We start from the raw sequence: 72,089 nt of genomic DNA on the forward strand, positions 1-72,089 counted from the left end.
TTACCTTTGTCCTCGTAGCCAGAGCAAAGTTGTTCATGATTTCTTTGAAGGCTTGAGCTTCCTTGACAGTGGGTGTACCCTGCAGCATGGTGTCGTCCACAAATTGTTGATGGGACAAGGCATCCCCATTTAAAGTGAGTTTTAGACCCTGGATTTTGCCTTCTTCTTTGGCATACTTAGTCGCATTAGCTAGCCCTTCCATCATGAGAATAAAGAGGAAGGGTGAGAGCAGATCTCCTTGCCTGAGTCTGCTCAAGGGCTTAAAGGTCTTAGATGGTGAGCCATTTAGCAAGATTGAAAAACTTAGGGTGGTTACAAGGGCCATTACCTATCTAATCCAGTTATGGTCAAATCCATATGCTCTCAAAACTTCCTTGATGTAAGCCCAGCTCAGCTTATCATAAGCCTTTTCTAGGTCAAGCTACATAATCATACCTGCCTAATTATTGTTCTTAAGTGAGTGAACTACCTTGTGAGCTTGAATGATGTTATTAAGAATTTTCCTGCCTTCCACATATCCAGTTTGCTCCTCAGACACTAGAGTTGGTAGCAAGGGCTTAAGTCTGTTCGAAATTACTTTTAAAATAATTTTATACACCACATTGCATAATGTTGTGGGTCTAAATTTGTCTGGTGTGAAAGCATTCTCCTACTTTGGAATCAAGGCTATGAAAGAAGTGTTGAGCACCATTAAAACAATTTTGTTTTTCCTTGACTCCTCCACCACATCGAGGATAGCTTGCTTGACTATTTCCCAGCATGTTTTGAAGAAGTTAACGTTGAAACTATCCGGACCTGGAACCTTCCCATTTTGCATTTCTTTGATGACTTCGCTGATTTCCTCTTCATTCACTGGCCTGTTGAGATTATAGTTGTCTTCTCTTGTCACTAGCTTAGGAATGTGCTTTGTGAATTCCTTGATGGATTGAGATCTGCCTATGAGAGGCTCCTCGGCTATGTCTTGGAAATGTTGAACCAAAACAGTTTCTATTTCTTGATGTGTAGTGAACTACTTTCCTTGAGTATATTTGATTTTTGAAATCCTGTTATGCGACCTATGATCCATGGTAGATTTTTGAAAAAACCTTGTATTCCTTTCTCCTTGTTTTAACCATTGAACCCTCGATTTCTGTTTAAAAAAAAATCTCCTCTTGCTTGCATAAGTTTTCCCATTCTTGTTGAACATGATCCGCTTGTTCCTTTCTCTCCTCGATGAAGCCCTCTATAATGAGGGTTTGGTTAATTTCTTGTAGTTTCCGTTCTGCTGCTTTTCTGGCTTCGAATATATTGTCAAATTCATTGTTGTTCCAAACTTTAAGCCTTTGTTTGACATGTTTCAATCTCTGATGCAGAAGGAACATTTTAGTACCCTAAACCTTCGTGTCTTCTGTCCACCATCTTTCAATGTTACTGATGAAGTCAAGATGGTTAAGCCAAATGTTTTCAAATCTAAAAGGTCTATTTCTTGGAGTTCTTATAAAGGATGCTTCAAGTTGAATAGGCCAGTGGTCTGAGCCTGCAAAAGGAAGTATCATTGCTACCAAGTTATGGCCTGTGAGGATGAGGTCCTCCAAGATAATGAATCTATCAAGTTTAGAGGCCACTTGAGACTCTCCTCCCCTCTTATTATTCCAGGTAAAGATGCCATTACTTGTCTCTGTATCTACAAGCTTCATGTTGTTTATGAAATTCTAAAATGCTATAGAATCTCTGCCTAGTGATCTGGTCCCCCCTTTTTTTTCCGATAGAGACCTGATCATATTGAAGTCTCCTCCCAAAATCCATGGGATAACCGGATGTCTTCCCCTTAACTCCTCCAATGAGGTTAGAAGTCTGAGTTTTTCTTCCGGATTTTGTGGACCATACACATTTGTGAGCAAATAAACTTCCTTGTCCCCCAGAGGTTGGATGACCACTGATAAATAGTTCCTAGATGCTTCAGCATCTAGGATACCAAGTTTCTAAGGGTTCCAGAGTGTGAGAATTCCTCCTGCTGCTTTGTCTACTTTAACTTCTAGATATTCATATTTGATAAGCCATTTGCTATGTATCTCTCTTATTTTGTCTACTGAACATTTTGTTTCCTGGATTAAAATCATATCTGGTTTTTCTTCTTTCATTCTCTTGCTAAGATTTCTTTGTTTCCTTTGACTTCCTAGACCCATAATATTCCATGTTGTGAGCTTCATTAAGAAAAAATTGTAAATGAGTAACTAGTTAGGTCTTTCATCTTACCGGAATTGATCATGAGTTTTCCACACTCTATCAACAACTCATTCTGTTTTTCCTACCCCTTTTCCTGCCTGGGTTCCTAGGAGCTAGTCATGATGTTGCCTTCATTGTTTTAACCCCTTCGTTGTCCTGACTATCATGGTTTATTTTGACCCTCGTACCTTTTGCTTGATTTCTCCATAGGAGTAGCTGTTGCACCCTATTAAACTCCTCTTGAGGTAGCGAATCCATTCCTTTGGTAGTTCCCTGCTCTAGGAAATTTTCCAGATCTAGATTCTCCCTATCTAGAATATCCTGCAGTTCATGATCCTCTATTCCCACCTCGCTCGGAGTCATTTCTTGGTCCTTTTCAAGTTCCATAGTATTCAGCAGATCCTCCATTTGTTGGTTGTTTTCAGGTAAATCCTCCATGTTATCTTCCTTTTCCTTCTCTGCAGTGTTGTCCTCCATTATCTGGTTCGCTTTATCGTTCTTCTACTCTTCTTCTAATATCTTGAACCTATTCTAACTAAACTTCTTTTCCTCACTGACTTTCTTTTGGTTCCTTCTCCCTCCTTTACCTTTGCTCCCCACTTTGTTAAAGCTTTCAGTTTCCTTCCCTGAGGTTTCTTTAGTTTTTCTTTCCATATTGCTTAAGGGGCAGTCTCTGAATAGATGCCCGTGTTCATGGAATTTGTGGCCTCTGAAAGGAACATTCTCATAATCCACCACTTGTACCCAGTCTTCATAAAAAACCTCTAGAATTATTTCATCCAGTAGAGCTCCAGAAAGGTCCATCTCTACGCATATACGGGTAAAGGAGGAGTACTTTCCTCACATTGTGGCCTTTGATATTTTAAAAAAATGCCATAATTTATTTCCTATGGCTTTTAATGATTGTGGTTGCCAATAATCTAGAGGTAGGGAATAGAGCCTTACCCAAACTAGGACCGAAGTGAATTTCTCACGCTCCAGTACAAAATTCATCACCCATGGCCACATATAGAGGCCTGCAATAGCATAGAAGTAAGGCCCTTATTCAAACACCCTATCTTTATCCTCTATTTTTGTAAAAACTACTATAAAGAAACCCTTGGATCCAAGGTGCATATCTATATCCCCCTTAGGTTCCAGTGATTCTTTATCCATGCATTTAAGGCCTTCTCCATTGGCCATAACCCCATGAATTTACAGATAACTACATAAGATGCCATGTGTTCCCTATGTGCCTGTAGCGCTGGATTTCTTAACACTACTTGGGGTGTGATGGTTGCCCTAGGCTTACATGGTCCAGTCCAATTTCTGGTATCGAAATTCTGATTATCTTCTCCTATTCGCTTCTCTCCTCTGACTTCTTCCTGCCCCTGTGAGCTTCTGATTTCTTGTTTCCCTTTTCCTAAATCCTCGGTTTAAGCCCCCAATGGTTTCTTGAATTAATTAGAGACTTCTTGACTGTAGGAGGGAGTAGAACTCCCCCCCCCCCCCCCCCCCCCCCCTCTCACATCTCCATGGTACCCAACTCTGATTTTCTACCGCAAACCCTAGCTCTGCGTGTTTTCTACCAATGCTCACTTATCGTAACTCCACCAAGAAATTAATATTAAAAATCTAAGAGAACAATAATAAATCAAAGGAATTAATATTAAAATCCAAAGGGATTATTAATATTACAAACCTAAGAAATCGATAAACCGAAAATATTAATATAAAAAACTCAAGATATTATTGACATTACAAACACAAGCAATCGATAAATAAAATACGTTAATATTACAAACCATTGGGATTAATATTATAAAATGAAGGGATTAAAAAGCCCAACAGATTATTAACATTATAAACCTAAGGGATTATTATTATAAACCCTTGGGATTAATATCATAAACCCAAGGGAGTAATATTAAAACCATAGGATTAATTAAACCCAAAGAATTAATGTTGTAAACCTTTGGGATTAATGTTATAAACCCACATGATTAATATTATGCTCTGACATTAATATTAATCCCTAGGATTAATATTATAAACCCTAAAGTTAATATATGAGACCTAAAATTGACATTAAAAACTCTAAGATTATAAACCCTAATATATTATTATACATATGAGGGAATAATATTATAAAACCAAGGGATTAAAAACCTTAGGATTAATATTATAAACCCAAAGGACATAAGGATTATAAACCCTAAAATAGACATGGTTGACTATGGTTTATTTTCACCTTGAGACAATCCTTGTCACAATGCAATTTTGGACCATGATTGACCATGATTGAATTTCATATCGAGACAATCTTGGTCACAATACGACGTTGAACCATGATTGATCATGGTTGATTTTCATATTTAAAAAATATTTGTCACGATGTGGCGTTGCACCATTATTGACCATGATTCATTTTATTGAATATGGTTGATCATAGTTGACCACGATTGATGTTATAAACCTAAACGAATAATAAAACCAAAGGAAGAATATTAAACACTAGGAATATGAACCCTTAGATTAATAAACTCAAGGGATTGATATTATAAGCCCAAGGGAATAATATTAAACCCTAAGAATATGAACCCTTAGATTAATAAACCCAAGAGATTGATTTTATAAACCCAAGGGATTAACACTAAAACTCCAAGGGATTATGAACCCAATTAAATAATATTAAACCCAAGGGCTTAATATTATAAACCCAAGGCATATAAAACCTAAAATAAATATTATAGGTGCTAAAATAAATATGGTATACCATGGTTAATTTTCATATTGAGACATTCCTTATCACAATGTGACGTTGGACCATGGTTGACCTTGATTGTTTTTCATATCGAGACAATCTTCGTCACATTGTGACATTGGACCATGGTTGATTTTCATATTGAAACAATCTTTGTCACAATGCGACGTTAGACCATGGTTGACCATGATTGATATTATAAATCCAAGGGAATAATAAACCTAAGGGATTAATACTTAAAACCCAAGGGAATAATATTCAAGCCAAGGGATGGAACAATATAAACCTGAGGGATATAAAACCCAAGATAAATATTATAAACCCTTATATAAACATGATTGACCATGGTTAACTGTGGTTGATTTTCATATTGAGACAATTTTTGTCACAAAATGATGTTGGACCATGCTCGACTATGGTTGAACCCTTATATTAATAAACCCAAGGGATTGATATTATAAACCAAAGGGAATAATAAACCCAATGGATTAATACTAAAACCCTAAGGGATTATGAACCTAAGGGAATAATATTAAACCTAAGTGATTAATATTATAAACCCATAGTATATAAACACTAATATAAATATTATAAATACTAAAAGAAACATGTTTGACCATAGTTGACCATGATTGACCATGGTTGAGCATGATCGAAATTATAAACCCAAGGGAATAATATAAACCCATGGTATATATGAACACTAAGATATATATTATAAGCCCTTAAATAAACATGGTTAACCATGGTTGATTTTCATATGGAGACAATCTTTTTCACAATGCGACATTGAACCATGATGGACCTTGGTTGGACCCTTAGATTAATAAACCCTTACATTGTCTCGATATAAAAATCGATCATGGTCATGCATGGTCAATCATGGTCCAAAATTGCATTGTGACAAGGACTGTCTCCATATGAAAATCAACCATGGTCAACCACAGTTAATTTATGGTTTATAATATTTATCTTAGGGTCTATATACCTTGGGTTTATAATATTAATCCATTGGGTTTATAATTCCTTGGGGTTTTAGTATTAATCCCTTGAGTTTATTATTCCCTTGGATTTATAATATCAATCCATTGGGTTTATTAATATAAGTGTTCATGTTCGTAGGGTTTAATATTATTCCCTTGGGTTTATAATATCAATTCTTTAGGTTTATTAATATAATGGTTCATGTTCCTAGGGTTTAATACTATTCATGTGTTTTTAATATTATTACCTTGGGTTTTTAGTATTAATCTGAAAAACTCTAAGATTATAAACCCTAATATATTATTATAAATACGAGGGATTAATATTATAAACCCTATGATTAATAGTATAAACCCTATTGATTCTAAACCCTAAAATAAACATGGTTGACCATGGTTGATTTTCACATTGAGATAGTCCTTGTCACAATGCAACATTATACCATGACTGAGCAACCTTGACCATGATTGATTTTCATATCGAGACAAAGATTATCTCGATATGGAAATCGATCATGGTCAAACATGGTCAACCATGGTCCAACGTTGCATTGTGACAAGGACTATGTAACACCCCTCCCTCGTGTACTACATTATTGTAAACCTAAGCTAAGTTAAAGCTAGGTATGATATCCTCCCTTGTGTGTTAAAGGTTGTAGACCTAAGTTGAGGAAAGCTAGGTTTGATACCCTCCTTTGTGGGTTAAACTATTCTACACCTAAAATGAGGAAAGATAGGTGATATGTAATGTGAAAAGCAATTTTATTATTAAATAAATTAATAAAATAAATCACTTGGAGGGTGTAGCACCAAGAGAGAGGAGATGATTGCCAAATCCCATTAGGAATGAGATAGAGATGAATATTTCATAATAAGCTTCTAGATGTGATTCTAGATAAGCATGGATGGATTGGATATCCATCGGATGGATGGGAGATAAAGATCCATCAGACATAAAATCTTTGCGGGAGATAAAGGCAAGCTTTTATGTGGAAAAGCGTTGTGGGAGATAAATATGAGCTTTTCTGGATAATACCTAGGCAAATGGAAAAATCCATAAAGTAGGACACCGCTAATGGTAACTAAATCATGAAAGAAGGTATTAAATACCCAGTGCATTGGTCAATTAAGGACTGTTGATCCTTGGTAAGATCTTTGGCTCAGGGGAAATTGGAGGTGATTCATGGCTAGGTGGTGGTGCTCCTCCCTCTAAGTGAGGTTTAGTTGGTGTCATTCACATGTAATGGTTGTATGATGACTCTTACTCTCTCTCTTAGTTACTGTTCCAATTTCCTTATGAGTAGTTTTTCTTAGTTCTGAGAATATTCGAGGAATTACCTGTGCTTGGATATTAATGGATTTAATGATGTTCCCTCTATTCAGATGAGATTTACTTGCATGGTAGGTGATCATGTTTAAATCCTTACTTGATAGGATGTTAAATCATTATGGCTTGCTTAATTCCCTCTCTTATGGAAATGATGGTTAGAGTAATGCATGTGACTCACATGTGAATGCATATGCATGTCAAAGATATTATGATCATATTTATATTTGAAGGTTTATGCATGTGAAAGAGTTATGCAGAAATGTCTCCCATAGAATTGTCGATGATTCTTGCATGCTGCTTAAAGAACTAATGATGTCATGTCTCCCACTGGTATTGGGATTTTTAATCATTGTTCTTAGCCTATTTAGCTACAGCAAAACTCAAACATTTATTCCAAATATGATGAGATAGGGATATCAAAGAGTTCTATTAATTGTATGCTATAAATTAACCCTTGTCCTAGTTGCGTCTTAATGACTAAGGGTTGATCTAAAGAGTACTATAATCATTGTATTTGTGATGATTTAAAACACTCGTGATGGCCACTAAAACAAAACCAGCTGTAAATGAAGAATTTGTTAATTGAATGGAGCCTAAGGGCGAAATTTTTGGGTAGGCAAAAGAGGTTCGTTACAAATGGTATCAAAGCATAGGTTCAAACACTGAGACCTATGGACTCATCCACCTCTGTAGAGTTTCGATTATAAAATTCCTATAAGAAAAATAACCCAAAATTTTTAAAGGGGTGAAGCCTGAAATGTAGAACATGATTTCTTGGAGAGGAATTCAAATATTAACATGGTAATGGTAGTGGAAGACCTTATTGGTCAAAAATTTATTATTTTATCAAATCGACCAATTTTATCCCAAGTGGATGTCAAGTCAAATATACATGGATTCTTTAAAGTTGAAGGGGAATTCTTGATCTTGATGAATCCTCTCCACTAAACGTGTAAACTGTAAAGTTTCCTTGACGAGGGACAGATTGAGTACTTCACTCAGACACTAGGTAGAACCTTTCCTCATACATACTTTATCTTTGACTTCCAGTAATAAGCCATTGTCAAAGACGGTGATGGCAGCATCACCTATCGAAAATCTAGAAGCCGAGTATATAGAAGGAACGCTCGTTTCCTTAGGGAGATCATCCAGAATGCGATCATCGAGTTTAATTAACTAGCTAAGAAGAAAAGGGAATGATGATGGGTGGCTAGTTGAGGAGGCAATTTGGCATAGACCGAGCCATGGTCAGTGACTCTGTCAAGGAGCTCCACATGACACATAAGCATATAATAGTGAACCTTTAAGCAATTTTGGTATTTTCCATTCGTGGAAACCTCGCCCCGATCGCTCAAATCGGAGGCTTGACTATCCAAACCAGACCAAGAATGAAGTAACATGGTTTCCATTAAGATAGGAAGAAGATAGTGTGGAGAATCTCCTTGACGGAAGAGGAGGGGAGGTAAATGAATTCGCAGGGAAAGCTGCGATCAAAATTGTAAACCAAGAAAGTGATAAGGCTCTATGCATGATGTCTTGAAATTGGAGCTAGAGAAAATTTCGAGGATTTATAGAAATTCTATCACATATACGTGGGATTCCTCCAATCGAGCTCATTTCTTCTAGCTTGACGCTAGACGCGTTGGCTATTCTCCTCGGTGCATTACACTATTTCCCATGCACTGTTAAAACGTAGTGTTTAGGATTGGATGTGTGCCGATGAGATTGGTTGTAGACAATATATTATGGATAATGTTTAAGAAACAATGCCAAAATACTGACTATTATTTTTTCTTCTTTTTTTTAAATGATGCTTTTGAGGTGCCTTACCATAATTTGAGGTGTGCAAGTTAGCAAAAATAAAATTAAAAAATGCCTACGATAATGTTTCCCGAGGGGATAGAACATGGTTCCATCGATTTAAAGAATATGGTTAATTATCGCTTGCGATGGGTGCATGATGCATTGGTTCGTATTGCTTTCATTCCTCGTGCGCTGCTAAAGAAATCAACATTTTCCTTTATGGTTATGATTAGAGTTTTTTCAAATAGAATGCATGTCGGATTAGGGGTGGTTGGAATCCAAAAGAAAAAAATCCCTTTCCGGATGGAATCACCACCTTTCCACTTTCCATTCATTCTATTATGTGTATGGGCTCAAGATATATTCAACCTTATCCCCGCCTGGGGAAATAGACCGCATCCAATGATCACGAGAGGTACAAAATTCTTTAAAGTTTGCCTTCACCTGTTATAGCTTTTAGAAACATCATCGGAAAGGCTTGATTTTTTGGATTTGTGAATCTACTGTCACCATGTATGCTTTATGACAAAAAGGAAATATGCCAGATAACCAAACAAACGATAAGGATTGCGGGAGAAGTGGTGACGTTGTTTACATAATTGATCAGAGGAATTTATCTATTGGGTGAACGAGATAGGTTGAGGTGATGATTATTCTCACCATCACTCTTATTTCGAAACCATAAAAAATTATCTTACCCCTATGATAATCATGAGCACGATCGGATAAAAATCATAAAGAAAGGATAATGATTATTCCCTCTATTAATGGTTGCATCAATTGGTAGTGCTCTAGTCGGGTAGCAGCAGGAAATGGTTTCATTGGATAACGTGCAGGGCTCTCATACAAATCGAAGTCGACTGGTGGATGAGGTACACCAAGCCTCGAGCAGGGAGTTCTGGTTTCAATCTTTGTTCTTATTTTTTTTGGCTGTGTTCACGGTTTAAGCCGCTGTTGCCGGGTTAGATAACATGATTTGGAAATCGTGGGGGCTCATCTCCACCTTGAGGAGCATACTCATAGGTCTCTGCATCTACGACATAATAGAGTAACCGCAGTACATCCCGATCACATGGTTGACCCTGGACTTGTATTTAAAAAGGCAGAATCAAGAAAGGGACCCTTATCGTCACCAATGTCCATGAGCTAGCTGGTGCGCCTACTGTAGGAGTCAATGGCCTGCAAAACAGACTGGGGGTTGCCCCTCTCTGCCGTCTGCAGGACATGGTTGAACAACGCTTTCTCTCGCCCATCCCATGCTTGGTCGTCTGAAGGAACACTTTCATGTTGACTATTTCTCTCATGAATGGAAAAAAAAAACGTAGCCAATTGAATGAGTAAGTTCGGAGGTTTGGTGCTTGAAATGGATTGGCAAATAGTTTTACTCTGGGTCTTTGCAATGCAGAAAAAAATAAAATAAAATTTGATGCAGAGTATTTTCGAGAAAATCATAGCCATGAACACAATATTTCGTCTAATAAATTGATTTTCCCCAGTTTCTAGAATCGTGAACTATTCTAGGGATTAGATCAGATGAGGAGTCGATCCTTATTTTTGTTGTTGTTATAAATGTAGCCTACGGACATGTAAAACAACGACCATTAGGTGAAGAGCAGGCTTGTCAGGCCCATAGAGGCCAGGAGATGTAATTGTGTATTTATTTGATAACTATCCCTGTGTATTTTTTATTTATGCTTTATTCAGCAAAATATGAGCTTGTCCATTCTTAGAGCTTCATGAGACTATCTAACTTACAATGTGCAAATCAGAATGAGATTGCTCTAGCGCTACCATGAGAGTCTGAGAGGACGTGCTGAAATGGGCGGTAACCAGATAAGACTGGCCACGGTGGTCACTACCAGAGAGATAATACTAGCAATTAACTAAAATGATTTGAACCTTGTCAAGTCCTGGGATGTTCTGTATGTTGCAGTTTACACAATCACTATTTTATTAGTAGGGATATTATAGTCTTTTCTGTTTCCTGATTTCTTTTAGCAGCAAATGTTTCATGCAGCAATTTTGTAGCAATCCTTGCTTTATGGTGGTAAATATAGTTTACCTTTTGTTTACGATTGTTGCTGAAAGTTCTGATGTTAAAGCAATTTCCAGAACAAATCGAGATTTTGACTTTAATCTTTAATATTATTAAAGATTTTTTTTCTATAATTCCAAGCAAATCGATTACACTACCACTTAAAAATATGACGGTCTGTCAAGTTGAAAATTTACAATCAAGAGGGTTCGAGCTTCTTGTGTGGAATAATAAGTGGAAGCAGTGGTTAGAGTGTAATATTGTGGAACGACGATAATGTGTTCAGGAGACGTTACCTTGAAAATCTAGCGATTTATTGTACCTTGAACAATTTTTTCATCGGAAATTATGCTGGTGTTCAAAATCCTTCATTTTTTATTATGTTTAACTTGAGGTATGACCTTGAACGGATTTAAGTTCTTTTCAACAGTCTATTTTATATCCCCCGGTCAACATATATAGTCGAAGAAATCACATGCAGTATCATAATACTTAGCATATAACTTATATATTGCAATATGCATATTTATTATGTGTATAGTTTATTTAATGTATGGCAATATACACAATTCATTCATGTAAATACGCATCACACACATGTATTGTCAGACATATTGCTGCAATAGTCAACTATGGTGGGAATTCATCATATCATGTATCACATTACATGCATGAGTTTATTCATGGGTACTATTGCATAGGTCATTAGTACAGGCATACATATTATACAAACTACATCGGTATATTATACACTGCATTAGGTGTCACTGTATCATTATGTTCAACTGCAGCGTATGTGCAAGGATTGGATTTAGTTTAAACCATCGATATAAAATTAATTGCACATATCGGCACCGATGGTTATTATGATACAAAAAAAACATATCAGCTGGTTTTTATTGTATTAAAGGATTGAATCATTGATTTGTTGGTTTAGAATGTGTGATGGTTGCCTTGAGTCAGAAAGATGATGATTGAGACAATTACGGAGTCTCACATGTAATATTGTTGATATTTCACCTATTACCGCTATCATATAGTCTCTTTAGTAAATAGTTTTGATTATAAGTAATGATCAAATGATGCTCAAGCGGAGTCTATCTGGTATATGGTTACGAGAAGTTGTTTTGGTATGTTTACATGCATAAAACATTGCTAAGTGAAGAAGTAACATGTTATTAAGGTTAATAAGTTACTTTTATTGAGTCCCCTTCTAAGATAAGGAGCTTAAAATTTTATCATATATTGTGAAAGTTTCAAAACTTAAGCTATAGTTGAACATTCCTATGAGGACACAATGACTATATGTCATGATTGGAAAGTGATGATTGCAGATATGCATAGAGAATAATTAAACAATTGGTAACCATGATAAATCATGGCCATCATATTAATGCATACTAAATCTTGATAACAAATAATACATGTACAAAAATAAATGAGTACTTAAGTACACAAATACATGGATGCCTTGCATATAGAACTCATTGTGGGGGTGCAATGAGCTGCGTGGATATGCTTCCATATGTGATGTAATTGAGATCAAATAGTAAACTGTGTTTATATTCAAAAAAATCATTAAACAAACCTATAAAACGGATGCCTATGTATAAAGGAAAAGTGGAGATTTAATCATTACACCTATGTTAATGGTATAATTAATTAGTTAATATAGTCAACATTTTACTCATATTTGTTCTAAGATGGCATGGATGCTATGCAAGGGCAAAGGGTAATATAATACAAATTCATAATATCATCACCTCATTCTAATCGTATTCAAAATCAAATGATGAGTTGTATGGTTTCTAGTTAAGAACATAACTTAAGGAAATTAAGTTATGCTCAAAAGATCCCAAGAAGGGATAGAGGATGCGAAAGATAAGTCTTTTATAATACTAAATACCTTAAAGTTGTCTTTCAAATTTAATGTGGCTGTGTTGATCAGCTCACATGCAAAGTAATGATGTAAATTACTTTGGATATGGTTTGTCAATAGATGAATTATTACACATTGTTTGACGAAACAAAATCTTATCAATTCATTATTCATAAGTAAATAAGCATGCATAGGTTGGAACCTCAGGGATTCTAGTTAAGTAAATTAATATCTTAACCTAGATATGAAAGAGGCATAAAGAACATATCAATTCATGGGATGAGATTGTGAAGTAGGTGCAGAGATGTAATACAATATATTGTATACGACATCATGCATTAATAATGATCAACATCTTTGTAACCAAGTAAGGTATACTTGGAAATTGAACATGATGGGGTTGATGCATGAGAACAATTGAGGGTGGCCTAATGATTGTTGTATAAACCATGAATTCAAAACTGATCTCTCGGTTTAAGGGTGATTTAAGGCACTAATGTGTAAATACCCTTGGGTCACACCTCGCATAAAAATTTAAAGGGTGTGAAGTGATGAATAATATAGATTTCACTTATAACCTCTATATGGGAGATGTATGCAGATGCATATTGTTATTGAATGAGGTCATACCTACACCGAAGTATGCATGACCAACAAGATCTAGAGGTGTGAATAATTGTTAAGAACTAGCCAAATTTGTTCTGGTGATCACGAGACTTTAAATATCTATGATAGACTGAGTATCATAGTCAATAGTCTGCCTTATGGTACATTTCATTGTTGTTAAAACCTGGTACAGGTGACAGATTTAATCCCAAAACTAAAAGTTATGGGTATGATTGAGTTATAGTGTGCATGATGACTGTTATATTATTATATGACATCTGGAATTGATTTACATATGACATGAAACTTTCTTAATTACATAGATGAACCATGATAAATGAATGTTGGTAGGATACTAACATGGTGGAAAAATATGCAGATAAAGTTTATGTCATGCAGGTGATACCATGAGGATGGTATTATAGGTTGTACCACAACTGAACAATGTACAATAGTACATATAGGACCATATGACTACATATGTTACAAGTTTGAAAAATGAAATGTGTATTGGTGTGTATAACATACCTTGTGTGCAGGTATGCAGTAGTCATTAGATGGATGTCTGGCCAGGTAAACAAACCTGGAGATTTCCTGAAGGAAAGTAAGTTTGGTATAAGTAACTATGGTTCATCATAGTTTGGCATACATACAATCATGATGAATATATGTATATGAAAATATATTGTGATATGAAATAATCTGTTATGACCTTGCAGGCATATTAATGTGGAAAATATGCTAACTGATGTATTGTATGCAGAGAGACTACAAGAATCAATTGTTTGGCAAGAATACAAGGGCTTGAAAGAATGCAAGCAAAGGACATGCATTCTTCAAATAAAATAAACGATAAGTAATAGTTGTTTTAATAGTAACAAATTATGATATTTATCATAGTTAAACTTTGCATTGATAAATTCTCACAAATGATTTGAAAAAATGTGTGACAAGTAGCTATGGAAGGAGAGATGTTGGTAGCACTCCTTGAGACCGATGTAGCTATGGAAGGAGAGATGTTGGGAGCACTCCTTGTGGCAGATGTACATTGGAAAATTTGCATCAGATGGCAGAGCCATGAAAGCTATTGATTTGGAAACCAACTACTTGTGAATGAGGATATGATGCAGTGATACACCGAGGACAGTGTAAAATTTAAGGGGGCGAGTATGTAACACCCCTCCCTCGTGTACTACATTATTGTAAACCTAAACTAAGTTAAAGCTAGGTATGATATCCTCGCTTATGTCTTAAAGGTTGTAGATCTAAGCTAAGGAAAGCTAGGTTTGATACCCTCCTTTGTGGGTTAAAATATTCTACACCTAAGCTAAGGAAAGCTAGGTGGTATGTAATGTGAAAAGAAAATTTATTATTAAATAAATTAATAAAATAAATCACTTGGAGGGTGGAGCACCAAGAGAGAGGAGATGCTTGCCAAATCCCATGAGGAATGGGATAGAGATGAATCTTTCATTATAAGATTCTAGATGTGATTCTAGATAAGCTTGGATGGATTGGATATCCATTAGATGGATGGGAGATAAAGATCCATTGGACATAAAAGCTTTGCGGGAGATAAAGGCAAGATTTTATGTGGAAAAGTGTCGTGGGATATAAAGACGAGCTTTTCTGGATAAGACCTAGGCAAATGGAAAAATCCATAAAGTGGGACGCCACTAATGGTAACAAAATCATGAAAGAGGGTATTAAATACCAGTGCATTGGTCAATTGAGGACAGTTGATCCTTGGCAAGATCTTCGGCTCGGGGGGAATCAGAGGTGATTCATAGCTGGGTGGTGGTGTTCCTCCCTCTAAGTGAGATTTAGTTTGTGTCATTTACATGTAATGGTTGTATGATGATTCTTACTCTCTCTCTCTCTCTATTACTGTTCCAATTTCCTTATGAGTAGTTTTTCTTAGTTCTGAGAATATTCGAGGAATTACTTGTGCTTGGATATTAATGGATTTAATGATGTTCCCTCTATTTAAATGAGGTTTACTTGTGCGGTAGGTGATCATGTTTAAATCCTTAAGTGATAGGATGTTAAATCATTATGGCTTGCTTAATTCCCTCTTTTATGGAAATGTTGGTTAGAGTAATGTATGTGACTCACATGTGAATGCATATGTATGTCAAGAGTATTATGATCGTATTTATATTTGAAGGTTTATGCATGTGAAAGAGTTATGCAGAAATGTCTCCCATAGAATTGTTGATGATTCTTGCATGCTGCTTAAAGAATTGACGATGTCATGTCTCTCACCGGTACTGGGATTTTTAATCATTGTTCTTAGCCTATTTAGCTACAACAAAACTCAAACATTTATTCCAAATATGATAAGATAGGGATATCAAAGAGTACTATTAATTGTATGCTATAAATTAACCCCTGTCCTAGTTGCGTCTTAGTGACTGAGGGTTGATCTAAAGAGTATTGTAATCACTATATCTGCGATGATTGATTTAAAACACTTGTGATGGCCACTAAAAAAAAACCAAATGTAAATGAAGAATTCGTTAATTGAATGGAGCCTAAGGGAGAAATTTCCGTGTAGGCAAAAGAGGTTCGTTACAAACTATTTCAATATGAAAATCAAACATTGTCAACCATGTTTTTTTTAGGGTTCTTAATATTTATCTTAAGGTTTATGTACCTTGGGTTTATAATATTAATTCCTTGAGTTTAATATTATTCCCTTGGGTCCATAATCTCTTAGGGTTTTAGTATTAATCACTTAGGTTTATTAATCCCTATAGAGTATATCACTCACATTTATCAATATGGTTGAGTCAAAGAATAAATTAACGAAAACTTACTATAAAATAAAATGACAAAATTGCCATTAAAAAACTAAACAAATAAGCTTCACAAAATTAATTAAAGCTAAAAACTTCAAAATATTTCATAAAAATGATAGCTACTACTAAAAACAAAAATAAATCCATGCCCCTTTTTAACAAAATTGATAAATTTAATCCAAATTTTCAGTATCTTTGTTTAACGTATGTTCATTTCATATTTATTATAATATTATGAGACAATTACATTATTTGACCTACATTCATTTCATATTTATTATAATATTATGTGACAATTACATTATTTAAAATTTTCATTTATTATAATATTATGAGATAATTATATTATTTAAAGTTATCATTTATAATAATAATAAAAAACATTAAATTCCCATTTAACAATATTATTGAAAGTAAAATTATATAATATTATTTCTTATATATTTTCTAAATATTTTTTATTAAAAATATTTTTATAATTCTTTTAATTAATTAAATTTTTATATTATAATAGTGAAAACTACAGTTTCTACCTTTTTAAAGCCTATATTTTAATATTGACCGTTGAACCTTTAGAATTATTTTATTTTTAATATTAGACCATCCGTGATTCTTAATATGGGGCTTCTATGAACCTACATAGATTTTCACTTTAGAATTATTTTATTTTTAATATTAGACCATCCGTGATTTTTAATAGTGGGCTTCTATTAACATACATAGATTTTTACTATGAGAAAAACATAAATGGATCTTCTAATTTTCATCTCAAAATTTTATTTCATTGGAATTAAAGTCCTTAGACTTCGATCATCCCTACCATAGAAACTGTATGAAAACTACACAATCCAACAAAATATAAATAGAGTTTTCACTCTTAATGAAATATTTTTATTTTGCTATTAAAATATCGATTTTAGATCAACCATATTATAAGAATTAGAAATTTTAATTTCCAATCCTAATGTCTAAAGTAGCTTTTACTTTGTATGAAATTGCAATGTTTCTACCCTCAGGTTTTAATGCAAAATATCAAGGAGTTTTAACTAATCTTAATGACTAAAGTAGCTTTTTAATTTGTATGAAATTACAAGGTTTCTACCCTCTGGTTTTTATGCAAAATAGATATACCAGAGAAAATCCTTGCCTCATTCAAAATGGATTCTATAGAGTTTATTGAACTAAATTCGAGACATAGCTTTTCCAAACAAAAACAATTTTTTTAATTCGATGAAGGCGTCTTAATATTTAATATTAATAATTATTATTATTAATAATAATTAAAAAAATTATTAATGATAATTTTTAATAATTATAATAATTATCAACCGCTTCATTTAAATTGATAAATTAATAATTTTTTTTTTTTTTTTCACTTACTGGTTCACGGATACCCGGGTCAGTGGGTAGCCGCTACGTCCAGGGTTTTAAACACTAAGTGGACGCCACCCGAAGGGCATCAACACCCCTCGGCCTATTTACTGACCTAACCTCAAGAGCTTTCGGGATTCGACCCTGTGACCTCCCATTGGCGAGGCACTTGATTTGACCGATTTAGCTAACTCTTGGAGCTTGATAAATTAATAAATATTATTAAACAAAAACATTATTAAATATTAATAAACAATAATATTATTAAATATTAATATTATTAAAAATAAATAATAATATTATAAATAAATAACAATATTTGATTAACTATAATATTAATAATTTTAATGAATATTAATATCAATAATCTTTTTTATAATTTAATTAAAAAAAATTGTAATTGAGAATATTGAATAACATTGAACATTAGTTTAATCAGGTTTAGATTACTATATTAATATTAATTAAAATATTAACATTGTTATTAGTAAATAAATGATTTTAAATTAATTATTAATTAAAATTTTTAATTAATTAATAAATTAATAAAAATGAATATTGCTAACCATGGTTGAATCTTGTCAAACATGTTCAACCATGTTCAACTATGGTCAATCAATGTCAGCCATCATCTACCATGATCAACCATGTTCAACGATTATCTCCATGGTCAAGCATGCTCCACCATCATCAACCATGGTCATAATGGTTAATCAATGTCTCTACGGTGAACCATGATCAACAATCGTTAATCATGCTTCAATATGTTCAACCATGGTCAATGTCTTCATGGTCAAGCACAGGCAACCATGGCATCAATGGTCAAGGATGGTCAACCATGATTAACCATGGTTGAATTTCATCAACCATGATCAACCTTGATTACAATCTCTTTCATCATAATTAACTATAATGGTCAACCATGGACAATCATGTTCAACCATGGTTAGCCACGATCAATCATGGTCAACAATGTTTTATAAAATCAAACATGGTCAATCATGGTCAAACATGGTCTTACGTCACATTGTGACAAATATTGACTCGGTATGAAAATCAACCATGGTCAACCATGGTTAACCTAGATCAACAATGGTCATTAATGGTCAACCATGATTAACCATGGTTGAATTTCATCAACCATTATCAACCTTGATTAAAATCTCTTTCATCATGATCAATTATGATGGTCAACCATAGACAATTATGGTCAACTATGGTTAGCCATGGTCAATCATGGTCAACGATGTTTTATAAAATCAAATATGGTCAACCAATGTTGACCGCCGCATTGTGACAAAGATAATAATCATGGTCCTCCATGGTCAAACATGGTCAATATGATAATCATGGACAACCATAGTCAACCATTGCTAATCATGGTCAACCTTGGTCAACCATTGTCAACCATGTTTTATAATATAAAACAATATCATCCATCATCAATGATGATCAACCATGGTCAAATATCGGATTGTCACAAAGTTTTTGTTGATATGAAAATCAACCATGGTTAAGCATGCTCAACCATGGTCCAACATCACATTGTGACAAGGATTGTCTCAATATGGAAATCAACCATGGTCAACCATGTTTATTTTAGGGTTTATAATATCTATTTCAGGGTTCATATACCTTGAGTTTATAATTTTTATCCCTTGGATTTATTATGCCCTTGGATTTATAATATCATCCCTTGTGTTTATTAATCTAAGGATTCCTATTCCTAGTGTTTAATATTATTCACTTAGGTTTATAATCCCTTGGGTTTTTAGTATTAGTCACTAGGGTTTATTATTCCCTTAGGTTTATAATCTAAATCATGGTCAAGCATGTTTTATAAATTCAACCATGGTCAACGCAATTTTATAAATTCAATAATGGTCAACCATGGTTAATCATGGTCATCCATTGTCCAATGTTGCATTGTGACAAAGATTGTCTCAATACGAAAATCAATCATTGGTCCAATGTCACATTTTGATGAACATTGTTGCAATATGATAATCATGGTCAACCATGGTCAACCATGGCCAATCATAGTCAACCATGTTCAACCATGTTTTATAAAATCCACCATGGTCATCCATTGTCAATCATGGTCAACCATGGTTGAACGTTGCATTGTGAAAAGATTGTCTTGATATTAAAATCAACCATGGTTAAACATGGTCAACCAAGGTCGAACATCACATTGTGACAAGAATTGTCTCAATATGAAAATCAACCATGGTCAACCATATTTATTTTAGTGTTTGTAATATTTATCTTATGGTTTATATACCTTGAGTTTATAAGATTTGTCCCTTGGGTTTATAATATCAATCCCTTGGGTTTATAAAATTAGTCATGCTCAACAATGGTAAATCATAGCCAATCATGGTCAACCATGATCAAGCATGGTGGAATGTTGCAATGTGACAATAATTGTCTCAATGTGAAAATCAACTATGGTCCAATGTCGATTGTGACAAATATTGTCTCGATATGAAACTCAAGCATGGTCAACCATGGTCGCCCATATTTATTTTAGGGTTTATAATATCTATCTGAGGGTTAGTATACCTTGGGTTTAAATTTTTTATCACTCGGGTTTATTATTCCCTTGCGCTTATAATACCACTTCCTTGGGTTCATTAATCTAAGGGTTCATATTCCTAGGGTTTAATATTATTCCCTAAGGTTTATAACCCCTTGGGTTTTTAGTATTAATCCTAGGGTTTATTATTCCCTTGGGTTTATAATATTAGTCATGGTCAACCATGTTTTATAAATTCAATCATGTTCAACCATTGCAACGTCGCATTTTGACAAATATTGTCTCAATATGAGAATTAACCATGGTCCAATGTTGCATTGTGACAAAGATTCTCTTGATTTCAAAATCAATCATGGTTAATCATGCTCAACCATGGTCCGATGTCACATTGTGATAAGGATTGTCTCAATATGAAAATCAACCATGGTCAACCATGCTTATTTTAATGTTTATAATATTTATGTTAGGTTTTATATACCTTGGGTTTATAATATTAGTTCCTTGGTTTAATAATATTCAACCATGGTCAACCATGGTCCAATGTCACATTATGACACAAATTGTCTCAACCATGGTCCAACGTCGAATTATGACAAAGTTTGTCTAAATATGATAATCATGGTCAATAAAGGTCAACTTTGGTCAACCATGGTTAATGAAGTTCAACCTTGGTAAAGCATGCTCAACCATGGTAAATAAAGGTCAACCTTGTGCAACCATGTTCAACCATGTTTTATAAAATTAAACATGGTCATCCATGGTTAATTTGCATCAACCATGGTCAAACACCGCATTATCAAAAAGATTATGTTGATATGAAAACCAACCATGGTTAAGCATGCTCAACCACAGTCCAATGTCACATTGTGACAAGGATTGTTTCAATATGAAAATAAAAAATGGTTAATCATGTTTATTTAAATGTTTATAATATGTGTTAGGTTTATATCCCTTGTGTTTATAATATTAGTCCCTTGGGTTTAATATTATTCCCTTCAATTCATAATCCCTTTGGGGTTTTAGTATTAATCCTTTGGGTTTTTTACTCCCTTAGGTTTATAATATCATTATGTTGGGTTTATAATACCAATCCCTTGGGTTTGTATTATAAATCATGGTGAATCATAGCGAACCTTGGTCAATGGTGGATAACCATTACCAAATGTCGCATTGTGACAATGCTTGTCTCAATATGAAAATCAAGCATGCTCAACCATGTTCCAACGTCGCATTGTGACAAAGACTATCTCAATATGAAAGTCAATCGTTGTCTCAACCATGGACCAATGCCACATTATGAAAAAGATTGTCTCAATATGATAATCATGGTCAACCATGGGAAATCATGGTCAATCATTATCAACCATGGTCAACCATGTTTTACAAAATTAAACATGATCATCCATGGTAAATCATGGTCAACCATGGTCGAATGTATCATTGTTACAAAGATTATGTTGATATGAAAATCAACCATGTTTAAGCATGCTCAACCATGGTCAAACGTCACATTATGACAAGGATTGTCTCAATATGAAAATCAACCATGGTCAGCCATGATTATTTTAGGGTTTATAATATTTATCTTAGGGTTTATATACCTTGTTTTTATAACTTTTATCCCTTGGGTTTATTATTCCCTTGGTTTATCCCTAGGGTTTATTATTCGCTTGGATTTATAATATCAACCATGGTCAACCATGTTTTATAAATTCAATCATGGTAAACCATGGTCCAACATCGTATTTTGATGAATATTGTCTCAATATGAGAATCAACCATGGTACAGTGTCACATTGTGACAAAGAATCTCACGATTTGAAAACCAATCATGGTCAAGCATGCTCAACCATTGTCCAATGTCAGATTGTGATAAGGATTGTCTCAATATGAAAATCAAGCATGATCAACCATGCTAATTTTAATGTTTATAATATTTATCTTAGGGTTTATAATATTAGTCCCTTGGGTTTAATATTATTCACCCATGGTCAACCATGTTTTATAAAATCAATCATGGTCAATCATGGCTAATCATGGTCAATCATGGCCCAACATCGCATTACCAAACAAATTGTCTCAATATGAAAATCAATCATTGTCTCAACCATGGTCCAACGTCGCATTATGACAAATATTGTATGAATATGATAATCATGGTCAACCATGGTCAATAAAAGTCAACCTTGGGTCAACGATGGTCAATCAAGGTCAAATTTGATCAACCATGGTCAACCATGTTTTATAAAATCAAACATGGTCATCCATGGTCAATCGACGTCAACCATGGTCGAAGGTCACATTGTCGCAAAGATTCTGTTGATATGAAAATCAAACATGGTTAAGCAAGTTGAATCATGATCTAATGTCACATTGTAATAAGGATTGTTTCAATATGAAAACCAATCATGGTCAACCATCTTTATTTTAGTGTTTATAATATTTATGTTAGGTTTATATACCTTGGGCTTATAATATTAGTACATTGGGTTTAATATTATTTCCTTGGGTTGATAAACCTTGGGGTTTTAGTATTAATCCTTTGGTTTTTTTACTAGCTTCGGTTTATAATATCAATATGTTGGGTTTATAATATAAATCCCTTGGTTTTGCATTATTAATCATGGTCAATCATAGACAACCTTGGACAACGGTGGATAACTATTGTCAATTGTCACATTGTGACAATGCTTGTCTGAATATGAAAATCAACCATGGTCAACCATGGTCCAATGTTGCATTGTGACAAAGATTGTCTCGATATGAAAATCAATCATTGTCTCAACCATGGTGCAATGTCACAATGTGACAAATATTGTCTCAATATGATAATCATGGTCAACCTTTGTCAACCATGGTTAATAAGTTTTATAAAATTGAACGTGGTCATCCATGGTAAATCACGGTCAACCATGGTCGAACGTCACATTGTTACAAAGATTATGTTGATATGAAAATCAACCATGGGTAAGGATTCTCAACCATGGTCCAACGTCATATTGTGACAAGGATTGTGTTAATATGAAAATCAACCATGGTCAACCATGTTTATTTTAGGGTTTATAATATTTACCTTTGGTTTAATATACCTTGGGTTTATAAGTTTTATCCCTTCGGTTTATTATTCCCTTATTTTGTCCCTTGGTTTATCCCTAGAGTTTATTATTCCCTTGGGTTTATAATATCAATCACGTCAACCATGTTTTATAAATTAAATAATGGGAAACCATGGTCCAATGTCGCATTGTGACGAATATTGTCTCAATATGAAAAGCAAAAATGGTTAACCATGGTCCATTGTCACATTGTGACAAAGGTTCTCTCGATTTGAAATCAATCATGGTTAAGAATCCTCAACCATGTTCCAATGTCACATTGTGTCAAGGATTGTCTCAATATGAAAATTAACTGTGGTCAACCATATTAATTTTAGTGTTTATAATATTTATCTTAGGGTTTATATACCTTGTGTTTATAATATTAGTCCCTTGGGTTTAATATTATTTAGCCATGGTCAACCATGGGCCAACATCTCATTGTGACAAAGATTGTCTCAATATGCAAATCGATCATTGTCTCAAACATGGTCGAACATTGCATTATGACAAAGATGGTCTAAATATGATAATCATGGTCAATCATGGTAAGCCTTTGTCAACCATGTTTTATAACATCAAACATTATCATCCATGGTCAATCATGGTAAAGCATGGTCGAATGCCGCATTGTCACAAAGATTCTATTGATATGAAAATAAACCATCAATAAGCATTCTCAACCATGGTCCAACATTGAATTGTGACAGGGATTGTATTAATATGAAAATCAACCATGGTCAACCATGTTTATTTTAGTGTTTATACTATTCACATTAGGGTTTATATACCTTGGGTTTATAATATTAGTCCCTTGGGTTTAATAGTATTCCCTTGGTCTCATATTCCCTTGGGGTTTTAGTATCAATCCCTTGGGTTTATAATATAAATCCCCTGGATTTATTAATATAAGGGTTCAACCATGGTTGAGCATGGTCCAATGTAATATTGTTATGCCCCTATACTACTAGTGTAACCCCTTATTGTTATTAGTACAACCCACTTATTATGGTCTGATTCATTTCCCATTATGAATATCAATCATGGTTCATCTTTGTCAACCATGTTTATTTAGGGGTTTGTAATATTTGTCTTAGGATTTAATTATTAAAAGAATTAGTTTGTTAGGTCCATCTAATACTAGTGATTCCCCCATTAATATTGTCATTGTAGCCCTTATTGTTATCGTTGTGCCCCTATTGTCCCCATAGTGTTATTATTGTGCCCCATAGAAGCCCACTATTGTTATTGTTGTGTCCTTATATTATTATTGTTATGTTAGCTTTGATTATATTGTGACCCCTTAGACGCCTATATATAGAAAGGAGGTTTTCTCATTTGTTTCATCCAAGAATTGTTCATTTGTGTAATGTAAAGGAGGTTTCCCCAACAAAGAGGCTAATTTATAAGGCATTGATCTTTCTTTTCTATCTTTTTGTGAGGTGTTTTCATAACATTTGGTATTATAGCTTTGGATTCTAGGGTTTCGCTGCTCCAAACAGGTCATCATGGAATTTTTGCTATAACTCTTCTTCTGCAAAGTTTCAGAAGCAAAACAAAAAACCCATTTGTGTTGAAATCATTTTGAACCTCAGGCCCAAATTTTAGATCTTGTCCCACTATATTTTTGGAGATATGACATGAGGAATTTAAGGTTTTTGTAGACTCCCGAATTACATTTTAAACATGTGACCTTGGGAAAATCATCATAGCTTTCTCTCTGAGCATCAGATTGAAATTTCCTAAGAAGTTACAGAAAGAAGATGGACTTTAGTTTTCTGTGTATCATTTTCATATCTGAAGGTCGACACAATGACATGTGGAATGTCTTACAATTTCGACCTACTAAAAAATTATATAATCAGGTCATCTTGGGAGATTAGGCATAACGTTTTCTTGGAGAATCCATTTTTTATCATACTCGTGCCATTGGAAAGAGGCCTCAGACGGACATCGCGGGAAGAAATTTTAGACCTTGAAGATATGCAATTCCAGAGATACAACAGATTCAATATCGAGCTTCTACAAAGCGAAAAAAGGTGTGTAGTCTTTTTAAAATTTTTCATAAGTCTAGGTTGAAAAATTAGTTTGAAGTTAAAAGGGCATAGTGAAGCACAATTATCATTAATTGATGCCTTGAAGAAAGAAAATGGAAACACGTAGTAAGAAACCTAAAAGCTTTAGCATGACTCATGAACAGGAGGAAGAAATGCAACATGATATAGCAAAATTATGAGACCAAGTGCAACAAATTTCACTCTCCCAAAAGGTAACAGAAGCTAAGATGGATAGTTTAAAGAAAGGGGTGGAAGCTAATATGAATGGCATGGAAGCTAAGTTAAATGGCGTGGAAGCTAATATGGATGGTTTATAAGTAAACATTGAACATTTGAAGAAATACATGGAAGGTTTGAAAGGAGGTGTGGCAAAGTTGTTACAAGAAATACTTCCTAATGGTGAAAATATAGTGTAGATTTTACCTCCATATAGAAATTACCTACATACGAATTTTAAAACACAAAAAATAAACAATGCGATAGCATGACACATAAAACAAATATATATAGATATTTTCCCTTGGATCCCAAAATCGGGATTACCAGCTTGATTTTTCATTATGTTCCTTTCAATGTTACAATACATATTTATACATGCCGAAGCATCCAATACCATGGACCGAAAACCATCGCGTCCAAAACCATGGACCAAAAACCATCGCATCCAAAACCATGTGTGAAAAATCATGTACGAAACCATAGGTAGATCCGCCCAACCTAATAATGGGTCCAAAAACAAAATTTTCCGGGGCGCTACCCCGGACCCCATAGAGTGGGGTTACCTGCACCCCTCAAACTCCCTGTGACTCCCCCCGCTACGCAATCAACACAACAAAGGGGGGGCATTGCCCCCCTTCTAACCCCCCAGTTAACTACGTGGGCTAGTCATGGAAAGAATATAACACAACCCAACATATAGTAGAGGAAACTCATGATGAGAACAAAAGAAATGTTAGTCATGATTTCATAGACTCTAATGTTCGATTGAAGACCCACCATGTTCTAAAGATCGATATGAGGAAGTTTGATGGCAAGGATCCCGTAACATGGATACTACATATGGAGCAATATTTTGATCTCCATAATGTGCAAAACACACAAAAGGTACGCATTGCAACTTTATATTTGGAACCAAATCAGTTTGTATGGTCTCGATGGATTTTCTCTCATAAACAACTTGTCACTTGGGCATTTTTTATGGAAGAAATGATAGAACATTATGAGGATACAAAAAGAAACACTTTTTTTAGCCAATTAATAAACCTCAAACAAAAGGGTTCAATGATGGAGGACATTGAGGACTTCCAGAAATTAAATATAAGGGTAAACGATATTCCAGAGGATCATAGGATTGATGTGTTCATAGGGACTTTAAAGGATAACATCCAACATGAGGTTCGCCTTTGGGAGCCTGACTCATTGGAGAAGGCATTCAGGTTGGAAAGAAAAATGGAAAGAAAAATTATGGCAACAAGGAAGCCTACCACTCACAACTATAAGGATGGAAGTGTTTTTTCCCTTAGCCTTCCACAACCTAAAAGGTTGACACCCCAACAATTGGAAGAAAAAAGAGCAAAAGGGCTTTGTTATAGTTGTGATATAAAATACACTAAAGGTCTTAAGTGTGTTGAGAAGAAATTATTTTACATAGATTGTGAAAAGAAGGAAGAAAAGGAACAAGAAACGTAAAAATAAGAGGATATACACCAAGAACAAACCCTAGAGAAAGAATAAATGAATTCAACCATATCTTGTAATGCATTGGCCAGAATTAGCACTCCTCAAACTATCAAGATAGAAGGACATATCAAGAAGAAAAAGGTAATAGTGTTGATTGATTCAGGCAGTACCCATAATTTTATTCATTGTAAGATAGCCAAGGAATTGAATTGCTTCCTATATCCATCACCAGTGTTTCAAGTGATGGTTGCAAGTGGAGGAACCATAAATTTCTCTCGAAAGTGCCATAATATCAAGTTATCCATGGTGGGAGAATATGCATTTAATATCCCAATGCTTTCCATTCCAATGGGTGGTGCTGATTTTGTACTAGGAGTCGAATGGATACAAACCTTGGGTACAATAGCTTTTAGTTTTCAAGAACTTTTCATAAAAATTTCTTTAGAAGGAAAGGAAGTTGAATTAAGAGGTATCGAAGGGAAAATAGGAAAGATAATCAACTCTAATGCAATGACAAAGCTTCTAAAGAAAGAACAATGAGGTGTAATTGTACAATTATGTTCGCTAGAGGTTCCCACATCAAAATCATCTATTTCCCCACATCTCCAAAAAGTATTGAACAATCATTCCAAGGTATTCGAGACTCACAAAGGTCTCCCACCTATTCATGATCATGATCATGCTATTCATTTGATTCCACGAAGTTTTCCTCCAAACATCAGGCCTTAAAGATATCCCCATGCCCAAAAGAGTGAAATTGAATGTATGGTTGTAGAAAAGGCTAGAGGCTAGTATAATTCAACCTAGTCAAATTTCTTTCTCTGCTCCAGTAGTATTGGTGCATAAGAAGGATGGATCATGGCGCATGTGTCTAGATTATAGGGAGCTCAACAATCTCACTATTAAAGATAAATTTCCCATTCCTATCATTAATGAACTACTGGATGAATTGCATGGATCAATTTACTTCACCAAGTTGGATCTTCGTTTAGGATATCATCAAATCAGAAGGAAGACTAAAGACATTCCAAAAACAACATTTAGAACTCATGAGGGTCATTATGAATTTTTTGTCATGCCTTTTGGCCTTACGAATGCACCTTCTACATTTCAAGGTTTGATGAATTCCATTTTCAAACCCTTCCTTAGAAAATTTGTGTTAGTATTTTTTGATGATATACTAATCTATAGCATGTCTTGGAAGGATCATGTTCAACATGTTGACAGGGTGCTTAAACTATTGGAGGAGAAACAATTATATGCAAAAAGCTCCAAATGTTTCTTTGGAGTACAAGAGGTGGAATATCTAGGTCATATTGTATCTCATGAAGGTGTTAAAGTAGACCCTAGAAAAATTAAAGCAATTAAGGAATGGAAAATCCCCACATCCATAAAGCATGTGCGAGGATTTCTTGGGTTGACAGGGTATTATTGCAAGCTTGTTAAGGATTATGGGAAAATAGCACACCTCTAACAACATTATTGAAGAAAGATGCATTTTTATGGACTCCAGGAGCAATGAAGGCCTTTGAACATCTTAAAGAGGCAATGTGCCAAGCACCGGCCTTAGCTACGCCGGACTTCATAAAAACATTTATTGTTGAATGTGATGGCTCAAGAAATGGAATTGATGCTGTTTTAATGCAAGAGGAGATACCCATTGCTTTCGAAATTCGTCCAATCAAAGGAGAGCATTTACACAAAGCTATTTATGAGAAGGAAATGTGGGAAATACTACATGCACTTAAAAAATGGTGACCCTACCTAATGGGAAGACACTTCAAGGTAAAAACAGATCATTATAGTCTTAAATACATTTTAGAACAAATATTATCTTTTGAAGAGCAGCAAAAATGGGTCACAAAGATGTTGGGTTATGACTTTGAAATCATATACAGAAAAAGGGAAGAAAAATGTTGTGGCGGATGCATTCTCATGAAAAGATGACAATGTGGAAGCCTTGCTTTGTACCATTTCTATTATCCAACCATATTTGATAAACAAAGCAAGGGATGAATGGACGAATGACGAAGAAGTTTGGGCATTCATTCAGAAGATACAACAAGATCCTAGTACATCTGATACATTTAGCTAGAAAAATGATTCGTTATGGTACAAAGATCGCTTATACCTATGTTAGAATTCCCAACTAAAACAAAATATTCTTATGGAATTGCACACCTCTCCCTTAGGACGGCACTTAGGTTTCTAAAAACTTATCACAGGGTTAAGAAGGATTTTTTTGGGATGGCCTAAAATCTGATGTTCAAATTTTTGTGGCAGAATGTTTGGTTTTCCAAAAGAATAAAGTTAAAACATTTAAGACTTCGGGTCTATTACAACGTTTATCCATTTCAAGTCAGCGTTGGGAGGAGGTCTCAATGGATTTTATCATAGTTTTACCCAAGTCCAAAAGGAAGAGTGTCATCATGGTGATAGTTGATAAGCTTACCAAGTATGCACACTTTGTGCATTATCTTGTCCATTTAAAGTGAGTACAATTTCTACTGCATTTATGGAAACAATTCAAAAGCTACATGGAAACCCAAATATTATTGTAAGCAACAGAGATCCCATTTTCACTGGAAATTTTTGGACATAACTATTTTCTTTTCTTGGTACTTAGTTAGCTCATAGCTCATCTTATCATCCTCAATCTGATGGGCAAACTAAGATGGTAAACAAATGTTTGGAAGGATATCTTCGTTGCTTTGTATCTGATAAACAAACACAATGGGTTAAATGGTTTCCTTTGGTTGAATGGTGGTATAACGCTTCCATCCATACTGCAACAAAAAATGACCCCATTTATGGCACTTTATGGATATCACCCACCATCCTTCACATCATATTTAAGAGAAAATTCTAAGGTTCAAGCAATGGAATATCACATCGAGCATCAACAACAAGTTCTCCAACTCTTAAAGGATAACCAGAACTTTGGTACAAAATAGAATGAAACAACATACAGATCAACATCACAACGAGAGGAGTTTTGATATAGGTGACTGGGTATTTCTACGGCTACAACCATATTAAAAAATTCCCCTCAAGCAAGCTAAGAAGGATAATAAATTATCACCAAAGTATTATGGTATGTACAAGGTGTTGCAAATGATTGGTACTATGGCATACAAATTGGAGCTTCCTGCAGCTTCACGAGTGCACCCAATTTTCCATGTTTCATGCTTAAAGAAGGTTATTGGTGACGATCCCAATTCAAAAAATATTTCCAGAACTTGACGAGGACGGAAAAATCATATTGGAACTTGAAGAAGTCACAAAAACAAGAACTTGATAGCTACAAAATCGTTCAATTTCAGAGTATCTTGTCAAGTGCAAGCACTTACCCACTGAAGATTCCACATGGGAGGATGAGAATTTTATACATAAACATCTAGAACTACTCAACCATTAAGGACAACACTTTTTTGAAGGAGATGTTCATGTTAGGTCCCTATAATACTAATTATTCTCCCATTACTACTGTCATTGTAGCCCTTATTATTATTGTTGTGCCCTTATTGTCCCCATATTATTATTATTTTGCCCCATAGAAGCCCACTATCGCTATTGTTGTGCCCTTATATTATTATTGTTATGTAGTCTTTGATTATATTGTGACCCCTTAGACTCCTATATATAGAAAGGAGGTTTTTTCATTTGTATCATCCAAGAATTGTTCATTTGTGTAATGTAAAGGAGGTTGCCCCCTTGAAGAGGTTGATTTCTAAGGCGTTGATCTTTATTTTCCATCTTTTTGTGAGATGGTTTCATAACATATTTAAGGAATTAATTAATTATTTAATTAATTGATTAATAATGAATAAAATAAAAAATGAATTATCTAATTAATTTATAATATTTAATTAACAATATTTATATTAACACATATTTATATTAAATATTTAACAATATTAATAACAATATTTATTTATTTATTTAATATTTAGTTAATTAATTAATTAATTATTTGATGAGTTATTTAATGAATTAATTAATAATGAATGAAATACAAATGAGTGAATGAATTATTATTGTTAAATAAAGGAGTATGCTAGACCTGCGAAAGAATGGGGTGATGTGACCCCCCATCCAGCCCCCCTCCAGTGATTTTTCCATTTCCCAAAGTTAGCCATCTTCGCCACCCCTCACCCTCTACGTCCCATCAGGCCCCACCACCAAACGCTCATCCATGATGCAACCTCCTCCCCATCCCACACCCTCCACAATCCTGCATTAACTATGACTGCCATCTTGCATTAACTATGAATAATTCAAACTTATTCCATTCAAGCTACTCCCTCCCACATTATTCACTCGCCTTACTCTTCTTTGTTATCCCATGTGACCCGATGCCACATTTCTCCATAATTCTCCACATGATTCACATCAAAGCGTCGTGAATTCACATCAAAGTGCCTTGCTCTTCACTTAAAAGTTAAATTAGCAGCAAAACCTAGAGTTTACAACTAATAGGTACAAAATGAATATGGCATAAATCTCTAAAAACTCTTGGCAATGTGAATGGTCAAGTTATATTGTCTTACATAATAGTAATCTTTATGTTATTACCTATTAGATAGATTGGCTTGAGGAGGCTTTGTTGTTTGGAAATTTTTCAAAGGATTAGTTTGTGATGGAGGTTACACTTGTTCAAACAATTATCTATTTATAATTGGAGGGTGAAATTGATTCTTATTGTGTGAGTTCAAGACAAAAATTTAAGGCAGAATAAAATTTCTATTTAGAAAAGAAACATCCACTATTCATAATCTTCTGCTATGAAAAATAGAGAACTCAAACTAGATATCCTATGCAATGTATCACATAAACAAAGATAAGAGATGTGTTCGGTGATGTAGACCGACATAGATGAATTATTAACTAATTTTTAAACCGAACATCTGAAAAAGGAACAAAATAAACAAAGGGACACTTCAACATGTATTCAGAAATACAAGTCTAGTTTCATATTACATAACCCTTAACAAAACATTCTACGGTTTGAGAGTCTGAGTTCCCATGTTCAATTTCCAATGACCTCTGTTACCTCTGCAAGGATCCTTAGCTTGTCTTATTTTGTGATAACCCTCGTGACCCTTTTTCTTTTCTTCTGTGGGGTATTCTCAGCTTCTGGAGCTTGTGGTGTGTATTCTGCTAACAACCCTTCCTTATCTATAGCAAGGCCATATTGCTTTTCATCTCAATGAAAATAGGATCCTTAAGCTTTGGATTCAGTTTAGCTTTGAAACCCAACCTTAGTTTTTTTGTGGGTTGAGTTCTTGATCTCCTTGCACATTCTGTTTTAGGGTCACGTTATATAGGATTTTCACCGTTATTTTCACCTTCCTCCATGGTTTCATATTCCTTAGTTTCCTAGACTTCAGACTGGTATCCTCTAGTCCTTCTTCTATAAACCCTAGGTATTTTTCTCCTATTATGTATTTTTGTAGTTTGTCCAACATCTTTTTGACTCCTCTCGTTTTGTATAGAAACAATTTTCTCCTTCTCATTCCTTCTAGAAAAGGGGTCTCCAAATATCCTCCTCCTCAACTATTATGCTTGCTTGCTCATTGCATGGGTGTATAGGATTTGGATCAAACCGTGATGGTAAACATCATGTGGGTACCAAACCCTCATTTTTCTTGCAGAGCCCACCATATTAATAAAATTTTGATATAGGTAAAAAGGCAGGTTCATCTTGTTAAAACAACCCAAATGTACAAGAAATCACATATGGTATAAGAAAACATTGGAGTAATGATCATCACATGTCAGGTAAATCTGAATCATTCTCATATGCTCAACCCATTCCAACATTGAAATGTTGTTGTGCACCCCAATTCTTTAGCAAGGATCATGGTTGTCATCCTTCAAGAAATAATTGAGACTTACTCCTTGCACCATCTTTCTCTTAAACCATCATTCCTCGTCAACTGATGTTTTTGTTGCCTCCATGATGCTTTCTTCTGTTACTTGGAATAGAACCCCTGAACCCGAGCACTAGTGCGATCAAACGAGTCAAGTAAATCAGAGGTGAGATTAAGATCATATTTGATGAAGTGGTTAAAATTTGGCTCTCAGCCCGCTTCTCTAAAAATTGGCAACATGTCATCCCCATAGAACTAGAAGAGAATTGCTCCATCTAGCTTATACCATTTGACGTTCCCAATTTTTCCCATCTGTCCAGCTAGGAACATGTCCCAATAATTGAACAACTAAATTTCTTCCCCATTGTCGCAAAAATTTCCATTACATGCTCCATCCCTTAGAAATGGTTACTACTACCTCAGAAATGGTTACCCCTGCTTATCAAATTGATCAAACATTCACTTTATGCCCTTGATTTTCATAAAACTTTAGTATATAATTTACCAAAGTTCTAATGTTTAGTCTATTAAACATTAATTTATCACCCTCTAAAAATTCATGATAAAGGTTCTTTTTTAACGTTTCACACTAAACTCTCACAAATACTTTCAGTTTCATTAGTTTCCTGTAGTGTTGTAGGTGCTGGAAAATGATTTTTCAGTGCTCCTATAGGCAATGGAAAATCATTTTCTAGTGCCTACAACAGTGCCGAAAACTCATTTTCTAGTGGTTTTTTTAAATATAGTTTTAGGACTTTGGACTATAAAACTATTATTGGTCTAATATTACCAACGAGATGGATCGTTTCCAACATTTCCACTTTAGATTATGCAATTATTTATGAGAAAATACCTAATACTCATAGAGATACATATACAAGGATTTTTTGATCTAGATTGGGATGAATATTTTAACCACAAAGATATACTTGTTATTTTATTAAACCTATTTTTTGGAGAAATCCATTAGATGATAAATATGTAAGCACATCGTGGGTAACTATCATATCATATATTTTCTTTCCATCATCTCCATTTTTAAGTTCCAACATTGATTTTCGTCCCTTTCCTTCCCTTGCCTCTCTTTTATTGGCATGCAAATTTTCCTTTTTCTAACTCATTTCTTCTCATTGCCTTTTCCTGTAGATACTCTAAATGATCAATCTTTATTATCCCTCTACTCTAAGTTAATCAATATATCTATATAAGTCCTTCATATCTCTCATTTTTCTCTTAGTGTTGGTGAGGGGTGATGCAACTCACTTGAAACATTAGACTCCAAAAGACATCAACACATGGTTACCTAGAAGCACTTTATTGACCCCTTAACTTTAATAATAATGTTTTTTCAGGGTTCCAAAACTATAACTTTGCATTAACACTTCATTTTCATCATTTTCTAGCATTGTTGTAAGTGCTGGAAAATTCTTTTCTAGCACTCCTGTAAACGTTGGAAAACCATTTTCCAGCGTTTTTCTAAATGAGGATTGAAAAGTTTTATGGAAGTGAATGTTGCAACACTAAAAATTAAATGGATGTTTGACTAACCTGAAATGTAGGGGATGACCTAACAATTGCATATTTACAAGCAGTAACCCAAATACTTTAAGACCTTGAAAGAAATAATTTTCCACTAAGTTTGGTTTTTGCTTCATGGAAAACAACATTCATTTCCTTAAGATCTTCAAATTGCTCTTATGTTTAGTTATTCTTGTCCATTCAAAAGGAGTGAAAACTTTGGTTTTATAATGTTTCTCACTATATTATTAAATCGAAGTTGTTTTGGTTTCCCTTGAAGAAAGACAGAATACTTGACAGAGCAACAAAGACTGTGAATGCCATGCCCATATTTGAAGATCTCAAAGTTTGGTTTGCAATGGATTAGTATTCCTGGAGAAATTTTGAACAATTGTTCAATGAGATTCTTACTTTGGATTTTGCAAAACTTAGATGAATATGGCTTATGTTTCTAACTTTAACACATTAAATTTCGAAATGTGATATGAAAAAGTTAGACAATTACTTGATACTCTTTATATTGAGCTTCATGATAGGTGACATTCTCCAACTTAAGCTTGACACTCAAATCTTTTCAATTTTGTGCCAAAATCTTTCAAACTAGGAAATCCTTAGATTGTAATTTCTATGCTTCAAATTGAAAAATTAATATAGATTTAGACTACTCATGAACCTCTAAAATAACAATTCTAAGGTGGAAATATTATAAACTTGCATTGCTAACATTCAAACTATTGGATTGAAGAAAAAACATTCCTTCAAAAGAAATCTAAAATCCTTGCCAAAAGAGGGTCATAAATATTCAAAAAAAAACTATGGGGAAAATAGTAGTTTGAGTATACAACCTAGTGGTTATGTCCAGTGTTGTGTGAATTTTCTGAATAATCACATTCAATATATGCATGATCAAAAAAATTCTAAATTTAACTTAGGAAGATGAATTCAACAACCTCAAAAATCCTAACAAATGTGGGTTACAATGGTACCCAACATGAAAGGTAGTGTAAAATATAAATAGCCATTTCATTTGAGTGGACCATATATACAAATTACTGCTTAAAATAATTGATAAGAAATATGATCAATAAAAATATATGTTCAACAAAAGGATCAAGACTAGTTCCATTTGCAAAAGCATGGCCATGAGTGCCTGCCAGTGGGTTATCTGTTCACAATACTCATAAACATGAGTTTAGAGGGTAGATAGTTGAGATCTTTTCCGTCATTGAAGAACATTATAGATTTCTTCCAAGGCTCATCATTCAAATCTACATGAGATTTATTTATGAATACATTCCCAAAAAAATTTAGATCGAGAAATTTCTATGTCCATTATGCATATTTCTCTTATTTCATACATTTCAGAAAATAGAGAAGAGTCATCTCCCCTTTGTGCTATTTCTTTGCAAGCCAAAGTGCAATATTTTGAACATGATGTGAGGGAGTTGGGTTCATTGATTTTTTTACTTGTAAATGTTCATTGGGATAATAGGTTTCCTAATATGTTTCCACATTCTTTGCATATTGTGAGACAAAATGGAAGACTATAATGGGCCTTGAAGTGCAAGACACCAAAGAGAAAATTATGTTTTCTGGTAAAGATTTAGTCTGATTTGAAGTATCTAAGGCCAACATGAGTATTAATCGAATTGAAAAAATTCATGTAAATAGAGTGAATTTCATTAAAGGAGAGGAAATGAATCGAGAGGCTTCATGTACCTTCGCCCGAAGGAAAACAAAAACTTCAGGCTGAATCAAAGATCCAAGCTTAAGGGGTAGTGTTTCCCTGCAATGGGAACTATAATTATTTTAGAGATGCCTGCTTTAGATGTTGGTATGAGTAGTTTTATTGTTTGGCATATGTTTTGAAATCTTAAATTTTTTTATGTACTTATGCTTTCTTATATGATCGAGAGGAAAATAGAGAAAAATGTACAACCAAAGGAAAGGAGTCATTTGTGAAAAAGAGGGGCTTCCAGTGCTATTTTATTGTAAAGGTTAAGGTTCAAAGCCCTGAGATAACAATAATAACATACAACATGTATGATCATGAATATGGAGAAGGATGGTCTTTTCATAGAAAACATGACATTTCAGGTGATTCTAGCTCTTTGCATAAGCTAGGGCTGTCAAGGAACATGGTTTGTTATGTAGAAAGTTGTTTTTTTCTGCAAGTGCCTATTGACTTAGCTTGTAAAATGCATATTAAGAAATTTGTTGACATAGATGCCACATATTGGGATATGGATTTTTTCTTATGAAGAAAAGATGTCGTAAACATCTATATTCGTATCATGAAAGGAAATCACCAACTTCATAACAAATATGAAATGAGTGTGAATCTTTGGTATGAAAAACACCAAAATTATTTATTCTCTTACCAAAATCCGAATGGTGAAAATTTCCCTTTTATTGCTGGAATACAAACAAAATGGATTTTGGACACTATGGTTGAGCTATCCCATAATAACTAAATAGCCATGGATTCAAAATTCAACACAAATAAATATGGGGTTAGTATTTTTTCAATGATTCATTTAATGAAACATTTTGTTTGTAATGATTCAATATGATTATTTGTGTAAAATTAACTTCATTTTATTTAATATGGCAGTATTAATTGTACACACTCATGGTGTTTGACGAGCAAGAAAGTGGGGTTCTAGTTGCATGGGTGGTGATGTCTCGTAGTACATCACAAGATATATCACTATGGTTGGAGCACCTAGAGGTATTATCAGCTCTATCCTGATTGGAAGGTCAATGGCTTTATGGTTGATGATGCATTTGCTGAAATTAGTTCTTTGAGGTAACTTCAATATTCTTATTTGACATTGAAACTTGTATTCTTTCTAAATATTTTTCACTTAAAATAAATTAATTATGGTAGGATCATCACTAGGTGTGAAGTAATATTGTGTGTTTGGAACATAAGGATGGCATGGCTCAAAAATTAACAGGTTGGCGAGTAGTCTAGAAAAATAAAAAGCGATGTTGAAAGAACTAGACCATATCATGAAAAAATGTTTGAACGATGAAGTGACTAATGCAATAAATGGATTTTTCACCAAAATATTGACCGAGGTGAAGTTCTTGGATTATTTCCACAAGAATTGGGTTCCCAGTGATAAGTTTAGTAACTTCACATACTCTTTCTTGTGTTTATAATTGTTTCGTTTCATAAAGACAAGATATATTTACTAATTGAGTTTTTACATTTAGGGGTTTGTGTAAAAGGCTGTCGAGATTTTCCCCATGCAAATTAGGAGATAAACAATGTTGTGAAATCATACCACTATATCTCACACTACCTTTCCATTTGACCATATAAATAAATGTTCTCGTAGGATGGATTGGCTATCTTATACTCTCCTCACAAATGTTGAACTGTGTTACCAATTCAAGGAAATTTTGAAAAAAGAAGGATATTTGAACAACCACAAGAAAGAGAAGAAACTTTAATCATCAATGAAAAAACCTAGGAATTCTAGATAGTGATTTCAACCCTCATGAGAGAATATCTCAAGCTTATTGGGTGAGGAGTCAAAGTACACCTGATAAGGAATATCTTATCACTTGGAATCGCACAAAGTTTTTCACTTGTTATTGCCCATGGTCTATTCATGGCAACATTTGCAAGCATGCCATTTATGTAGGTTCGTTGTATTCCCCTTCAACGAATTCAAATGCTTTATTGGATCATGATACCACACTCAATACATTCAATTCCCCTTCTGAGATAGCTATAGGGGATCCAAACCTCGATATAGATGTCAAAACAACTGCCATGGTTGATAACAATGTAGATCCAAATCTTGAAGAACTTCAGGTGGGTAGAGAGGAGTTTTTTGGCTACCTATACATGTTGAGGAATAACCCTCTTGATACTTTGAGCAAGACAAAATAGTTGATAGGTTTGGTTAAAAAATCATGGATGATGCCAATGATGTTTATATTATGGACTATGACTTCATACTTGGGATGGGTGCTTATGAGTCATCTTTGAAGAGAAAGAATATTTTCCTTAGCCCTAAGAAAAAGGTGGGGGGAAACAAAGTGGTAGCATAGAAATTGATTTGAATGTCCTTGCATCTGAATATGAACAATTTTAGTTTCATCATCTCAATAAGCGAGGTCATCTTCATTCTAACAATGCATCCTCTATTGTCTCTGGTAAGTTCCATAAAGTGAAGAGTTAAACATGTTTATATTAGTGTATATAGATATAACCATTTCTTAATGATGTAGTGTGCAAATTTTTGCAGTAGCGCAACATCCCCCTAGTGTGCTTGCTCCTAGGGACCATCCTCCATTGGAACATGCTTTGTTGGTTGACAGCTTTCTTATTAGTGATTTGACAGGTTTATTACTATATCTTTTCTCTTAATTTGATTTTAAATGTGTGTACTGGATGCTATTGATGTTGTTAATGTTGCATCTGAATGTTTTCATAGGTGAAACATCCCACCAATGTTCCCTCAATTCAAGAACATAGACGGATGCACCATTGATCTAGTTATCACATCATTCAAGGTGCATTGGATGGGATTCCTAATTCATGTAATCCATAATATGATGTGTGTATTACTTTACATGTAATTATTTTATTTGATTAAAATTGCATTGTTATCTTACATATGCAAGAGCTTCTCCTACGGATCATGCTTCGTTGGTTTACAACTGTCCAATTGGTGATTTTCTAGGTTTGTTGCAATAGCATGCTTCGTAGGAACTGATTCCTTTTATTTTAAAATTATATTTAAATTGAAGCCACCTTTTCCATTAAAACACTTCACCATCCCAAAACCCTTAAAGCATGGTAACAAAAGTCATAATGTTTAAAGGTGTTCCTTATAATTTCCCCATCAATCATCCCCTGCCCTTTCCCCTTGAAACATTGCTAAATAGAGGCTTTATTTTATTTGGTATTTTATTTTCATGGCCTTGAAGATATTCACTGTGTGTCTATTGGCAGTGTCATTTTGCAAGCAATTCTTTCCAAAAAGCTCAGTTTTCTTCCAACCAACCCCCATAGGAAATTCTATCTATCTTTCTTAACTACATATTGTTTCAAGATAACATGTGTGAGTTCAAGCCATTCCCTATGTAGGAATCATTTGTAGGATCATGTTTAGAAGGCCTCATCTTTATAAATCTTAAAGGAGTGTCTAGGTCTCTCAAAAGGTGTTTTCCTCTCCAACTTCTCAAGAATTATCTATATCAGGTCCAATATGTTAAGGGATGTGCCAATGGCCTTTGAATTTGTACTTTCTTTTAAGCAAAGTCTACTGGACATGAAAATATTCATGGAAGAATTTTGGATGTCCGTTGGGATGGGGTCCCCTAGGGTAATTTTTTAAGGAAAAAGCCCAAGTTTTGGGGTGAAAGCCCAAATTTTGATGTAAAAAGATGTAAATTCTCTGCAAATTGTGGTCACAGAGTGCGTAGCTAGTTATGAGTCAAAAAGGGTTTTTACCCCTCCTTATGTAAAGTTGAGTCAACTTTTGGTATAAATAGGAGTGTATTAGAGAGTCTAAGAAAAGTAAGTAAGAAGTCTATGGGTACAAGCGAAGAAGATTAGCGTAGAGATAGAAGTCTTAGAGGAAGGAAAGGCTCTACAGCTGAGTGCGCAGAGGCCTAGAGTAGTGTCCACAGCTGAGTGCACGGACCCCTGCAACTGAGTGCACAGGGAAGTTTTGAGTCTGTAAACCTTTGTTGAATATCAATAAAGAAGATTGTTACAGAAATTCCTGTGTTTAGTCCCTTTACTTCTGTTATGTATGAATGTGCTATATGCTGTAATGAATGATGGTTTTATAAAATAATGATGTATTGATGCACGACTTTACTTTATCTATATTGTTATCTAAATGCAATTAATGTTAAGTGGTTACATGAATATCCTAACACTGTCTGTTAAATTTATCGAATACTTAGGTAATTACGAGCAATTACTGATCTAAGGGTAATCTAAAGCATGCATAAGTAGCTAATTGACTTGTTTAGGTTCTGGAAAAGCCATTCATAAACCTTCGCAGAGGTCTAGAGGCTGATTAGAGGAAGTTATAGCATTAGGCTATAGGGGCATATAGGTCTGCGCAAAGGCAGATCTAGTTCACTAAAAGGACATCACACTAATCTCTAGGTGTAGAAACTTGGTTCTAACATCCCCCCATATTGCTTTGGGTGAGACTTCAGTTCGCGCACCATGGATTGATGCTGAAAGGGCCAGTAGTGTAGGGATTTTTTTGGCACAATTAACTCTAAACCTGGATTAGGACCCCCTAAGCCAACAAATGGTTCCATTGCCAGGACGAGGATCTGCATAAAGAGATGTGTGATGTCACATCACTGGAATTTGAGCAAGAAGGAAATTGAGAAGTGGCTGGATAGAAAGATCCATGAATTCGTGGCGCAGGAAAACAAGAATCCATGCAAAAAAAAAGAATAGTGGTTGGATAGACATTTATACACAAAAATACATGAAATATTCTTTTGCACCTTCCCGATTGAACTATATGAGTGGATCGCTAAATTTCCAAACAACTAAGGAAGGGGGAAGCTTGACGGTCCAATAGTGTGAACTCCAGAATTAGTGCAGAGGTTGGAATCTTTTGAAGATAAGATCACACGTGTTGTTGACCATGGGCTCCATCAGGTTATAGGAGGATTTGTTAGAGAGTTTGTGATTAACACCTAAGTCAGTTACAGTGAAGCAGAGTGACGCTTCTTCAAAGGACCATGAGATAAGTATCTATGATATTTGAATACTTGGATTAAGATGTTGTTGTGTGAAAAATGGGTTATGCCATTGCCTTGATGTTTTGAGCTATGCGAAGTGGAAATTTGTTCAGGGATAGGGGAGAACAGGCCCTAAATATAGCCCGCTAATTGAACCTCCTGTGAATGATGATGAGGGAGAAGCATAGGCTTCACCCCAGAGCGTTATCTAGTTGATAAGACACGGTTTTCCATGAATACCTTATCCATCCACACCACCTCCACCTTCACCTCCACAACATATACCTTCACCCACACTACCACCACTGCTGCCGCTAGTCAACATGTCAAATACAATGAAGTTGTCAGTTTTCAAGGGCTTAGGAAGTGAGGATCCGTATCAATTTTGGTTTGCTGTGAAGGTTGTGTGGACAACACGACAAATAACATATGATAATATAAAGAAGGTGCAAATAGTTACTGCTCTACAGGATCACACACTGACATGGTATGTTAAGTACTGCACTCATAATCCATTGGCATCATTATCAGATACTTAGACCGCGTTGAATAAGGAATTCGGTAAGCCCAAGTTAGCCTCGCAGTTGGTAATTGGATTTAAGGAAATCATGATGAGGCCCAATGAAATTCTATGGGAGCTAGATCAATGACTGAAGTGCGGGATCCGCGAAACTAATATGAATCTCTCAAATAGTCAGCACCATGATTGGTTTATAGTTCACACTCCTACCCCACCTAAGGATTTCCTTATCACAGGAAAAAGGTAGGAACTTAGGAGGAAGCCTTGGAAATCATGATGATATTGCATGAGACACATATCTAGGATGCTTCTTTGGGAGTTCAATAGATTCATGCAGAGTTGCAAAACCTCTGCTGGTAGTTGCAGAGCTCGAAAAAGGAAAAAGTGGCTCGGCTGGAGGCATGCGAAGAAGTTTGGTGTCTGAAGTGTAAAAACCAGGGGCAAGATAAAGATCACTTCCCTCTCTTCGCGAATTACATCACCGGGGGGGGGGAATGCCCCTGAGGTAGGAAGCTCCAGCAAGACCAATTGCAGGGCTCGTGCTATGGTGCAGTATTTGTCAAGTGGTTGGAAAACATGCCACAGATAATTATCATTTTCTGCAAAAGTTTGTACAAACACCACAACAATTGTTCTGCGATTTCTGCAAATCAGTGGGCCACGAGGCATGCCACTATAGAAGCTATGAATTAATGATGGAAAGGATGCCTACGTATCAAATGCAAGTGGAAATGCGGCCTCAAGATCAGGGCACTGGGTGAGCGTGCGGAGGATATCAGGGATGCAGACAAGGCTGAGGAGGAGGAGGACTTGGTAGGGGTTATGGGCAAGTCTTTTTCTACAATTGCAGAACACCAAGACACTACATGCGGGAGTGTACGAATCAGACACACCTGTCATGTCAATACTCCACCTAGTTTGACCACACAATAGAAGTGTGTCCTGTGCTGATGGCCAAGATGCAGGAGAGGAAGGGGCATCCTCAGAATCCTAGCTAGAACTTACAGATGATGAGGTCCGAGCCTTGTGAAGAGGACCCGAATGTGGATATCGTACTACGAAATGGGAAATCAACTCGTGACGATGAGGGAAAAACACGCTGAAGAAGGTGGATGGGTTCACAAGGCTCTAGAAAAGGAGGTTGGGTTTGATTTGGAGCACGCGAAGGAAACATTCATGGAAGAGAAGAAAAGCCCAATACTAGTGCACTTATAGAGTTTGACCCCTCTATACTTACCATCTTCTTGGAAACTTGTATGAAAATATTGTGCGATAGCAAGGCTATGAAAGGGCTACAGGAGTTGATAAACAAGTGTGCCAGTAAGGATAATGCTCCTGATGACCCCATGTAGTCATAAATATTGGTAAGCATAAGGCGAGAATAGGGCGCAAGATGAGGCTTGCCACACAAATAATAGACTAAGACATGGACCAAGTTATTTTGTATTTAGGGTTTGATGTGAACGTATTACCTAAATAGATCTGGGAGAGAATGGGGATACCTGAACTGCAGTGATCTCCAATTCAACTGAGGATGGTGAACCAACAGAAAATTATCCCTAAGGGACAATTGCAGGGAGTTACCATAGATATAGAAGACATGTGCATGCTAGATGATTTCAAAGTGATAGAAATTGTTGATGACAACAATCCATACCCTGCGCTCCTTCGAATATTGGGCTATCAATATGAGCAAGGTCATCCACTTGAAGAAGTGGACGATGTCATTTGAAAGAAAATCACTCTGCATTGTAGTACCATTGGACCCTACAAAAGGACTGTGCTATACTGAACTGATGCACAACTATGAGGAAAGTGACGATGATTTGGATCAAATCTACAAAATTACTATGCGAGACCTTGATATTAGATCAATCCAATGGCTGATGGACAAATTACATGGGATCACAAAAGTTCCTATACCTTGGATTCAAACGAAGAATTGGAACAATGGAAAAATAGGGTGCATGAAGTATCCACACTATGCTACAACATGATGACCAAATCATTGTGTTGTGTGTCATTGGAGGTAAGAAATTTACCTTATTACGATGCTTTAACTGATGTAGATAAATTTGTGGATGCTTTTGAAAGGGAGGTTCTAGAAGATCACTGCTTTGAGGTGCTAGATTTGGCATTGCGCGCTACGCCTACTCAGTGGTGGGGTACGCACAAAGACAACTTTGATGAGTGGTTTCATTATAGGAGGATGATGAGGATGCAATTTCATCTCCCTAAAGTATGGTTAACTGAGATGTATGAGGGGAGAAATGATACATGAAATCATTTGGCCAAATGGACTAAGGTGTAAGGAATAGAGCCGCAACCAGAATGGGTGCGCTTGTTCTGTCACACTCTAGATATAATCCCTATGAATTGGTACTTGGAAACAGAGCTCCGTGATGACACTGCGGAGTGGGACATCTTAGGAGAAGAATTCTTGATGACTCTTATCTTTGAAGATGGATTTGAAAGCATTGATGAGGTGTTACAGGAGTTTAAGGCAACGATCTTCCACATTCCGCATGATCCTTTGGAATTGGTTCAACCAGATTGGAGCACCCAACGGCGCCATGAACTAGAATGCTATAATATGACTACTGAAGTGGAGGTTGAGGATCTAAGGAATATAAATGTTGCAGAGATGGATGTCACTGTGAGTTTGAAGGTCCACAGATAGAGAACTTGGATATCACCTTGCCATTGAAGACTCGGCAGGTAAACATTGGTACAGAAGCGGAACCTAAATTCTTGAAGATCAGAGATTATTGGGATGATGCCAGAGTGGACAAAGTTGTTGAGCTACTCCGCAAGTACCAGGATATTTTTCCTACAAAATTTTCAAACTTGAAAGGCATCATAGGAAATTTAGGAGTGATGAAAATAACTTTGAAACCATACACAAATCCTGTTAAGTAGAGGCCACATCACCTTAATCCCAAAGACAAGGAAAAGGTCTGCTTGGAATTGGACAAGATTCTTGAAGCAGGTATTATTGAACAAGTGGAGGAATCTGGTTTGGTGAGCCTGATGGTAGTTTAGGAAAAGAAGCATATGGACGAAACAAGGATTTGCATAGATCTAAGAAAGCTTAATGATGCATGTGTCCATGATCCTTTCCCAACACCGTTTACTGACGAGGTCCTGGACAAGTTGGAGGATAGGAGGCCTATTCATTTACTGATGGGTTCTCTGGATACCATCAGATCAAGATTGCACCAGAAGATAGGAGTAAAACAACCTTAGTAATGAAATGGGGGTGCTTTTAGTATATGGTGATGCCCTTTAGACTCAAGAATGTGCAGGTGATATTGTCTCGTGTAGTCATCGTGCCATTCAAAGAGTTTATTCACAAATTTTTGGAGGTCTATTTTGATGACTGGACAGTGTTTGGGCTAGTCAAGTGCCATGTAGCCAGTTTGTGCTTAATGTTGGATACATGTCGAAGATATTAGATTGCGCTAAACTTGAAGAAGTGCTTGTTTTGTGTCCTGTTTGGGATTTTGTCGGGACATGTGGTATGCAGGTAAGGACTCATGGTGGACCTTGCCAAGATCATGGTAATAATCAATTTGGAAGCCCCAAGGAGTGTTAAATAGCTACACGCAATGATAGGCCAAACTGGGTACTACCAGAAGTTTATCAAGGCTTATGCTCAGATTACCGCACCCATGGAAAGGTTGCTAAAGAAGGATGATACATTCTGTTGGAATGAAGAATGTCAACAAAATCTGGATGTCTTGAAGGAGAAAATGGTTACCACGTCAATCTTGGTCTTCCTGAACTGGAAGAAAGAATTCCATGTGCACGTTGATGCCTCGTGTATTGCGTTGGGAGCAGTGCTGACATAGATTGGCGAAGGAGAACTGGATCACCCTATAGCATTTGCAAGCAGAAAATTGTCAAAGTCTCATAAGAATTACTCCAAAACTGAGAACAAAGGATTCGCTATGGTGTATGTGCTCCAAAAGTTCAGGCACTATCTTTTGGGTCGACACTTCAAAATGTACACAGACCTCTCTGCCTTGAAGTACCTCGTCAATAAGCTTGTGTTGGGGGGGGGGGGGGGGGGGGGAATATATAGATGGCTGCTATTATTTCAAGAATATGATTCTAAGGTAATTGTGAAGCCAGGAAGGTTGAATGTCGGACCTGACCATCTATCGCACATTGAAACCGGAGAAGAGCTTACTAATTTGGAGGAAGGGCTGCCTAATGCGCAACTCTTTGTGGTGTGCATACCGGATAACCACTTTTTGGATATTACCCACTTATTGACTACAAGGATGCCTCCAAAAGGATGCACAATTCAACAAAAAAAAGAGTTGGTAGTGTGTGTGACAGATTTCTCCGCAATTGCCGGACATTTGTATAAGATGGGATTGGACGAGATACTTCGACGATATGTGCCTGATTTTGAACGAAATAGTATCCTCGCTAAAGCTCATGGAGGAGCTGCGGGAGGGAATTATGCATGAAAGTCAAGAGTGCATAAGGTTTTGTGCGTTGGGTTATGGTGGCCAACCCTACATAAAAATTCTAAAGAATATTGTAGGGCATGTGATGCATGTCAGAGAAGGGGAAAACCATCTCAGAGGGATGAGTTGCCTCTGAATCCGTAGGTGTCATTGAGCCATTTGAGAAATGGGAATTGATTTTGTAGGACTGATTCAACGCCCAGGCAAGAAAACTAGTGCACGTTATATCATCACCGTGACCGAATATCTGACCAGATAGGTAGAGGCACAGCCTGTGAAAGACTGTACAAGGGCCACAAAAATAAAATTTCTGTTTGAATATGTGTTGACTAGGTCCGATTTCCCAAAGGTATTGGTGAGTGATCGTGGTACACACTTCCTCAATGAAATGATTAGCGCATTGACATAAGAGTTCCAGGTTTACCATTAGAAAATTACACCATATCACCCTCAAGCCAATGGAACAGTTGAGTATTTCAATAAGACATTGGAGAATGCACTGATGAAGATTTGCAACATGCAACAGAATGATTGGGATGCACTCATACTAACAGTATTATGGGCATACAAGACTACTTGCAAAAATCTCACAGGTCAGACACCTTTTTGGTTGGTTTACGGTGTAGAAACTATGATTCGTATGGAATATATCATGCCTAGTCTATGCATAGTGGCTTTCAAAGGAATGGTGGACCACATAGCCCTAGAAGAATGACTCATGTAGCTAATGGAGCTCAAAGAAGATAGGTTTTTGACTGGATTGCATTAGCAAGTTCAGAAGGAACGTGAAAAGTCTTGGCATGATCGGCACATCAAACTACGCAACTTCAAGGTAAATGACTTGGTTTTATTATATGATATTAAGTTTGCTAAGTTTACAGGAAAGTTTCAGATGCACTGGCTGGGACCATATGTCATCAAAGAAATCACAGATGGGGGCATAGGTCATCTCGCAAAGTTGAATGGAGAACATTTCCTGGGAAAGGTGAATGGGAGCTGGTTGAAGCTGTATGCAGGCGACCTGGCTCAGTGACTACATGACTATAGGACAATCTTAGTGCTCCACACAACTGCAAGGGAGCGCAGGACTATAAAATACGTTGCCTAGTTTGTATAGCTATGTAACAAATGAGCTGCGCGAAAAAGGGTGATGTCATAGTATTAGAAGGTGTGCGAAGGGAGCTAAGCTATGGGGGGAGATACCGTGCATCACAGCCAGAAAATGACCGTTACAATCATTGTTCATGATTTGATAACTAGGAGATGGTTAAGAGGAGCGGGGGGGTGGCATTTAAGGATGAAATCTTTGAAGATTTGCCGCCAAATCAGAATTTATGGATGAATTTTGGGGGGGAACGGTCGTATTTGAATTCAAATTTTCCTATAAATTATGTGTGGCCATCAAGTAGAGAACTGTTTGCATCCTTAGAATTTTTGAGTTGTGTTGTCTGTCGTTTATGAATCCTCAAGTTTTCGCAGATTTGGTCGCAAGCTTTGTGTTTGATACTTTACCTAAGGATACCCGGCAGTTTATTCTCAACTCTCCGTCAGGACTAGGTGAGACTACAAGAACCAAAGGAACTGTTGCCTCCAAATGAGTGGCTCCAGAGGTTGTGAGCATGGAGACTCTGGCTCCTGTGCCTACGGTGCCAAAGTCACCTAGGCCGAAGCATACACTAGTGCGTGAAAACCCCAAGTCGAAGAAAGACAAGCAGAAGAGGCTGATGCCAGTGCGTGAGTCACCGAGAAAGCACATGGCTACCCAAGGCCAGAAGAGAGATAAGCCACTAATGAAGGATAAGGGTAAGGTGGTATATTTAGAAGTCGAAGAAGGCATAGAGGATATCGATTCTAAGGGCATGGAGCCCATCTCCAAGTTTCCGGATTATATCCCTCCGCGTAAAGGAAAGGTGAAGGTCACCAAGGACCCAAACATAGTGAAATTCCTCATTAATATGCCCCTGCTACCAAAAAGAATCACCTTTGAAGGCTCGCGCATGGTGTAGATTCCCCATTCAAAAATGGAGTACTGTGATTTGGCGGACCATGAGAGGTTCCCCCACCTCACAACAGTGAACTACATGAAGTGGGTGTATTATAAAGAATCTGGTGTCACTGCATTAGAGCCAGTTGAGTGGATTCATGGAGTAAATCAATCGAGGTTGTTGAACCTGCTGTGGGTGCCCCACTGTCACCACTCCAACATCAATCTCATCTATATAAAGCAACTACTGACTCTGGTGCATTATGGGTATTTATGTCTAAGTGCACCCATCCCCATCATGGACATGCTTATCCATCGGATCACACTCCTACCACATTCAAGCTTGAATTTGGACAAGGAGTTTTGTAGAAAGACTAGTGAGTAGGAATTGGCGAAGAAGATGAAGAGGAAGTTTGACCTAGTCAAGAAGCCATGCGGGCACTCCGTAACATCCATCACCGACCCCACGGTGCAAATTGACACGCAGATACTTGCTGGTAAGGTCATGAGGAAATGTCACGCGGACGAGGTTCCGACGCCCGTGATCTCATTAGCTGCATAATACACGCAAGGGGTGTAGTTTAATTGGTCATGCTACCTCTGCATCAAGTTCCTTGCAAATTATCATGAGGCTCAGGACCAGAGAAAGACCTTCAACTACGAATAGTTGCTACTCTCCATTGTGCTAGTTTCTTGGGAGTTGTCTAAGGACAGTCATTTTCTTCCCTTGGAGAAAGGGTTGCGAGAGGTTGCACAGTTTTCCTCCCTTTGGGCTAAGAAGGACTTCGTGTGTGTCACGAAGACAAAACTTTCTAGGTTTTGATGGAGGCGAGCTTTCGCATGGCCATCAACTAGTGGCCAGGGCTATCCTCGATTGTTCATGAGTAGTTATCAGAGTACATGGAGTTCAAGGTACACTTCCACCTCGTGTATATCAGGGAGCGGAAGGATCTGCAACAGAAGTGGTTCGATTTTCCATATCTTGCCACAGATGATGTGATTTAGGAAGTTATCAAGTGGTGGCCAGTAGATTGGCATACTTCATCTGACTTGGCTGTGGGCACAATCTAAGGCGTGGGGAGTTTCACAGAGAAGAAAAAGAAGGAGGCAACGAAATAGGCAGTCAAAAAGTTGGTTGCAAAGTGAAGAAATGAGGCTGAGGAGAAGGATCGACTAGACAAGGAGCGCATTATAAAGCAGCAGGTTGAACAAGAGCCGTGTGACTCCGAGCAAAGCGGTAAATCCCCTTCATCCCAGACTGAGGAGGAAGAGCAGTCAGAGTAGGATGGTGGTGGTGATGAAGGATAGAGCACTCCATTCCGGTTGAAGAGGTAGAGGGAATAGCAGAAGGAGCGGTCAGGGAAGAAGTCAAAAGTGACAAAGCCACTGCTTGATCCCATTTGACTCACACAAGGTGATCTCAACGAGATCAGGGAAAAAGTGTGTGGCCCCACTCCAGAACTGTTGTAGCAGTTTGAACAACAACACCTATAGTCACTAGGCACTCTTCAGAAGGATATTCATGAACTACAGATCCAGATCAATAGGATCCAGGTGGGCACAGGATAATTGAGTGCCGAAAAGACGAGCTTGGCACCTGGGACCAGTCAAGCTGTAAAGATGGTTAGATCAGTGGATCTCTAGGTAGTCACGCTACTAGAAGGGTCATTGAGTGTAGAATCATCCAATGACAAAGTCATCGTGAGTACTCTAAGGAAAATTGACCTCAACCTCGTAGCTCTCCCTAACGAGTATCTTCACATGCTGCTGACATGTGTGAAAATGGAGTTACAAGTGTGGGAGAAGCGCGCTCTCAGCCTAATCATTGAATATTAGTTGAAGAATGAGAAAATTTTCACTAAGAAGATGGAGGCCCTAAAGGCAAAGGAAACAATCCAAGCACAGAGTGCCCAACTAATGGTTGCGGTTGCAAAGGCTTACAGGGCAGTACCAGAATTGCACATACCTGAGGAGGCACCGCTTGAGACTAAGATCATGAAGCTTGCTATGGGCGTCCGTGATCCTAAGGCAGAGGTAGCTCGATTCCAATTTGAGCTTAATATGAAAATCACATAATGGAGCTCAGTTCACAGCCTTTGACTCCGCTAGAAGTTTGGGAACAACACGAAGCTATTGCTAAGAAAGGAATTGCTACTGTGGATGTCGCAGTCATTGACTGCACATCTCTATTTGAATAGACCATGGAAGTAGTGATGACCCTGCAGGAAGATCCCACCCTACAGATCTTAAGTACACAAATCTTTCAGCTGCAGTAATAGTATGATAAAGTAAGAGTGACGATGTGAACCATTGCTACAACACAACGCCTAGCCAAGTTGCAGGAGGCAAAGCAGCTCCGTGCACAAGTCAAAGTAGTGCAGAAAAAGGAAGCAATCCTTAAGGCCGGGTTGGGTCTATGGTTGGATGGAGCCTATCTATTATCGGCCAACATATAGGAAAGGTTGGCAAACTTGCAGAGTACACAATAGAAAATCAAGCGAGCCGACGAAGGACCAGCCAAAGAGCAGCTGGTTGAGCAAGTCAAGCAGGAAACCACACAGAGTGTGGCTAAAGTAGGAGTTCGACAAGTAGAACTGGGGGATCTTCGCAAAAATATCACCACACCAGCTGTGTGACTCGATGGTGATTCATGATCTTTGTGTTGGGGGTCTATTGGGATGGGGTCACCTGGGGTCAGTGTTGGGGCAAAAGCCCAAGTTTTGGGTCAAAAGCCCAAATTTTGATGTTAAAAGATGTAAAGTCTCCGCAAATTGTGGTCACATAATGCATAACTATTTAAGAGTCAAAAATGGTTTTTACCCTTCCTTATGTAAAGTTGAGTCGACTTTTGAGATCTACCCATGGTACATGGACCATGGGATTATATAAATAGGATTGTCTTAGAGAGTCTAAGAAAAGTAAGTAAGAATTTTATGGGTACGAGTGAAGAATATTAGCGTAGAGATAGAATTCTTAGAGGAAGGAAAGGCTCTGCAGCTGACTGCATAGATGCCTAGACTAGTGTCTGCAGCTGAGTGCGTAGACCCCTGCAACTAAGTGCACAGAGAAGTTTTGAGTCTGTAAGCCTTTCCTGGATATCAATAAAGAAGATTGTTAGAGAAATTCCTGTGTTTATTCCCTTTACTTCTGTTATGTATGAATGCACTATATGCTATGATGAATGATGGTTTTATAAAATAATAATGTATTGATGCACAACTTTACTTGATCTATATTGTTATCTGAACACAATTAATGTTAAATGGTTACGCGAAGATCCTAACACTCTCTATTAAAGTTATTGAAACCTTAGGTAATGCCGAGCAATTACTGATCTAAGGGTAATCTAAAGTGCACGTAAGTAGCTAATTGACTTGTTTAGGGTCCACAAAAGCAAATCATAGACCTTCGCAGAGGTCTAGAGTCTTATTAGAGGAAGTTACAACATTAGGCCACAGGGGCATAAAGGTCTACGCAAAGGCATATCTAGGTCGCAAAAAGGACATCACACTGATGTTAAGAATTGATATGTATTGTAGTTGATTACCTTTATTGAAGTTAGTTAAGGAAAGGAAAGGAATATCTATGTATGGAACAGAACAATCTCTTTTACAGAACTACTTTTACAAAGGTCTTCCCATTCTCAAGAGATGGTCCAAAGTCTGCAAATAGTCCCCTACAAACATTCACCCATAAAAGACGAGCTTTACCTTTAGGCATAGAAATCGAAATTTATGTCCAACAAAAGAGTCCCATACATTAAGTCAACAAAGAGAATTTCAATAATAAAGTAAGTGCAACAAAATCGATACCATGACCTTAAATTCTACATAGGGTGGTTTCTAGATTCTCCACTGATTTATTTATTTCCAAGACTATTTTTTTGCAAACTATTTACACTAATTTCTTTTTAGAAGGGGATGGTAAATTATACACCACCTTTACAGTAGTTTTCCTCTAACAGGGGCCTTTTCCAAAATGTTAGTGGATTTTATTTTATGCATTGTATGCAATCTCTATATTAGTTCCTGTAGTGGTTAATTTGTACTTTATTTATTATGAAATTTGTATTTCGCATTACTCTACTTTTCTTACAATATTCTATCTATTTTTTAGAATATTTTTCATGTCAGTTTTTGCAGTTCATATTGATGGTAAGTAATGCTTGTACCTAATAATGCTTAGATAGTTGTCTATTGTTGACCACTAATAGGTGATGTAAAGAAGGTATCATTGTGATTCTTCTAGATTTTAATACTTGGTTTGTTTCTTCTGATCTTCTGACTATTAGACAACCATACTAGAATGTTGGAATTGTAGGCAACACATTTCTTGTGTTTGAATTTATCATTGTCTACAAAATTTTCATAGTAAAGTAAGTTTAATGAGGATTCTATTTTAAAAAGTATTTGTTTTGTTACATTGTGTCCTTTTCACATGTAAAATATAATCCTTGGCTAAAGAGTGACAATGCTAGTTAGGCCAAATAGTTATCAAGTTGTCAAGTTGAAATTTTGTTGGAGTCATAATGAGCCATTCCATTCCTCATGTAATGATATGAGAATCCGAGCAACACCTTTGTTGGTTAATTCGAACTGTAATTTGTAATTCATTGAAATATGCAAACATATATCTAAAGACTAATATGGATATTTTGAATAATACATAGCATTTGGATAACCTCTTCATAATAGTACTTACAATGAAAAATTAATCTCGTTTCTGATTGGGACAACATGAGTTTTATTTTTTTAGGGTCACATCTTACATTTCACATGTTTCTGTGTTTTATGAAAAAAAAGATAAATCAAATTCTGAAAGAAACTGACTAAAGAAGAGATAAAAACATTTTAATCCATCTTGCTTGCAATTTACAAATGCGAAGGAAATATAACACACTGCAATGCAAAAATTGACACTAAACCTAGATTGTGAGGCTCAACCTATACTTCATAGATAAAATTTCTATATTAAAAATTCGAATCTAAGATTACCTCTATACTCTACTGATAAAATTTTGGACTCTCAACTTGAAGGTGAGTATAATCCAATATTTGATAGAAAACATTCTGGTTGCAGAATGCAAAAGTTGTGCACAATTTAAATAGAAGGTTTAAATGTGTAGTGTAATCCCCACATTTTCTTCATTTTTATGGATCTAAAAGTCGTTATATTTAATGTTTTTAATATTTTTTTCTTTCTTATAATTTACGCATAATTTTCCAATTCCAATAAAAAACATGAAAGAGGGAGATGGAGGTTGCTAGGGAAAGATTTTATGTTGTGTTTTAAATCACAAAAACAAAACATTTTCACATTAATGTTGTTAACATTTTTAGGCCCCTTGACTAATTTAAACTTTAAATATGGACATAATTGCCTCAATGCATTAGAAAATTCAAATCACTAAAATGGTAAAATAACACAAAAGAAAATATTTATAACCTCAACAACTTTCAATTATTTATTCACAAACCATGCAAATACTACAATTCTCCATGTACATAGAATATATCACATTTTTCCATATACTTGTCACCCATACAAGAGAACCCAATCATTGCAGGTTTGAGGAAAATAATACATTAATGGGTTATTATTTAGTGAAGGAACCATGCCATGAGAGCCCCCACAAAAATGACAACAAACACACATTCCCATAATGGGGACCTATCTTGCTACTGATAAATGACTTCTAGTGTAACAAATGATGATCCTATGTCATCATTGATAGCTCCACAGAGTAGATGAGTGGTCATTCTTTGTATATATGCATGGTAATCTATGTTAAAATATTGAAATTCATAACTCCAGATTTTTGCTTCTTTGTAAAGGGGTTTGAGATTTTCCTTTCGCACTTGATATGTGCCTTTCATCTGGCTGTAGGTTAACTCTGAATTTTTGAATATGGTAATATCATTGACACCAACCCTTTTCACCTGTTTCAGCCCTTCGACAAGGGAATTATGGTATGCCTTGTTATTTTTAGTCCTTCCATTCACTTCTTTCTTTCTATGCAATGCATGTTTTGTTGCACTATTATGAAGGACAACTTAAATAATTGCTCATCCTAGATTAGGATAACAGTATACTTGAATGCACATGGTCCACTTTTGCACCATTATTTATGCTTAAAAATGTTGGAAAATAAGATACCAATAAAATAATATTAGAAAGTAGGAATTTAAATTTTCACATGAAACAACCTATAGTGCCAATACTAACTGAGGATACAATGCATTTAAGCATATTCCCTAGAAAAAACCAAGAAATGCATATTTCCAAAAAACTCGTGGGAACATTATGAAAGCATAACTCCTTTAGCCATTCACAAAGGAAAGTTTTCCAAATATTCATAATTAAAAAGTGAAAATGGTCTCAAATCAAATCATAAACGTATAAAAAATTTCATTAATGGTATTATGTGTAACTAATGTGATTAATGGTATATCAAAACTAAATCTATATATATTAGATATATCAAGAATCCATATGAATCAAGTTGTTAGAATTCATTTCTAGTTTTCCAAGGGTAATGGACAATTGCACGAAAGTTGTGAGTTTCCCACAATTAGAAGTATTGAGAAAATAATATGTTTTATTCTTGGGAAAATCCTTTGTTTTTATGTTTTGATTCCTATCTACATCATTTCAAATATCCTCGTATATGCTTATCTACTATTCTTTTGAATATAAATTACAGAAGTAACAAGGATCCATCTACATAATTGAAGCATGAAGACAAGCATATTGATATACTTTACAACTAAGAAGACCACTTTTCGAATTCAAGGCTAAAGTTAATCCTAGAAAGTCTAATACAACTACATCCAAGACATTAGAGTTTCCTGAGTACATTTAAAGTATGGATGTCATCAAAACCACAAAAAACACTACAAATAAATCTATGATTATTCGACAACATGCCAATATTCATCATTCCATTGATCATTGGTTATTCCTAGGACACATTGTATTATTATAATTTGATGTAAATTTCAGGCATGAAGATTAGTTCCTAGCAATAAATCCTACAAAATATTATTCAACAAAGATAGCATGCACAAAACTCCAATTGTCTCAACCAACATCAAAATTCAATGTATAATGGTCATCATATCCAATCAAAAGGAACGAGGACAACAATGATATTGGCCCTATTCAAAACCAAGTCTTTCAAAGTTCAAATTCACTAGAAGGATAGTTTGAAAGCTATAGTTATACTACGAGATCAATATTTTGCAAAGTTATAAAGAGTTTGAGACCTACAAGTATGCTAACTATGAATCCTACATTTTGCTACAGACTTCAACACCTACAGGCATACTATAGCATTAATCTTTAGAGTAAGCTGGGCTTGTGAAATAATGGGGTGATTTGAGCCCCCTCTAGCTACATAGTCCCACAAACTCCTAAATTTTTAGTAGAAATTAATGTTAGATGCAAACCTAAACCCTTACAAAACACTCACTTCCCAATATGGGCATGATTCCTATTGTCACATGATGAACATGACAATTTGGACAAGCCAACTCGAACTTGAAATAATTTTGTTTTGCCTGGACTTAATTTTAATGTGCTTGTTATTGAACCTATTCTAAAAATTTTGCTCATGCTTTTAAAGATGATTAAGTGGATAGGTTTCAAAGTTTCTTATCTCATAACTGCAGCTTTTCGAATCCCAATTTCTTTATTATAAAAGAACATGTCCATATTTATAATAGTTGAAGAAAACATTTTGTTCCAAAAAGAAATAATATGAAAGTGGTTAAATTGGAAAGTTGAACCAATGGAACAAAATAATAAAATATCCATAATTTGTAAGATTACATGGAGAACAGGAGAAAAACATACAATAAAATTACTAGTCATTCAGAAGTTTCACTAAAGTTAGCATAATAACACAACAAAATCACTAACAAAAACATACAAAAGATAACTATACCAAACTATCGTTAAAGGATCAACAAGATGCATTACTATGAATGCTTTCTAGTACAAACCAAACAAATTCTGGACAAGATTTCTGCTAAACTGGATTCTACACTATTGGTTGTTCCCGAAGGTAATACAGAATAATGTATGGCACTAGAAAACTCAAGAAATCATACAGATTCGGAATTTTTTTCTCCATAATTGTAGGAAGAACTTAGATTTAAGGATTAACAAGCATAATTACGATACATGCCTGCTAGTAACAGATTCTAAAATGGATTTGTTCTAAGATTGGTCCTCGAACCACGTAATGCAGAATAATGTAATCCCTCTGCTGACAGTTATAACAAACAGATAAGAAAATTTACTTAAGAAGAGATACACTTAGAAGCTTCCCAATGATTAAATATATTAATTCATCTATTACCAACTTCTAGCTTACGAATGGTGATTTAAAAGCAAAAGGTAGTTTACGAATGCATTCCTATTTATATCTTCGGAATTGGTGTGATGCTCTAATGTGAATTCTCTGGTTGCAGGGGAGCACTGTGGCGTCGGGTCGCATGGAAGAATAAAGAAGAGAAAGGCATGTGAGTTTTGTGGGAGCGAGTAGTTTGAATGGGAGCTCGGTTTGAATTAGTAGTTAATGTAGGGTGGCGGAGGGCGTGGGTAAGGGAGGAGCGTGGTTTATGCGACGAGAGTAGGGACGAGGCCACAAATGAGTGTTTGGAAGTGGGGCCAAAGGGTGATAGGAGGAGGGGACGGTCGATATTGGAAATGGACAAATTGCGACGAGGCCACAAATGAGTGTTTGGAAGTGGGGCCAAAGGGTGATAGGAGGAGGGGACGGTCGATATTGGAAATGGACAAATTGCGGGAGGGGAGCCGGAGAGGGTCATATCACCCCCTTTTTCCACAGGTGTAGCTTATTAATTAAATAAATATTACTATTAATTAATAATAATAATCATTATTATAAGGCTTTGGAATATATCAACTACATTTATTAATGTATAATTGTTCTAGTAAATATTTTGTTTAAAAAAGATGTTATCACTATCTAATTTTTTTTTTTTAAATGAGCAATTACTATATGATTTTGAGAGTAAATATTATTATTTCTAATAAACTCGTTGAATTTTCCAAATTTTCTGAATTGGGTCGCTTGAATTTTCCCTCCAAACGTGTTCTATTTTATCTTTTTCCCACGCACTGTTCCGATGTACTATGTACAAATATTTTATATTATTCTGAATTGTTCCGATGTACTATGTACAAATATTTTATATTATTCTGAATTATTTTGTTGAGGTTGCCTGAAGATCCAAATATAAAGAAATTCATTTGATAATTCAAGTGAAGTGGAGGTTTTAGTAGTAAAATTGTATTAAACAACAGTCTTGTTACAGAAATAGCATTGACACAATCAGATACAGGTCGGATTTCCTGTAAACCAAATAAAACACTTTTCTATATCATTAGAGATCACAATATAAAAATGGTTTGCAATATTTTCTTTTGCTTCAAGCTTCTGGCACGCAATCAATCAAATCGCGAAGCTTTCGAGAGATACTAACACCATAATCGAGAAACCCAGGATTTGATTAGCGCAAGTTTCCAACTTGGATAACATGATTGTCGGAGACCATCTAGGTTTTCCAGTAACAATAGATTCAGAAAACTATAATTCAAATATACCATTTTTATATAAGATTTTTTAAATTAACAAATTTAATTTAAAAAACAAAATTAACATCATGAATATAAAATTTGAATGAGCTTCACGCCATAAAATCTGATTGCCGACACACTCTTCATCAAGTCTCACACTCAGGAATGTGAGTTCAAAATTCAAACATTTCTGACTGCCATCCACGAAAGCATCAGAATTTTTTTAACGCCAAACGACAAGATGTTTTATCATTTGCGTTAATGTTTTGTTCAGTTGCAACCTGTGAAAAGAAAAACCTTAAAAGCCTTCACCTACCAAGGTTGAAACCCTCAGACCAGATGAAATAGGTGCTTCCAACTTTATCATGTACTCCAACCTGATCATCTTCAATAGTTTAAACATTACACCATATAGATATAGTTATTGCCTCTGTGAGATGCCGTTAAATTATACTCCCTTCGATATTCCATAGAGAAACAAAGTCCGCTGGACGAGCCACAAAAGAATCAAGTTCCAGTTAACGAAATGGCTTGTCCAATCGATTACAGATAGAAGAATTCATTTCACCATCAATATATGTACTGAAACACGTGGCAACATCGGTCTCTTAAATAGGTTGAGCCAATATCTTGTGAGAGAGGCTACCGCTAGCCCACTGAAAGTTGTTCACACAATTACGAGCTCCCATAGTCTTGTTATCGCTTAATTTTTTAGGATATACATTGGTGGTTTACTTGTTGCAGAATCACATCTTCACGGAATAAACAATATAAATTGTTTAAAATCCTTACCGATTCGATAGGGATTTGATTGGTTCGAATTGTAAGCTTGACCTACGAACTTTTTACAATTTCAATGTTCCAAAAATTTCATTAGATCTCTGCCAAAATTTCAGAAAATTCTCACAGTTAGATTTAAGTAGGAAATGCAGCCTGCAACTGTTGTCACTGGGGAGCATAATTCCGCACAGGGCCATTGTTTGTACTAGAGGAGAAATATCTGGGTCGTTTTGGTATTATCACCGTTGAATATCCTCTGCTTGAGAAATCCTAAAGGGGTCGACTTCGCAGATGATCAAAATGCTTTCACTGGTTGCTCACATGCGTACTGCTTTAATTAAATCAATAAATATAAAGCCAATAGGCATCAATTTATGTTAATGCCAATAAGCATCAATTAATAGTAAACATAAATATGATTATCTTATTAAATATTATAATAATTAACAAAATTATCACTTTATTTTAACTATTTTGATACATATAGACGTTTAACATTTATTTCATTTATATAACTATGCTAGAAAAACTAATTCTTATGGAGAAACTAAAAAACAAATTTAATAATCAATGCCTTGATATTAATACCTTATGATCCTTAGGGGTGTGGTAATTTGTGTAATGAAGTAATAGCAATTTGAAGTAAAGCTTCATACATTTTAGACCAACTTGACAAGGACGCTACCTGAAAGATAATTGTTGTTCACTCTTTCAGAAGAAAGCTATACCGTGGAAAGTTAACTCTATATCTAGTAACAAACATACGTATATCAGCTTATGTTAAATAATTCTTTATAATGTTATTATAATATGTCATTGAAAAAAGTAGTGATGTTAACATCCATCTTGTTTACAACATAAATAAAGTTGAAAAAGGTAGATGATTCATAATAAGATTGTTAAATACTTTTAGCTATATTAAAATGAAAAACATGTAGGAAAGGAGTTGATAACTTGTGTGGTAGGAAAATACAGTATAGTGGTATCGTTATTTTTGGATAAATGTTTTCGAAAACACTCAATGTGGGAAAACCAATGTAACAACTCTCAAGGTTTTTATTATTAAGTAGTAGTAATTTTTGAATACAATCTTTGGATGCCTTCCTGATAATTCAGTTACAAAGAATATCATTGATAGAGAGAATTGTAAGATTACCTCACACTATATTGGAAATCTCGGCTGATTCAACCCTTAAATGAACAAACCCTAGTTGCCTCTCTATTAGCCCAGTGTCACACTATCTAGGGACTGTGTCACTCTTCCGAGTTGATTGATTTTCCTTTGATAGCCAACTTCTGCTCTCCTGGACTCACACCTTGGATTCCAGCTTCTAAAATAAAACTCTCCAACAAATTTATGGATTCCCTCTACACTTTTGCATTGGCTTTGCGTGGTCTTGCTTGGCCCCATGTCAGCCTCTCTAGCTCTGCACTGCCTCTATTGTATCTCTCTCTGCATTCTCTGTTGAGTATTCTCCCACCAGGAAATATTTTTGTTCAGATAATATCCCTGCCCCTCACTGCAAAAATCTCACTTCGAATTTCTCTCTCGCGGCTGCTCTGCTTCAGAAATTCGATCTTTTGAACTCTACTCGATATGTTCTTTAAGTGCTCATCAAGCCTCCTCCTATAATCCTCTCGTTGATTAATCAATGACCCCAATTATATTCTAATCAATGTCTAGGATCATATTGATTTGTTCTCTGCCTTATTCTAGAAGCTTCACTCACAGTTTAGATTAATACCCATGATTTATTTTAATTTCCTAAGTTTAGACTTAGGGACCCATTAAAAATAATTAATTATTTTAATAAAACTGTTTGTTGGTGGAATTTCCCAAAATAATTTCTTGGTATTGGAGAATGCATGTGTCTAAGCCCCTCCCTACAAATTTTGAGACTTAGAGCACATCTGATGCTACCAAAAATCAACACTTCCTCTTAGCGAGGAATGTGCTCTAGCAATGCACCCTCCTGGGGCATCACCCTGTTTCGTAAAATCTCTTTCTATGTTGCTGATGTCTAACATCCTATCTACCAACTACTGTGCAAATGCTGCATCTATACCATTGTTGACCCTGCCACTACCAGAACTGCATCCGTACTACAGCTCCCTCTGAAATTTTTCATATGTGCTATTGTTGACCCTGCCACTGCCAACACTGCATATGTACTGCATCCTTCTCCAAATATTGTTGCTACTGCATTAGCAATGGAAAAGCATCCCAAATACTGAACTAACTGTGTTCAGTATGATGCATCTCGTTGCTAGATTCTAACTACTGCTAGTCACTGTGCCAACCGTCTGAAGCCTCCACGATGTTGTTGACTCTACTCTATGCCAACTGCACTGTTGCCAACTCTTATCTACAATGCTTAGTCTTTGACACTCCTAGCCATTGCAATTGTCACTTCAACACTCCTATGCACCAACTGACACTCCATCCTTTTATTACTGAGCTGGGATCTTGTAGCAAGGTATTGATCCAAGAGTTGGACTCCTCAAGGATCCTACCCATCTGTCGCAGCTTTGAGGGTTTTTATTATTAAGCAGTAGTATTTTCTGAATATAATCTCTGGATGCCTTCCCAACAACCTAGTTATAGAGAATATCATTGACTCTTATCACTTATGGGAAATCCAAGCCCATAAGTGACTCTTGTTGTTCTCTCCCCTCCAAACCCTGAACCCATGGGCTTGGAGTACCTCCGAAGCTACTAAAAATCAACACTCCCTCTTAGTTAGGGAGGTACTTCCAATACTAGGAAGTAACTCATCATCATCATCACTACTTGTAACACTCACCCAACTCTTGGCACTCACCAATGCAACAATCATTGTAGCATGAATTACGCCTCTCTCGAAAGTGTTACTCTCACTGGAAGCATCCTTCTTCATCTTCTTTTCCTGTATCGCTTTCCAATCCCTTCATCATTCCTTCTTGGAAGATGTGGAAGAACCCTTGCTCCCCACTAACCATGCACTCTTCATGGGCTGCAAAATCTCCCTCTGAATCTGCAAGCTTCCGCTAGAACTTGACTCCCTCTAAGCCATTGGAACTGGACCTTCTTCTCTAGAACTTGTACCTATACCTCTGAAGCATGCACCGACACCTCCTTCTCTGGAACTTGCACTTGCTCCACTTGCTTCTTCTTCCCATGATCCATAGGCTTTCCTGTCAGCTTGTATAGACCATGCTCCCTAACTCCAAGCACAATACCTGCAGAGCTAGAGCCTCTTTATGTGAGTCCTGGTACAAACAATACATCCCAGACCTGCATCACCCATCTTGTCTCCATCCAACATGGCACAACTCCTGATCCTTGGATATACTTCTGACTCTTGTTGCCCAACACCATGTGCAACTTCGAGTCCCATTCAGCTAGAGTCTCGAAAATATCTTGTGACCCTGTCATATGTTTCAAAGAACCACTGTCCATGTACCATCCATCCTCATCAATAGTACCTTGCGAGAAATGAGAGATCATAACAAAGTCTTCCTCCTCCAATCTCCTGATGAGAGAATCTATCTCAGTAGAAGTGGCAACATCGATGACTGACTTCCCTTTCTTCTTCTTGACATCTCCCTTCTTCTTCATCAGACATCTTGATGAAAAATGATCCCATCTCGCCACCGTTGAAACACTTGACTTTACTCAAGTCCTTCTTTTGCTTACCCTTCATTTGTATTGCAAATTCCATGTCATCATTTAAAGAACTATTCTTCAGATGAAGATTTTCGTCTGGAAACTCCTCCTGAATGAAGTCGTCCCACGCCCTATTCCGTTATGGAAACCTCTCTATAGCAACAATCCCTTTGTTGAATGGCTTACATTCCTCTGTGAACCCTTTCAAAGCCATCCTCACCATATCAGATTATGAAATAGTCACAACGATGATAAAAAACTCATCTTTGACCTTAGACAATCTCATCAGATACGAAGTCACTCCTTCACCCTGTATCATCTTGGTGGACTTCAACTTATCCTCCAATACCCGTACCAGATTCTCCTTCTTAATCTGGAACAAATTCTAAAGAGCCATTCACATCTCATGTGCGGTGTTCTTCCTGGAGACATCCAACTCCTTCGGGTCAGTTGGCTTCTTGATGACTTTATTAGCGAACCCCTAGATCTTGTTGACCTACAGGACCAACTTGATACTTTCCTTCCATGCACTGTAGTTGGAAAACCCCTCCAACCTGTCCTCGCACTGGAGACCAACCTACAATCTTGACATTGTCACTTACGTTAAAGTTAGGATCACATGTTCTTTGTTGAAGACAAAATATCGAATATCTCATTAGCCCAATTATTAACTCATTAGAAATCATTTGAAACATTATCATGATGACAGTAACTGAGAGAAGAACATGTATAATAAATAACGAAGACAAGCCAAGACAAGAGGACACAATAAATTGGCTCAATCCGGGGAAAAACCCCAAGATGGGGAAAACCCTTGATAAATCTTCTTATCATTATTGATCATCAAATTTTTATTAGAGAGAGAGAAGGAGAGTACAATCAATTTGAAGTATGACTTTCCAAGATGATGACTAGAACCACTGACTATATGTCAAACATACTACCCTAACAAGTTTGTAATTCTGTCTCCAAATAATAACAGACAAGTTTTTCCCTAACCAGTAGACAATATAATTCAAAGTAGCAACTCAACAGGTTCCAAAAGAGCTTAGACTTGATTCACTTAAAGTGGCTTCCTTTACTGATTATGAAGAGGCAAAGACAATCCCATAATTTGAGTGAAGCCTAGTCAAAGAGTTGACAAGTTTTGTGGTCGAAAATCTGCAGTTAAGGCTTAAAGATATATTGCCTAAATAGCCCAAGTTTAGAGATGCATGATGTCGTCCTTCTTAGGAAAATATGACCTTATTTGACTAAGGTTCTGATCTGCAAAAAATCGTCATCAAGTTTCCATATCTATTGTACTTGGGGTTAGGATATGCGACATGTTTTGCTTCATAGCACAACCCTTCATCTTCTCTATCCAAGACTCACACGTCCTGTGGCATTCTTGAAATGATTACAAGGATATTCATACTTCATCAATGGAGAAATCTCATGAATGTTCATTACCCTGACCTGCGGCTACCATTCAACTTCAAGATCGAACCTATGGAATGGAAAACACACCAAAATCATACCTAATACATGTCCTCCTAGCTCCTTCAAGTTGTGGTTATCTCATAGATATATTAGAGCCCTTTTCATTGAGTCAAATGAGGTTGAAAGGAACCTCCTTATAAACAATTCAATGGTGTTGAAGAGACGTGACCATTGGACTTGGTGAGCTGATGTATAGGAGAGGCTGACCTTGATAATTTAATATGGGAGAAAAAAATCAAAATCACACTTCTGGTTAACCAAATTCAATGATGTTTAGGTTGATTTTGGTCCTCTCGAAAATAAGAATTCAATCGAATCATTATCTCCATCTACTAAATTGTGCAAAGTGTAATTTGGCCCTAGTTTCCAATTTTAACACTCCCTCTCAACTAGGGAGAATTCCACCTGCCAATCCATCTATCATCATCATACAATCCTGTCATCATGCACGATCTTTGTCATCACTGTTTCAATCTGCTCTTCTCTATTGAACCATGAAGTAATAATAAAGAAGAAGTGATCGAGATTGAGTCACAAGACCTTACCACTCTCCACTAACAAAAGTGAGTCCTTGATCCCAGATCAAGTTGTTGAACACCATGTATCCTAGTCATAAGGACTACAACAATACATGATGTTTCCATTGGTAGTGCTTTGGTCCCTAACCAATTATTCCAACTCATTGGCCAAATGAGAGGTACTTCCCATGTGTCCTAGACTACATGTGTAGGATGACGTAAGAACATCAGCAGGGAAAGAATATATCACATCTTGCTCACAACCACTCGTAGGGAAAGGAGAAACCAAATCCTACAAATACATGTCATAGTCATACGTAGGGAAAGGATGAACAAGCTCCTAGAGGCATGCAAAACACTGAAAGTATGGAAAAGATGAACCACATCCTACGCGCATGCGATTCAACAATAGTAGGAAGGACCCTACAGGTGGGGAAAGAATGAACCACATTCCACTGACATGTCAACCACAAATCGTAGGGAATAAGCATCGTAAATGTGGGGAAAGGATGAGCCATGTTCCACCAACATGTCAACATATGCCTATAAGCATCTCTAACTGGGGTATCCGCAGGAAAAGGTGAACCACTCATCCTGCTCATATGCCATAGGAGAAGGTGAACCACTCATCCTATGCATATGCCATCAAAAGTAGGGGAAGGTGAACCACTCACCCTAGATACATGTATTTGAAATCATAAGGAAGGTGAACCACTCACCCTATGGTCACTTATAGCTCAATAAGTACCACAAGCCCTCAAACGTTCCTAGAGCTTAGTTCTTCAATCTTGACCAAGGATCCATTCATATAGGGAATAGTGCCAAGATTATTTATGAAAATCAAGACTAGATAATTGGGAGGCTCATAGATCCATAGAGCATCATATAGATGTATATATAGCAAGAAACACTTAGCAATCCTATACTTCTTGTATATCATGCTGAAGAAAATATTTGATTGATTTTACTTCTTCTTACTCAGTGATACCGCAACCTAAACTTGTCTTTTCAAAGTGTAAAGCATTCATCTAGCATCCTGCTCATCATTAGATCCATCCACTTTGTACATAATTTATTAATACACTCAATCAAGCCATGATTTTGGCAGTGCTCTTTTTCATACTACAGGGTAGGTCCAACAGACAACTTTTCAATGTGTAATAAGTAGTCTCTTATTCATTTTATTCAAATTTCGAAGGAAAATTCAAAAACACACTTCATTCTTAGATATAAACATCAGTAATGAATTAGAGGATCCTATCATGGTCCTATATTCTTGACATAAGAAATTAGGGAGACTTCAAACCTGTCTTCCAAGATTTGGGCTTATGCCTTTTCTTCATACTGAAGTTCAAATTCTTGACACAGTACAACAGACAATAGGCAGTCATAAATTGTAGCAAGATATATACCAAAATATCAAGATCCATAAATTATCTATGCTTCGGAAGTAGAGCATAGGAATTTGACCTTTCTAAAAAATCAACTGCCTCTCAATGAGAGGATTATTATCTGATAATGGCTGCACTCGAGGTCATGAATTCTTCTAAATATCGAGCTATCTACAATCTCCTAGCATTCATGTCAGTATTCTTAAGTTTATGAGCCGCAGTCATATGCAACTTAGGAGATATAAAATATCATCAGAGATAAAATATTAGAGACATACAAGGATACTATAGATCCCTGTTAATCCTTCATCAATCTGCCCCTCTTCTTTAATATGGGATTTTATCATACTGCAATTGTATTAGAAAGCTTCCTAATCATAAAAGTTATCATCATGATCCTTCCTTAACCAAGCTGAATAAATCCTTTTATGATATCATCCAGACAATCATCTACTTCATGGTTGCTACCAATCCATTTTATGAAGGTCCCTTTTATTCTGGCATCACAAAATATGGGCTTTCTAAGGATCCAATCACTCTTCCTTATGATTATAGGGGTTGCACAAAGGGGCTGGTTCTCTCTTAACTGAAAAGAAAAGAGACTTTCAAGTTTGATCATATTGAGACCTTTATTACCAAATTTTAACGGATTTAGGACCTACTAGAGTAACTTGCTTCAAATCTGATTATGTTAGGGTTTCTTATGTAATCCTAATTTAGATTCCTGGCCCTTTCTAGCACTATTTCTAACATCATCTGCCATGCTCTGGAATATAGATAGTTTAGAGAGAATCCAATACATCCAAAGGATCAAATGTTCCACAAGAATAACTTTGAATTCCACTAATTTGATTGATGCCCAACTATGGATAGTATCATACATTGGCAGACTAATGTGTTGCAACAAAACCTAGCATCAACATGCTCTGCTTCACTATACCAATTTTTCAAGTACCTTCTATTCAACTTCAGTTCTGACATATGTCAAAATCAATAGGTCAATAACTAAAATGAGACGCTATTGTATTCAATGCTATTAATGAGACCCTTTAATGCTACACTTCTTGAAATAGTTATCATGCCACTTTCAAATGTTCAAATGATGAAGCCCTAGACCCTACTGCAAGATTATGAAACTTATTTACATCCTGTGAACACTCTACTCAGTAGTAATCAACATTGACTAGCTCTGAAGGTTTCTACATATCTAAGGCAACTTTGTTTTGCTATCAAAACAACATACTGTAACAAACTAGAGCCTCAAATCATGGTTATATCAATTTCAATGGCTTTCAATCTCAAGAAAACATATCACCGCATAGTATACATGGCATTAAGAAAGGGACTTGTCATAATTCAGAGCTTCAAGGGAATCTTCACAATTCAATCTCATGAACCTTAGTTCTGCGTTGATCCCTACCACTATGGCATTAAGCGCACTCATTCCTGCAAGCAAATAAATTCTATGCATATTCCATCTCAAATCCCTCTACCATATAAGGACCTTACACTCTCAAAGAACAAGAGAACTGATATCCTTGTGACATTAGTAATTCTATAAATCTGTTCCAAAACATGATTTGAATGCAGTCAATGTGTACATCAAATAGGCCACAATCATCAGATTCTCTACACTGACATATATGGAGACTGGATCATTAGATTGAATCATAATCACTAAACTAGCTGAATCATACCCACTTAGTTATAAACTCTTGTCAACCAAACTTGTGTTATAAGTCTCTATATAAGGGATCTCACATTTTGTATTAATTCAAGAATACACCACAGATTTGTACACAATACATAGACTGGACCAAATTGTTTCTTGCATTTGATGCCACAGAGCTAACCTTGTGTCTAGATCCTCAAGGTATATTTTCCACATAGCACTTTTCAACCCTTTGTCAAGTATGCAAATTCCAAAAAAAATCCTTAGATAGTGTTGGCCTCATAAGTTTAGATAAGAAGTTAAGCATCAAAACACTTGAGCGAAACATTGTCATGATACAGGACTTCACAAGAATGGAACTAGTGTGCCCAATATCATTCAAAAGTATATGAGTTCTGGAATAGAGATTGAATACGGATGTTAGCAGTCATATCTGTAAATTAGTGTGTATGCCAAACAATTGTCAGAGGTAGTAGTATTAACATACAGGCCTATAAATTGGTGCGACGTTATATACAGGCCAACTTCCGAAAATTAAGTTGTCTTTGCACAGTAGACTTCCCTGGATAAGGGTTGAGACATACCATAGAGACCATGGAAGTGTGTGTATAGAAGTCTGAAATAGCTCATCGAGTAAACCAGATCGTACCAAAGATAAAAAAAAAAAAAACTAAAACAATCATTAACACTTCGACCTATCCACTTCAAAATTGCATTGAAATTTCAAAACAAGTGAATATCTATGTCAACAAGACTACAAAGATTGAATACTTGATAGAGTTTCTTCACATGTAGTGTAGTATTTTAGGGGGCGAGAAACTCGATCCCCGTGATGATTACTTAGCCACATAGACTTGGCATAATTACGTTCACTCTTGCTTGGGCTTGTCCTCAACTTGGATCTGATACCATGTTATATTTAGGATCACATGTTCTTTGTTGAAGACGGAAGCTTCAATATCTCATTAGCCCAATTATTAACCCATTAGTTGAGAGATCCCTGTAAGTTCTTTATAGAAGATAACCTTTGAAAGGATGACAATCAAGCTTTCCAGAGTTCATATCTATCTTGTTCACAACTTCGATTGTGAACAAGACTATAATGTTGTCATCAATTTATAGGTACTATAACATATCACCATTGTTACTAAGATGTAATGATGTCATACATAATGTTGGACCATAAATAGTGGTGATATTGAGGTGACATACATAAAACAGTACCACGCACATATAACTGTGAGGGAACCAAGAAAGATCATTGCTTAGGATTCTATTTTTTTTTACTTTTATGGTAGCTTCAAATCTTTCAAACTTCTAGGAGGGCCACTTCTTCTTGAGAGATGACTTCAACATAACTCCTATTCTCTTACTTGATCATGGGTATAGAAGATTTGAGAGAGACTAATTCTCCTCAAAGTAAGAGAGGATTGTCTTTGCAAAAATGAAATGCTTCCACTACTGATGACCAAAAATTTATTGAGGTCTATTTTTGGGGTCACAATGAACCTATTGTAAATCAACATCTCCACAGGTTGACTCACTTGATATAAGATGTTTGAATTGTGAATATATATATGTGTTGATTAGGTCACTGTAGGAAGTGCAAGATTCATACTATCAGCGCATATTCTTATCACTACATTAGTCTCCATATATCTTACTGCCCTCATCTAGGAAATTCACTAACATTAGAATTTATGAGGTTAAAATAGACTATTGTCTAGAATTTAAGTCGATGTTATGAGCTTTTATGAGTGTTACTGTCCATATGACATATAGATCGCTAATACCTTATTCACTGTGTCATGGCTAATATAGGACGACGAAGAATTTCCATTAACAGAGTCTAGAGTGTAGGTCTAGAGGATACATACAAGACTTAGATAAGCCATACCTTAGAAAAATATGGGCCTTAAAGAATCACAGCTAGGTTTGAACAGACTTCTTGAGAAGGTGCATATGGAGGCGAAGTGAAGTCATAGTGCATTATTGCCACACCATTATATATCCATTTTGATGAGCCATAGAACATAGAAGAATGAATATGATGAAGATATCGTGGATAGAGGTATAACAAGGCATTGCTAATATAGTGATGCAAAATATAGCAATGCCTGTAGCTTTCTTTTGAGGAAATAAAATACTGCCTGAAGTGAACCTATAATTTCCAAGGTTAAGTGTGAATGCCAATTCCTCTCTCAGTTCCATTACTGCAATTCAACGATGCCTTTTTAATGTTCACCTTCAATCAAATTCTTATATACTTTTCCCTCAATACCACACATTCAGGGAGCTATACATTCACTTGTGTGGCAACAAAAGAAATTTAACTTTAGGCTTTGCTAGACTGTCTCTAGATTTCTAAGTTCATCTAATAAGTGGTCAGCATCATACCAAAGGACTGATCACAAATACATTATAACCTTGAGTAGGTCTAGAATAAATGTGTCCCTTACAGTCATATACCAACAAAATAGTGGATTGCACCAACATAAATACACCATTAGAAGGTTCTATTAAATCTGACGTGTCATTATATGGGGCTGCTAATTTTTTGTTACAAATCTAGGCTTATTTTGAACAACATATATCTTTAGTTTACTTGTGATCTATATTTACTATCAACTAACTTATATAGTTCTTTGTAGACGCAATTTCAAAGGAGATTGGAACATATAATCCAATGGACAAAAGAAATTGGATGAAATTGAAAAATAGGTATAGTTTGTGTATTTGATTATTCATTGTGATATGCCAAAAATGTATCAGTGGTAACTTGTGCTTAATAAAATTTATATGACTTGAAAACTGGTTATGTGTAGAACACTAAAAGAATATAGAGATGGGGTTGAGGAATTCTTAAAGATTGTCAACTAGCATTCAAGGAATAAGATGTTCACAGAATGTCCATGTAATAAATGTGGCATACGGAAAGTACAAACATTTCATAAAGTACGAGAGCACTTGATTTGTGATGGTATAATAGAACAATATAACATTTTGTATTTGCATGGAGAGAGCATTCCTAGTCAGGTATCTTGAATAAAAAATTGAATTGATCTAGTTTCAACCTTATATGTTTTACTAAAAAGATATCACTTATTTTTATATGTGCAAACTCCATTTTTTTTCTTTGTCTCCTTTAGATTCCATCTATTATTGATAAGGTTAGGAATCATTCTAAAAATGAGCCAGATGAAGTTCACGAGCATATTTCATCTCAACTGGTAAGCCATTTCATATTAGTCAAGGGCCTTATTTGACTAGGTTAACCAAATGCTATTGATTTTAATTTTCATAAAAACCATAAAATTATTAACATAAATTTTGATTTTCTTATTAATAGGGTTATGAACATGTTTTGGAACATGATTATGATAATCAGGTTGATGAGCATGAAACATTGTTTAAGAATGATAGTGAACCTCTAAATGATGATAATTATGCAACCATTGTCAATGATCAAATGCCTGAAATGGTGAATGATGTCAGTCGATGTCTTAATCAAAACATCAATGAGAGTTATGATAATGAGGTGTTGGCATCAATAAAAGTACTAAATGAACTTAATGAATATAAGAAGATTATTGAAGATGCCAAGTGGCCATTGTACCCAGGTTGTGTTGACTTCAACTGTAGAATTCTACAATCTGAAAGTGAAGAGTGGATGGTCTAATAGAAGTTTTCACCAAGTGTTAAAATTGCGAAAAAATGTTCTTCCTAAAGATAACACACTTCCAGATTCTGCATGTGCTACAAAAAGGTTGATAAAATCATTGGGATTAAACTATGATATGATACACACATGTCCAAATTATTGTATTTTATATAGAGGAAGTTATGAAAGTAAATATCAATGCCCAACATGTGGAAAATCTCGATGGAAGGTGGATTCTCAATCTCAAAAGTTGCAGAAACGTGTTCCATCCAAGGTGTTAAGATATTTTCCCATAGCACCAAGGCTAAAAATAATGTATAGGTATGATCTTGAACACTATAATTTTATTCAAGTTTTCCCCTTCTTGTATTATCTTTACCATTTGTCATAGTGTTATTATATGATAATATATTATATAAATGAAAAAAAATAAATTTCATTATAGCTCTACAAACATGTCACAAAAAATGAGGTGGCATCATGACAAAGCAAGAAATGATGGTCAAATGCAACACCCTGTTGACAGCCCAGCACAGAAAAGTATTGATGACAAATGGCCTAGTTTTTCTAGCGAACCTCGCAATGTACGACTTGCAATGGCAGTAGATGGATTTAATCCTTTTGGATACTTGAGCAACACATAGAGTGTTTGGCCTACAATGTTAGTTACATACAACCTTCCACCATGGTTGTGCACAAAAATGAATTTTTGTATGCTAACATTGTTAATACTTGGTCCCAAGAAACCAGGCAATGACATTGATATGTATTTGGAAACCTTGGTAGATGAACTAAAGGAATTATGGGACCAAGGGGTATGGACATATGATGCTTATAGTAAGACATGATTTAACATGAAGACAATTCTTATGTGGGTGATCCATAATTTTCCTGCTTATGTGAATATGGCCGGTTGCAGAACAAAAGGCTATAATGCATGTCCCATATGTGGGAGGAACACAGAATCAAAGTACCTTAGTTGTAGTAGGAAATGTATGTAGATGGGAGATAGGAGATTTCTTCCTCAACATCATAATTTTCGCTCACAAAAGGCATCATTTAATGGGAAGGAGGAGCATCATTATGTCCCTC

This window comes from Pinus tabuliformis, chromosome 3_1, assembly GCF_031772625.1.
Source record: "Pinus tabuliformis cultivar Carrire ecotype Pingquan chromosome 3_1, CPIR1, whole genome shotgun sequence".
NCBI classification, from domain to species: domain Eukaryota; kingdom Viridiplantae; phylum Streptophyta; class Pinopsida; order Pinales; family Pinaceae; genus Pinus; species Pinus tabuliformis.